The sequence below is a fragment of the Canis aureus genome, chromosome 11 (assembly GCF_053574225.1).
Source record: "Canis aureus isolate CA01 chromosome 11, VMU_Caureus_v.1.0, whole genome shotgun sequence".
NCBI classification, from domain to species: Eukaryota; Metazoa; Chordata; class Mammalia; order Carnivora; family Canidae; genus Canis; species Canis aureus.
This window is the reverse complement of record NC_135621.1, coordinates 70075457-70140789: the sequence shown is the minus strand read 5'-3', so window position 1 is coordinate 70140789 and position 65333 is coordinate 70075457. Positions and strand designations below refer to the sequence as shown.

Here is a 65333-nt window from a genome sequence, read left to right as displayed (position 1 = left end):
CAAGGAGGGAATCCCTGTACCCAAGGCCGTGTGAGTGGCCTTCCCTGTGGTCCCTGCAGCTGCACGTCCTACACTGCGCGTTCAGCACCTGGGACGTGGACAGCTCTGTGCGGGCCTTGTGCGGGCCCACGGTCGGCTCGGTGGGCTCAGGCCGCGCTGGCGTCAGGCCCCACGTGCCTTGCACTAACGTGGCCCGACTAGGAGGATTTGGGGGCGTTTATAGAGAAGCAGAAACCCCAGAGAAGCAAAATCGCTGGGGATATTATGAGATGGGACCTTGTACGGCTCCGGGACCTGGCTGGGCAGCCAGGGGGCAGCAGGTGACAGCAAGGCCCAGCAGGGACCCGAGCCTGTGCCCTGGGGACCCTGGGCAGGCCCTGGAGCACGCGTGCACACGCCTCCGGCCCGGACGCTGCAGGCGCCACAGCAGGGTCCCGGGAAGGGCACGGCCGCCCACTTATGGGGAGCCAGCTGCTGGGTGACCTCGGCCTGGGCCTCTTCCGCCTTCCAGGGCCCACCCTGGCCTCTCTCCTGCCCCCACCGTACACTCCCCACCTTCTCAAGCCCCCTAACCTGGACTTGCAGGTTTGTGGTGGGGACCTAGCCTGGGCACGTAAGGAGCCCAGATGTTTGGGGGCCACGCTGCAGGTGCTCACGGAAGCTCAGTTGCTGACTTCTCTGGAAGCCGGGTCTGCGTTTGTGGAGGTGGGAGGCATCATCCCGGAACCCGAAGAACTCAGGATTGGAGAGAGGAGGTGATCCGATGGAAAGAAGAGCCGGTGACCGGTGCGGTGACCCCCGGAGTAGGAATCGGGACAAAGGCGACCAGGGAGGGAAGCTGAAGCTGTGAAGGGGTTGACGGAGGACACAGGCGTCTGGGCCTGGGCTTGAGGCTGCTTGCCCAGGCCGGGGGGGCCGGGCCGGAGGGGGAACGCTGGTGACGGGCATGTGCGTGACCCTGGGGGCAAGGACAGGGACACTGATCGTGGCATCAGCTGCTGGGGAGGCGTGGGCCTCTTCCCCCTGGGCTCACTGCAGCCTCAGGCCTCCCGACCCCACATGCTGGCGAGCACCCCGAGGATGGGTCGGCGCGGCTGAGCACCCCCCTCCCCGCCAACCGGGACCCTGGGCCACGGCCGAGCCCCGGGAGCCCCCACCCCTCATCACGCGATGAGCCCCCTGCTCCCGGGGAAGCCGGGCCGCTGGCAGCAGGCGATGGGCCCCGCGTCCCGCACGCCCGCCTCCCACTCCACAAACTCCACGACCTCACGCGAACGAAAGGGGACTTGATCTGCGGCCTTGACCAGGCCAAGTGGCGTGGCTTGGGAGTCAGGCCCTGCGCGCCGGGCACCTGCGGGGGGCTCCCCGGGAAGCAGGGCCGAGGTCACGGCCCAGCTGCCCACCAAGGCCCGTCATCTCCGGAGCCACACGCACTGCGCCCCCGGGGACCGTGCTGTCCCCGCTGTGCCGCCGGCACCGTCACCCCAACAAGCTGCTCTGCTGGGGAGAGTCCACGCTGACAAACCCGGGAAGCACGTAGATTGAATAGTGGCCTTGAATCAGTAATTCTGCAAGTTTCTGATTCTACGGAGCTATTACCTTTTTCATCAGATGAGCCCCTCCTAAAGAGGGCCAGAGGGTCTTCTGGAAAGTTCCTGAGACTGGAGGAAGGCGGGTTACGGGTGCTGTGGAGTCCCGGCTCTGCAGGCCGTGCTGCGCGGGCGCATTTCCTTGGGTGGCCCGAGCCGAGGACGGGCTCGGAGGGACCCTGGGCCTCGGGGGCTCTGCGGGCTGAGGTGAGCACCCGGCGAGGGGGAGGCCACCGGGAGGACGCGGCAGGCACACGGGGGACAGTGGCACCCAGCGTGCCGGGGCTCCCAGCAGAGCCTGCCTGCGCTCAGCCGGGGGAAGGGAGCTGGGTGGCGGGGACTGCAGCTGCAGGTCCCCGAGCCCGGACGCAGCGGCCTAGCGTCCTGTACCGGGCGGGGGTGGGGAGCCCCGGCCTGCGGGCCCCTCAAGGGCCTCGCTCCTGCCCCGGTAGCCCTGCAAGTGCCCCTGCGGCGGGAGGTGGCGGGAGGCGGGGGCACAGAGCGGCCGAGCCCCGGACAGCGTGGCCAGTGCGGCCCAGGGGCCAGTCGTGCGGCCACACCTCGCCGAGAGCGGGCCAGGAAGGGCTGTCCCCGGGGGCCACGGCACCCCCCGGAACAAAAAGGGCATCTCTTCTCCGGAACTCGGGAAAATGGACATTGATCTCCCATCAGGAGTTTGCTGCAAAACACCATTACGTGAGCATGGCTTTGGGGAGACAAATTGGCAACATCCATCAAAACGTTAAATGTTCATATTCTTTGAACTAAAAGACCAATTTTTAGAGCTCCCCTCCACGTATTTACTCTCACGTATCTGCGCACACGAATGTGTGTATCTGCGCCTATCGTGGCACGGCGCCGGGTGTGAGATCACAAAACTGGGAACAAACCAAATGTCCATCAACAGACAAACTGTCCGAGAAGCTGTTCTGTGCCCCCCGGGGGCCTGTGCAGCTGTGAAAGGATGAGGTGAAGGGAGAATGGGGGAAATCCACAGGACGCGAAACCACACGCGTGGGACAGGATGTGCAGGAGGGGAGCCTCCTGCGCTGTGGCTGGGAAGGTGACCTGGTGCGGCCACTCTGGAAAACTGTGGAGGCTCCTCAAAGAGTTAAACATAGACCTGCCCTACGACCCAGCAATTGCCCTGCTGGGGATTTACCCCAAAGATTCAGATGCAATGAAACGCCGGGACACCTGCACCCCGATGTTTCTAGCAGCAATGGCCACAATAGCCAAACTGTGGAAGGAGCCTCGGTGTCCATCGGAAGATGATGGATAAAGAAGCTGTGGTCTGTGTACACACTGGAATATTCCTCAGCCATTAGAAACGACAAATACCCACCATTTGCTTCGACGTGGAGGGACCTAGAGGGCATTATGCTGAGTGAAGTGTCAATCGGAGAAGGACAAACATTATATGGTCTCATTCATTTGGGGAATATAAAAAATAGTGAAAGGGAATAAAGGGAAAGGAGAGAAAATGAGTGAAAATATCAGTGAGGGAGACGGGACATGAGCGACCCCTAACTCTGGGAAATAAACAAGGGGTGGCGGAAGGGGAGGGGGGGATGGGGTGACTGGGTGACGGGCACGGAGGGGCTCACTTAGCGGGATGAGCACTGGGTGTTATTCTATATGTTGGCAAATAGAACTCCAATAAAAAAAAATTAAAAAACAAACAAACAACAACAACAACGAAGAAGAATGAGGCCACCAGGAGCACGGGGACGGCCAGGAGGCATTGCTAAATTTAACAGCAGGCTGCGGCATGTTACACGTAGTGTGATAAGCACAACGTGAGCTCAGTAGTAGAGTGTTATTATATGTGTTCCTGGAGGTGTATCGGAATCTTTGTGGACAGAGAAAGGAGCCTGTGTAATTTGAAGGAGCTGCCGGAAACTCTAAAAGAGAGAATCACAGTTAACGACCGTGAGCTGAAGCCCTGAGGATGAACAAATGAGTCGAGTCTGGGGTCACAGAAAGTGCCACCAATCTGGTTTCCAGAAGGGTTCTGCTTGTACCAAATCAGCACCAAGATACTGGGTGGGCCAATCAGATGTAAGGCCTCTGTGGCACATCTTAATGGTGACACTGGGCCGGGGGGGGGGTGGCGGGTGGAGTGGGGGGGTCCTGGCAGGACGGTGAACAAGACACCTGAGGTAATGCCCTACTACTGTGGCATTGCATCCAGGTGATGACGTGATTTCTATTACATTGAGCTCTTACCAGAACCAAAGGGAGATCTCCAATGATTAAAAAAAAAAAAAAAAAAAACCACAGCATATAAACATGCAAAGTAAGCTAAAACCAGGATTGAGAAAGGAAAGAAAGCTGCAAACTTGGAAGGTAAAGGTCAGTGGCAGCCACAAATGCGGGCGCTGGAGGCTACGCTCAGCCTGCTGCAGAGCCCATTGCCTCTTAAGAAGGTAGAAGTTGTCTCCTGTTGGTGGTGAATACACGACGACTCCAGGAAGAAGTCCCTGCAGATCCATCTTGGAGGAGGGTGTCATTAATTCAGGTTTCCAGGATTCCCACGGATTATGTAAAACCAAATAAAAGATCACAATAAAGAGTTACCAAACGGGGTGCCTGGGTGGCTCAGTTGGTTAAGTGCCTGCCTTCAGCTCAGGTCATGACCCCGGGGCCCTGGGATCGAGTCCCGCATCGGATTCCCTGCACGGCGGGGCACCCGCTCCTCCCTCTACTGCTCCCCTCTCTGCCTCACACTCTCTCTCTCATAAATAAATAAATAAAAATCTTTAAAAAGTCAACAGACACGTGAAGAAACAAGGTGTGATGATGATAGCACTTAGGACTAAATTTAGCCTGCCATGGCAAACAAACCCAATAAAGGTGGCTTAGACGTGCATTTATTTGTTTTCCTGTAAAACAAACCAAGAAGGAGGTGTCCAGGGCAGGTTTATCACAAATTCATCAGGGACCGGTTTTCTTATGGTTTATGAATCCTCTGAGATCTTGGTTAAGATCACTGTGCTCGTGATCCCAGGTGGCTCCCAGAGCCCCAGACACCCATCTTCCAGACCATTATGGAAGGAAGGACAAGAAGAGTATGATTATTCTCTTCAAAAACATGATTCTGGATGCTGCACACAGCCCCTCCGCTTATAACTTACTGGTAAAATGTTATTTATTTGTTTTTTTCTTACTGGTAAAATTTTAATTCCATCGACCACATCAGGATGTCAAAACAAGAAAAAAACAAAAAACAGGGAGTTTTAACTGGCTGACAAGAAGCTTGGCTAAAAAAATCCATATTTTCATTTCTAGGAAGGGATGGGGGAAGGGATACTTATTGGCAACCTCCAGTCTCTGACACTATGAGTGTGTCATAGTCTGAATAATGAACCCCCAAAATATCCCAGTCCCAGTCCCTGGCTCCTGTGAATGTTACCTTGTATGAGAAAAGGGACTTTGCAGCTGTGATTAAGTATATCGAGATGGGGAAATTATCCTGGATGATCCAAGTGGACCTTCAATGCAAACACAAGTATCCTTATAAAAGGGAAGAAGAAGGCGACTGGACTACGGAAGTAGGGACATCACTATGGGAGCAAGAAGCTGGAGCGAGGCACGGAAGGGGTCCCAAGCCCCGGAATGAACGTGGCTCTGAGAACCTGGAAAAGGGAAGGAAATTGATTCTGCATCTGGAAAAAGCAGCCTTTCCACCACCCTGGCTTTAACCAAGTGATTGTGGACGTCTGGCTTCCAGAACTTTCCGAGGATGAACTTGGGTTGTTTTCAATCACTAATTCTGCGATTATTTGTTATAGCAGTTATAGGAAATTAATGAAGAGTGAGGGTCAGAAGAAACAAAAAAACCAACCATAATGCTCCTCCAAGAATTCAGATGTTGTGATGATCAGATACCGAAAACTTTAAAGAACCTTTAAAGATGATTTAAAGATTCAAAATTCATTTGGGGAATAATAGTAAAAGGGAATAGAAGGGAAGGGAGAAGAAATGTGTGGGAAATATCAGAAAGGGAGACAGAACATAAAGACTCCTGACTCTGGGAAACGAACTAGGGGTGGTGGACGGGGAGGAGGCAGGTGGTGGGGGTGACTGGGTGACGGGCACTGAGGGGGGCGCTTGACGGGATGAGCACTGGGTGTTATTCTGTATGTTGGCAAGTTGAACACCAATAAAAACTAAAAACTAAAAACAACAACAACAAAATTCACCTTAAAAATGTGCACAGAAGAGACTACCAACAATGACCTAGAAATCCGAAAGGGGATCCATTTCAGAAATGGAAAGTTATCATCTTGCTATGAGTAACCGATGGATGGGTTAAATGCCAGATTAGGAATGGCTGGGAGAAGAAGTGACAAACTATAGAAAAGAGCTGAGGAAATTACCCGCACTCCTGCGCGGAGACCTGGGGCGATGAGGATGACAGGTAAGTCAACAGTGTGGAAGACAGAAGGGGCACGAGAAGAGAGACAACGCCCGAAGTGGTGAAATATGGTGAAAGCCATGGATCTACAGATACAGGAAGACCAACACACATCAAACAGAATAGAAAAAAAATTCTACACCCAGACACATTTTTGTACGATTCCACAAAATACCAAGGATCTTTTAAAAAGCCAGAGAAAAGGGATCACCTACAAAGGAAAGGCAAGTGGGGCGACAGTAGGCTTCTCAATAACAACAAGGGGAAACAGGCAAGAATATCTTCCAACACACTGTCCAAATAAGATTGTAATTCCAGCAAAGGTTTTTGTTTGTTTGTTTGTTTTAATAACAAAGGCTAAATAAAGATATTTTCAGAGTAGCAAAGAATGAGGAAATTTATAACCAAAGGCTCTTAACTTAATGAACTCCTAAAGGGTATCATTCAGGAAAAAAAAAAAAAAATCTCAGTAGGAAGGTCAGAAATAGGGCAGCCCGGGTGGCTCAGCGATTCAGCGCCGCCTTCGGCCCAGGGCGTGACCTTGGAGACCCGGGATCGAGTCCTGCGTTGGGCTCCCTGCATGGAGCCTGCTTCTCCCTCTCTCTGTCTGTCTCTCTCTCTCTCATGAATAAATAAATAAAATCTTTTTTTTTTTTTAAAAAAAAAAAGAAGGTCAGAAATATAAGGAGGAATGATGAGCAAAAATACCCGGTAAACACGAAGGCGAAACTGAGGTAGATGTGAACAAACTTTAGCTGGATGTGATTAATAATAATAATATAATACAAATATGATGATATTCAAATACAAGTTGGCATCATACGAGGTCCCATTTTACACACCCACTATCTTAGCAAACACGAGAGGCCTCGAGTTGGTGACAATGTGGAACAAGGACTCCTACACGCAGCTGAAGGGTGCCCACGGGTGCAAACACTTTGGAAAATAATCTGACCCTGCAATAGCCTAGAGAAATTCTTGCATATGTGGACTTGATGACAAGTTCAAAAATGTCCCTAACACCGTTGTCAGCAACAGCAGAAACTGGAGACAACCCAAGTGCCCCTCAGTGGGAGACTGCAGGAGTAGATTGTGATCTATTTACACAAATGGAGCTCGGCAGTGGAAATGTTGACAACACAGTCAACTGGTACGATGGGGACCAATTTGACAAACATAATGTTGAATGTAATTCCTTAAATCGCAGGATTCTCACTCTTAAAATGAGGACAATCCTAGTTTCTATCTCACAGAATTGTTATGAGGCTTTCTTTTAAAAAATAAAGTTTCATCCTTTTCCTCTTTTTTTTTTTAAATATTTCTTTATTTATTTGAGAGAGAGAGAGAGAGAGAGAGAGAGCAAAAGAGAAGCAGACTCCCTGCAGAGTGGGGAGCCCAACGTGGGGGCTTGATCCCAGGACCCTGAGGCCATGACCTGAGCCATAGGCAGACGCCGGACCTGCGGAGCCACCCAGGCGCCCCCGTGGTGAGGCTTATATAAGATAATCCTTGTGGAGCACTTAGTAGGTGCTCAGTAAATGTAAGGAGCAAATACTGTGATGACTCCTATTCTGGGCTTCATCCTCCCTTTGGTCACTGCGTGCAGTTAAGCTCTGCCCATGTGTAACCACTCACTCTCGCCTCTACCTCCCCAGCGCATCTGCTCTTTTCTGCCCAAACCCTTCCAGGCTCCTCTGCCCTCCCCCCACCCACACACACACACGTGAGTGTGAGCAGCATCCAGGGCCGGTGTGACAGAGCACTGAAAAGCACGTATATGGATGCCAAGAAGGGAATCCTAAGCATAAAGGCACAGAATATTCTTTGTGTTGCGGCCCGGCCGATGTGGCTTGTGCTTCAGAATGTGTTTGGGTGGTTCTCACAACCCTGAACGACTAATGTCTGAGCAATGCTTCCTTAGGGTTGCAACCTGGACATTCAAGTCTGACCACATAAAACAAAAAGACATCCGCTTAGGGAGACTTGGATGCTGATGGGGTCTGAATGGCTTGTGGCAAATGCTTCCAGAACTGGGATTCCCGAGGAATAAGGAATGCACAGTTGGTTAGGGCAGGCTGGCAAACCGTGCTAGAATCCTGGCAGCAGAAGTCTTGAGCTGGAAGCCTCTGTTTCATTGTGCCCCAGGGACTGCAGAGAAGTAAGTACAAAGTCACCCTTTGCCTCGACTTTCTTCGTTTTTTCGCTCCAGTGTGGCAAGGCCGCTTGCATCTGGCTCAGGAACTGGGCGTTTTGCAACACGTTTTGGAGTGCTTCCCTTTGTGTTCTCCGAGATTGCAGCTGGGTTCCTTGGCGGGAAACAGGGGTGGGAAGAGAAGCTCATATCTAGCTGCCTTCACTCTCCCCCACACCCCTGACTCTCAGTAAATGCAATCCCTGGCCTGATGCCTAATGTGGCTCTTGGGTCCATGCTTGCCAGCTCCCGGGTCCCTCCCATACTTCTGTCTTCCCTGGCTCCTGCCGTTGTATCGCGCAATGGGTTGATCTGTGTTCCCCTAAAAGGTGTGTTGAAGTCTGTATTAGGGTTCTCTAGAGAAACAGAACTAATCAGAAATCATAGAGATACATACAGAGAGATGTACTATGAGGGACTGGCTCGCATGACCTGGAGAACGAGAGGTCTGCAGCTCCTGAACTGCAGGCCCACGAAAGCCCGTGGTCTAGTTCCAGGCCCAACATGCAGGCCTGAGAACCAGGAGCATCGGTTTTACTGGACAGGAGATGGATGTATCAGTTCAAGCGGGGAGTAAATCGGCCCAGCATGCAGCCCAGCACGGGCCTTGAACTCACAACCAATGAGATCAAGATCTGAGCTGAGATCGAGAGCCAGACTCTTAGCTGGCTGAGCCGCCCGGGTGCCCCTAGTATTCCCAGTTTTTGAACACATTGCATTTCGTGTGGTCTCAGACCACCTCTTTGGAAAAGTGTATTGATTTCCATACCTCTCTAGTCCAGTCTAAAGCAGAAGGAACCACACTCCATAGGACTGAAGCTGCTCCACAGCTGGGGCCATGGGACCATGGATGGAGGGAGGACCTCAGTGGAGATAAGGGTGGTTCACCGTGTTGCCAACAGAATTAAGGGCCTCTCAATTATTCCTTCTGTAGGAGGAGATTTCATTAATGTCTTACTTATCCAGATTTCATTTCTCCTGGGCTGGCGAATAGGACATTTCTTTGTCCAGATAACCGGCGGCTATACACTGCTCTTCTTGCTTGTTTAACCCAACTCGCTTTACCCATTTCTTCATTCTTCCCACTAACAAACCTAGCCTTCATCACACGGACGTAACATACTGTTCTGAAAAACAAAAAACAAAAACACGGCAACCCAGGCAGGATGCTGGGTTAGTGACAAGAGTGCTAGCCCAACCCTCTCTTCCTTTCCCCGCTCCCCACCATCATGCTCTTTCCAAAGAAAAGTTTCGTTGCAGTTGTACACCACAGATTTTGCATCAATTAGTTATTAAGGTTGTGTCTCTTAAGCTTTAATGAGGGTAGCTGTGATTTTAATTCAAGACTATGATTTATTTCATACCTACTAAGTGTCAGACCGTGCAGGGCATCAACGTGAATAATTTTATTTGATCCTTACAATTGACCTGCAAGGGAGACCATTGGGTTCAGTTGTTTGGAAACTTTGGTTCTAAATTGTTTTGTTCTTAATCTCACTTAAAAAGCAATAATTTGTTTTTAATTTTGTATAGATAATATATGCATAAAATCTAAAGGCAGTGGAAATACAGCCAGTCCAAAATGATATGTAGCATATGTGTAAACGCACACTGGATCTTGAAGGCCTGATATGAAAAAAAAAGAATGTACTGTGTCTCATTAAAAAGTTTTATATTGATTGCATGTTGAAATTTTAATATTTTGGGTATATTGGGCTAAATAAAATTGTCACAAAGTTAGAGGATTTAAGACTACTTCATTTTGTTCTCAGAGCCCTTTTGCTTTTGTGAATACCTGGCCCACTGACCCTATGAGCTTATGCTTTAGAAAACAATCATGCACCAGTATCTTTTAGGGTAAGGAAATCGAAGCCTTCCATATGTAAATGTTTAGTTGATTTACAGTGAGCCTACAGCTGAAATCAATCTAGATGGTGTCTTGGGGACGCCTGGGTGGCTCAGCGGTTGAGCATCTGCCTTCTGCTCGGGGTGTGATCCTGGGATCTGGGACTTTGTCCCGCATTGAGCTCCTTGTGGGAGGCCTGCTTCTCCTCCCTCTGCCTGTGTCTCTGCCTCTCTCTCTCTCTCTCTCTCTGTCTCTCATGAATAAATAAATATTTTTTTAAGATTAAAAAAAAAACCCAAATAGATGGTGTCTTGGACAGGATTCCTTAGAAGCGGAGCTTAAAACAGGGACTTGGGTATACATAATTTATTGAAGGAGTACTCTTCAGAAAAATCAATAAATAGGAGTCAAAGAGGCAAGATAGGAAGGCAGGATAGGGAGGGGGAAAGAGCTGAGCATGGACATCACCTAGGTGAACTCTAACCTTAGCCAGATCCATGGTGGGTGGACTCTGGAGCTGTGCTGTCCAATAAAACTAAAATGTTGGGAATGTTCTATATAATGGTCACTGTCCGGTATAGTTACCACTTGCTACACACGACCACTGAGTATTCATAATATGGCTAGCATAACTGACAAACTTATTTTAAAATTTAATTTAAATGTGAAGAGTTACACATGGCTAATGTCTACCATGTTGGACAATGGAGTTCTGTAGTATAAGCCTCAAGACGGAGCAGGGAGGAGGGGGCTGGCCCCCTGTGCTCTCCTTGCCTGTGGGCTGCCCCAGCCTTGTTGGGGGGTGGATAGGACGTGATTCTCTAGGCAAGGCTGTTGGCAGGGGACATGCACACAGCTGAGGCGTAGGGGTACTGGCCGAGTAAAGGGGATGACGCACAACCCAACGCCCACTCTAGGTTAGTTCTCCGCTGGATCATCTTGACACCTTAAGAGGAAATCTATTTGATTTTTCAGTATCTACTACAATCTTTGAGGTGGCTAGCCCAACGGCTCTAAAGAGGAAAAAAACGAAAACGACTTTGCCCCTTTCCACACCGAAGTGTCATAGATCTGAAGTTATAAATGAGGAAGCCTGAGTTCATGTTTTATTTATACCTATTACACTTGATTTATGGTGTTGGAAAACATATTCAGCTTAATTTATGCAGGAATTAACTCTGGTAGAGATTAATTTTGGATCTATGGCCCCTTCCTAAAGTATATCATCACTTTTCATAATCTTGGCTTGCAGACAGAGATGGTAGTGAGTCAAAAAAAAAAAAAAAAAGAGAGAGAGAGAGAGAGAAAGAAGGAGAAAAACAACACCATAAACAAAACCAAAACACTGCCAGAGAGAAACACTTTAGGTCTTTAAAATGAGAATAACAAGACGATTTAGGATTAGGATCCCTTTAGGGTTCACTGATAAAGCCAGAATTTATTAGAATTTATACAGTGGTACTTTACGATGGGTTCAGCCATTCATAGAAGGTTTTAGAGGAAAATACATTAGACAGAAGGAATGTATTGGCACATACTTGGCACAGACTAATGCTTAATACTAAGGAATTAAAAAATCTGAAATATTTAATCCATATTACAGTTGTTATCTATGTTATATCTTTATAGACCACCAGGCAAGTGTGTGTGTGTGTGTGTGTGTGTGAGAGAGAGAGAGAGAGAGAGAGAGAGAGAGAGAGAGAGAAGAGGAAAGGGATGGGAAGGAGAAGATATCATATTAAAAAAAAAATCAAAGGGAGGCCTCTGCCTGGCTCAGCGGGTAGAGCATGTGACTCTTGATCTCAAGGTCGTGAGTTTAAGCCCCAAGTTGGGTGTAGGGCTTATTAAAAACAAAAACAAAAACATCTTTAAAAAGCCAAAGGGAAGCACAACATATAGTTTTGAGCCTCCTGGCAGTCAAGGGAAGAAAAGGGAACAACAGACGTCATGCCTCATACAAGAAAGTGTAATAGTTTGCCAAGAGGAATTAATTTTGTTTTTGTTTCAGAGTGCGGTCTCTCTACAAACAGAAAGCTGTTTTTATTAAAAGAAAACCCCCGAAACCCAAACAAACCCTAACATAGTGGATGATGTCTTTTTCCTTTTTTTCTTTTCTCTCGTCTTTTCTTTTCTTTTCCTTCCTTAGGCCCCAGCCGTCTTTATTGCCTATTCCTGACCCAGTTCACTCACTGACACTACCTGCCTGGGCCCAGCTGATGCCTGTGGTCGTGACCCCTGGTCATTCTGGCCTCTCCCTGTCCGAGCCTCCGGCCAGGCAGCGCCAGCAGGTGCACAGAGGAGGAGACAAAGTGCATCGCGCCCCCCACCCCGCCCTTCCCAAAGCAGATGGCACCATCTCTCCACAGCTGTATGTTTCCACAACTGTCCTTTCCTGAACCCTGGAACTGTGTCATCACCCTGGTGATGGGACAGCGGTGCCGAAGGAGTGTCTGGGGACAGGGCACCAAAAAGACCTCCCTCGTTGGGGGGGTCTCGTCTGTTAATTTTTTTTTTTTACGATTTTATTTATTTATGAGAGACACAGAGAGAGGCAGAGACACAGGCAGAGGGAGAAGCAGGCTCCCTGCGGGGAGCTGGACACGGGACTCGATCCCGGGACCCCAGGGTCACGTCCTGAGCCAATGTCAGGTGCTAAACCGCTGAGCCACCCGGGGAATCCCCTGTCTGTTAATTTTTATTTGAAATGGGCACGGGCGTTCTGCGTGGCCATGTGGAAGAAATAGAAACGATTAAGGATTTAAAGTAATTTGTCCAAGGTCACGTAGCTAGTGATGGACCATAAATTCCAGTTCAGGTGGTCTGACTCCAGAGCCCAAGATGTGATCTGTTATGACTACTTACCTCCCTGTCATACCTGTAAGGGGCAGCTCTCATTTTCTTGGCTGCCTGCCTCCCACTTTAGAAGCTGACAAGTCCAGATGTCGTCTCAGCTTCCCCTGCAGCTGGCACGTAGGCCCTTGACCTAGGCTTGACCGAAGAGGTTCACCCACTAGTGATTTTGAGCTGGGAGCTGGCGCCGTAAGGAGGCAGAGACGGTGGAGAATCCAAAGGTACCGAGCTGGTGGTAGCAGGAGGAGCACATCCAAAGCTCAGTGTCCGTGGCTGCCACGTGACCTGCAGCATCCACTGTTCAGTGGTAGGGGTGGTTCCTCCCTGGCTGGGTTCGGGGGCGTGCTCTTGGCGGGGGTCCACCTGCTGCCTAGCTCCCTTGTCTGGGCTCCTTTTCTAGCCTGGTTCTAATCATGTTGGAAACTCCTTGAATTACTTAATAACTCAGCAACAAATATATATATATATATTTATATTTTTATTTATTTATTTATTTATTTATTTATTTATACATATTTTTTTTCTTCTTTTTTTCCTGCTTAATCAACCAGAGCTAGTTTCTGTTGCTTGTAGCTAAGACCCCTGGCCGGCATAATATCCAAATCCATTATCCTGAATATAGGATGACTACCACATACCCCATTCCTATCTGGAAAAAACAAAACAAAACAGCAACAACCCACATATGGATCCAGAATTTTATGAAAGTTTAACTGAGTGGAGGACGAAAGTGGCAGATTGTGTATCTTCGGGAGGACTTTCTAGCTCATCTATCTGACTACTTACTTATGGTCCACTGTCGTTTGCATGGATGAATACGAGACCTTACAGTGTGTTGCTCTTAGAGTCCAGAAATGGATTTTTACCTTCCAAGTACAATTTGAATTCCAGGTCTAACTGTGAGCTTTAAACATTTTGTAATGAATTTAGCTTTTGAGTAATAATAAGAAAAAAAATACTAAATATCTTTCCTGCTCATTATAGGAAAAATGGCTTCCCCAAACTGTAGCACTTAACAAAAAACTAAGATCACAGGGGGAAGCTGAATTGCTGAATTATTTAATATAATCTGACTCATTAGAGTCTTGGTTTCTGAGATGGAAGAGGATATGATAGCTTACATAGAGGTCACTGATACATTCCAAGATGAAATTCACTTTGAAGAAAATGAAATGTGGTTGGTGTAACTAATCTCTCCGGCCTAATTCAACAGGGGAGTTGAGTTTGCCGTTTGACGAGGGGGTTATAATTACAAGGCATCTTGGAACTTCGGGGAGAAGCTACTGCTTCCGATGGCCACGCGGTCGACTGAGATGTCAGATTATTAGACAGGAATAAGCCATACAGAGGCCAGGGGTTTGACCTTGGAAAGTCTAGACACCCTAACATGATTACCATCACTCTAATCAGATTATAAAGTAAACACACTCTCTACAAAGCAAAGAATCTGATGGGGTTATTTAGAAGATGATGAAAAGCTGCTTTCTATCTCTACCGAGGACACAACAGGAAGAAATGGGATGGTTTGCAGCATCAGAGGCTTTGGGAAGATCAATGGTTCTAAGCCAGGATTACTTTGGGGACATTTTTGGTGGGAGGGTGAAGGAGGGTATTGCTGGCATCTAGTAGGCAGAAGCCAGGGACGCTGCTAAACATTCTATAATTTAAAAAAATAATAAAAAAAATAAAAAATAAAATAAAATAATTAAAAAAATAAACATCCTATAATTTATAGGACAACCTCCACAACGAAGAATTATCTGGCCCCAAAATGTCTAACAGTTGCCAAGCTTGAGAAACCTGAGTTAGACGTAAGGAAAACACTTCTGATTCTGAAATTATATAAATAGTGGAATAGGTTTGCAGGTCCAAGACTAGTGTGAGGTGAGTGAAGCATTTGCCTTAGGCGGCAACATTTAAGTGCCAAAAACCTCAGTTATCAAGATAAATAATATTAAAAAAAAACAAAATCAATGTAAAAAAAAATCCATGATGAACAATATAACGACATTTTAAATAAAGACAGGATTCAGCAGAGAAGGGATCTGGGTAGGTGGAAGTTGAAATGTTATTTACCTTGATTACTGAGGCTTGGAAAATCAAGCCCCCGGCCCCCTTGAAGTCTGTGCCTGAAGGCCAGTGTGTCATTCCTCTCATCCTAGTCCTAGCCTGTTGGATTATTAAGCGTATGCAATTGTTTTAGCTAAATGGTGATTTGATTATTACTATACTGGGGTTAGTCAGGTGTGGCAAAGGTAAACGAGAAGGTCTTTCCAGCTCTAGAATTTCAGATCTTAGGGACTACGTTAAGCAAGGAAGCAATCCCTGTATTAAGCTGCATAGAATTTCCCTCACATGGGTTTTTAATTTCTCTGATTTATAGCATGGCCTTGATTAGCCAAGATCACCTTCATTATGAATGGTAATATATGAGTGGAATCCCAAAGAAATATGTGGCATTAATTGCGGTCTTAGGCCATACCCTTCCGTCGTAACTCACCCTTCCCGAAAAATGACCCTTGTGTGATTTTTCCATTTTAATTAGCAAGTAAACTATTCCTGCTTTTAATCCTTTCTTCTTCCCAAAACCCACTTCACCTCAAAACCAGCTAAGTATTCTTTTCTGGGCTCCACGGATATTGACATTATTCTATATCATTTGTCCCTTTTGTTTCTCAAAATGCCTTACATGGTTTTTGTTTATTTGTTTTTGTGGGGGGAAGATTTAAAAATTTCTCTTTCTAACTGGCCCGGGAAATTGTCTACATCTAATTGCTAAGTGTACGTATGTGGGATATAGAGTACTTACAACATAATGCTGACCCCCTCAGAAATGCCAGATGAAAGAGTCCAAGATAATTTACTATCTGGGCAGGGCAAGATAGACAGTTATAAAAAAATTGCAATAATATTACTAATTAGGAGAAATGTGGTCTTGGATCCGTATCAGAACAAACACCCTAACCATTATAGACTGCTTTCCATTAATGTCCCTGGTTTCCGTCGACGCGTGGCTGGCCTGTTAGGGTACCTGCATTCAGCAAATGTACTCGTGCATAAAGTAACTGGATATGGGACCTACCACTTCCCCATATCCTGTCACTTAATCTGACATATGTACAATTCCTTTTGATCTGTGCTAACCATCTTTATCTGAATGCATATCTCAACTTCCTATCTGTTATTTTAAAAAATGCTTTAATCAGAGGGTAGTGACAAGTTGGGTTGAATTATAGAGTTTGGGTTTAGGATTTTTTTTTTTCTTTTCATTTTGTTAAAAACAAAGCAACGTCAGACTTGGGCTCCTTCTTCCTACCCACGTCGTCATTGCTATTGTGATGAGCTATTTGGAATTTATTTCTTGAAAAAGGAATAAGAGGAAAGAAGGAAAAAGGGAACTGAGGAACTAAGTGGTAGATGGGGAGATGAAGAATGATTCTAATATTATTTGAGTCGCCAAAGCTAGGCATATCCAAATGTTTTCTTCTCTTTTTCTCCTTTTTCCATTCTTTTTCGTTTTCATTTTGGGTCAGAAGTGAACAGAAGTTTTCATGCGTCTGTCTGCTGCTTAAGTAAAGGATGCATTTAATTGTCTAGGATTTGGGACTCTCAGCTGCCTAGATGTGAGCTTTCCAGAAAATCCACCAGGAGAGGGCGGTGTGGAGCACTGAGTGCTTACTCAGGGGGTTGCCGGGGGTAAGAAGTCACTTTAGTATCACACATTTTGGCTAAGGACAGATCATAGAGTCTAAATTGTATGCGGCTAGGTTTTCCAAATTCAGAAAACGCTGATGACGACGCTTAAAGCTTCCTTTCTAATAAACTATATACATGAATATTAAGTGTGTGGGCTGCCTATTATTCTGTTTCAAGAAGAAAAACCCCCTAAAACAAACAAAACTATGTCCCCTAGAGAATTTTAGTTAGACCTTTGGAAAGAAAATCAAATGAAACAAATGGGATGTTTGTTCTCTTTTCTAAATAGAGAATGCCTTTTCTCTAAATAAATATTAACTCCGCATATTTTTATAATCATACCGTGGTCAACTGTCTAGTTAATTTTCTTCTCAAGCTTATTATTATTATTATTATTATTATTATTATTATTATTATTATTATTTATAATAGACTCCTAAGTCCAAATAAAAGAAAACAGCTTTTTAAAAAAGTATATTGAAATGTAGCACGATATTCTGTTAAAGGGGTTCTTTAATCCAGCCATTGGTTCAACAGGTTTGTGTGTATAACCGGCTAAGTTTAGGTCAAAGTGAAATGATTAGGTCTTTCAAGCAACCACTCGCAGGACTTGGACACTAAAGCTTTAAGAGATGGGAACTCAGCGGAACCACCGAGAAAAACAGGGTATATTCCTGCGGGTTCCATGAAGACCAGATCCAAGGGCGGCACCAAGATGGATACATCATCGTGTTTGAGAGGAGAGAGGAAGTTTGCAGAGCATTTCCATATAGAGGTTATAGCAGAAGACTGTGCTTACAGCTGGTGCTCAATAAATGAAATGCCAAGAATAAGGCCCTTAAAGGTTGTGTGAGGGCTTGATGTGAGCCGATATGTGAGGTTCTGGTGCTTTGCTGTAGCCGGTGGGTTCTCTGCGTAGTTCACGGAGCTCTGAGGATGACGACTTAGAGGTGGGGAGCGAGAAGTAGTGTGGACGGTCATGGCTTCTAGGTTATGCTTCTGAAACATCTGCTTATTTTTGTTGTTTCAAACTAGTGCTTTCAGTCCTGATACTTCCCATATGGCCCCGTTGTAGAGGGGTGGAGAATGTAGGGCAAAGTCAGGGAGTCTTTTTTACTGAAAATCTCCCCTTCCGCCCCTTGAAGAAGGTGAGGAACCTGAGTAGAGAGTGTGATGTCGGGGTTAAGACAGAGCAACCGCCATACATGACCGGTGAGGAAAAGTTTCAAATCCAAATATTTATTATGTAGTGAATACAATTATTTAAGGTCACAAGAACTTTACACTATTCTTTTTCTTTCTCCTTAAAAATGCCATTAAAATTTATGTATTTATTTATTTATTTAAGAGAGAGAGAGAGAGAGAGAGAATGAGCATGAGCATGATGTGGGTGGGGTCAGGGAATCTCAAGTGAGATTTCAAGCAGATTCTACAGCAAGCACAGAACCCAACTGGGGCCTTGATCCTATGACCCTAAGGTCATGACCCCAGTCGAAATCATGAGTTGGATGCTCAACTGACCGAGCCACCCAGACGTCCCTTAAAAATGACATTTTGATTTGATCATGTAGCTATTAACTCTGAAAGAAGCTGATATTGGAAACATTGACTTGGAACTAGATTTTTCTGTTGCTTTTATTAAAAAAACAAAACAAAACAAAACAAAAAAAACCCAAAGGAATAGTGCAAAGAATCTCCAGTGTGAACTTCAGCCGTGAGATCTGAACCAACGATGCTCTAGGGAGCAAAGAAAAATGGAAATATCTTCACATCAATGTTGACTTAAATAGTAGTGATGGAGTCCTTTGCAAAGAAGCGAGACGCCCCAGCGTTTACTCAAGTGTGTCTGTTCTGTCCAAATCAGTTATGAGGGCAGTTATGGAGTTTCTTTAAAAATGTCCCTGCTTCTCAGTGGCCTTGATTCTCAGGGTGAAATCTTGTGGTGAAATCTTTTCCAGATCCTCTTCCCTGTAAGGGGCTGAGTGAGAGGAATCATGGAACGTGTTTGGAAATAGAGCTTCAGAACTCCTTCGGCCTCAGAGGACTTGCTCGGGGCAACATCTAACAAAACAAATTATGAAACACCCACTGTGGAAGAAGAAGAAGCGCTCCTTTAAGGTATGTTTAATTGAGCCAGTAACACACACGGAGGAACAGCCCAAAGCACTTGCGTTTCAATCTCCTGGCTCACTTCCTGGGCATACTGGGCATGTCCTAACAGCCTCATAAAACACAACCAATTGTCTCTTATTTCGTAATTAGCATCTTGTAAAGTTGACAGTGTGGTTATGATTGGATCGAGCCAGAAACGAATTCCCACTTTTACCTGCACAGAACATAGCCTCCTCACGGGAACTAAAGGAATAGCGTGCACAGGAGAGGAGGAGCTGCCCACTACGTGAAGACGAAGCACAAATGTTATCAGGAGCTCCTTAAAACCTTTAGAGAAGAAAATAACAAAAGTAAGCCGGATCTTAGCTCTATGCATGATTCCTTAGTCTGCTTAGTCAGCTGCCTCCTCCTTCACAGAAGACTGGCTGGGTACAAGCAGAGTCAGAAGAATCAAGTCCCAGGTGCAAGTTTACCTTCTTTTCATAGATTATCTCATTTAATCCTACCAACCAACCACCAGGAAGATACGACGACCGTCTCCTTTTACGGGTGAGGGAAACAAAGCACAGAGAGGGAACGTAGCTCGTCGGAGTTCACAAAGTCATTAAGTTCTGTGCTGGGGTTACAACCTGGAATTCTGACTTTGTGGTTGTGCTTCGTACCACTACACCACACTACACTGCCTTTTCTTCTGCTAAACTCTTTTTTTTTCTTTCTTTCTTTCTTTTAAGGAAGATTTCTGTCCAGTGTGGGGCTTGAACTCATGACCCCAAGATCAAGAGTTGCATGCCCTGCCAACTGAGCCAGCCGGGTGCCCCTCTGCTAAACCCTTAAAGCAATGTTTCTCAAGTTGGGCTCCAAAGACACATTTTCAGGGACTCTGGAATTCTGTGAGAATTAGCATTTTCTATGATCTTATCTTTTGTTTTAATCTGAAAAAAAAATTAACATAAGCATGTTTGCGGAATCACATCATAATTGGGTATGGGCCTATGTTGTAACTTCTTTTTGCCTATGTAAATTCCTGCCTCCTGTGAAGCCACAGACTTGGCGAGAGAAGGATTTAGTCATTAAGGTCACATGCCTCTGACGGTCTTATGATATACTCCACGGAAGGAAGAAAATCTCTAAATACAGTCTGTATCCCATGTTGGGGTCTTTTCCTTTTTTTCATTGGCTGTCAATTCTCAGTGGCTGTTTTGGTTCCCTAATTTTTTATGTATTTTCAGTGTAGGAGAAGTGGAGATATGGGATTCTCTGCCTTCCCAATATTATCTGTATTCCTACAGTTATGATGTTGAAAAATTACGAGGATTCCGTTGGGATAGGTGCTTTAAAAGAGAAAGTTTGTCTTAAGGCGCTAAGTGAGGCCCTTGGGAAAACTGGTACAGCCTTCATATGTTTCTGAACAAATGAATCTCTTTGTGGTTATGTTGTCAAAGTGAGAAAAGAATGTCATGTCATGCCACCTAAGTAATTTTGAAATAAACTTTTCATTTTGTAATATGTTAGATTTATAGAATAGCCACAACTATAGTAGAGTTCTTGTCTATTTCTTACCAGTTTCCACTAACGGCAATTCTCAACTTACACATTTGTCAAAACTAAGATATTGATACTTACACATTTTTTAAATTAATAATTAATTAATTAATTAATTAATTTATTAAGATTTTATTTATTTATTCATGTCAGACACACAGAGAGAGGAAGAGACACAGGCAGAGGGAGAGGCAGGCTCCATGCAGGGAGCCCGATGTAGGACTCGATCCCGGGACCCGGGGATTATGACCTGAGCCGAAGGCAGATGCTCAATCACTCAGCCACCCAGGCAGCCCTTACACATTACTTTTAACTAAATTCCAGATTTTATACAGATTTCACCAATTTTTTTCTGTTCCAGGATCCAATTCAGGAGACCACACTGCATTTATCTTCTAATAATTGTGTCAGAAATATTAAATAATTATTTTAAAGATTTATTTATTTGTTTGAGAGAGAGAGAGTGCGCTTGAGCAGTGGGAGGGGCAGAGGGAGAGGAGAAGCAGACTCCCCACTGAGTGTGGAGCCTGACACAGGATTTGATCTCACAACCTGGAGATCATGACTTCGGCTGAAACCATGAGTTGGAAGCTTAAGCAACTGAGACACTCAGGTGCCCCTGTCAGAGGTATTTTAAACAAAAATCTCAACTAATATTTGATTCTTTCTTCATTCTAAGAATCAGTATGTTGCAGTTATACAACAAACATTTTGTTAATATATCATGAAATAAATGTTTAATAATACCCTTTCTTCCAATTTTCAAATCGGAGTACAAATCAAAACATTTCTTACACAATTTACTACCAAATTTTACTTAAGTATGGAAATTTAATTTTAACTAGTCTTTTCCTCTTACTATGTTTAGATAGCTAGTTGGCTAGAGGGGTTTCTTTAAAATACATAAGACAAAAAAAATAAAATAAAAAAATAAAATACATAAGACAGGCTATTAGGATCTATAGATAAAAAGAGTAAGTTTGATGTCTGTATAACCAGAACTATGTACAATGTGCACATCCATTCTTTGAGCTAAAAATTAACAAATTGATAAAACAAAAATAGTTTTGATGCATTACAGAACCTTCAGATGAATACCTGGACAGTAAAGCACTGTCAGATGGTAATCACTCTCTGCCTGCCTCTTGATACACAAACGTATACCTTCAAACAGATATGCAGTGTTATGATAAAAAAAGTAAAGTTTCTTTTTTTTTTTAAGATTTTATTTTATTTACTCATGAGAGATACAGAGCGAGAGAGAGAGAGAGAGGCAGAGACACAGGCAGAGGGAGAAGCAGGCTCCATGCAGGGAGCCCGACGTGGTACTCGATCCCGGGACTCCAGGATCACGCCCTGGGCCAAAGGCGGTGCTAAACTGCTGCGCCACCGGGGCTGCCCTAAAGTTTTCATTTATTTCAGCAGTATTATATTTCACCACTATCACCTTTATAATATTATGAAATAAACCTCACTGAATATGTAGCTTACATATCAGGGGTAAGGTACTTAATACAGTTTTTTTTTTTAACCTTTACATTTTTTTGGTTCAATAAATAACTTGTCATATCCAGGAAAATGAACACTTTCCAAGAAGCCAAACTCACTCCTCTTCCTCTTTATATATTTTTTACTGAACTGTGGCAGTTAGCTAGTGTACTATATGGCAGACAGCTCTATGCATTTATGTCTTTGCTGTCTGAAGAATTCAGCTAAGTTGGCCTACCTCCTGATCTTGACCTGAACTCACGTGTCTGGGCACGGGCTATGAGGCAGCTGGTTTGGCTGGGCTTAGTGGGATGACTGGGTTCTGCTCCACATGACTCTCACTTTCCTCCTGGGCTAATGGACTAGCTGGGTCTATCCTCCTCATTTTGATGGTAGAAGCACAAAGCAAGCCCAGGTTTTCATGCTTCCTCTTGCATCACATACACTATTGCTCCATTGGCCAAAACAAAGCAAATGGCCAAACTTCTAATCAAAGGGTGAGAAAAGATATCCTACATCCTGATGGGAGGAATAGCAAAGTCACCTGGAAAAAGGCACAGAGACAGAGACGGCTGCAAATGTATTGATCAACCACCAGCTTCTTTCAAGGATTTAGCCGTCTCGTAACGGGGGCCTATGTCACAATGTTGGAAACTCAGTACAGCCTGGGTTTGTAAGGAATACATACAGAAACATTTCAAAGCCTGAAATTGCAAAATACAGCACCTAACTTCTGTCATAAAGTTTAGCAAAAGCAATCAGTAGGGTGGAAATCATGATTTACAGGTTTTATAGACCCGGTTAGCACTTAACTGAATCACACATGCCCACATCACTGATGAGGACTGATTTCTCAGTCTTGGACCACCTAAGAATGCCCTTTCCTTTTATATCCTTGATCGTCATTCCGGAAAATTCAGGTTATTCTTCATGTGGGAATGGCAGGAGGCAGAGGGCTACATGCAATTCAGAGAATGGATTCATTCTGAGTAATAAACGTATTTATTTTCATCATGCCTATAAACACTGACTTTTTTTTGAAGGATGTTATTATGTGGCAAGGTTTCAGGGTATTTTTAAGAGGTATGACAGGAATCAATTTCTTAAATAAGCACTGAATTATCACAGCTACTTTTTTTCCAAATGGATAATTCTAGGGAGGTTTAAAAATCCTGTCTTTACTCCATTTTGTGATGTAAATAATTTAGGATAATAAAGCAGAGTGAGGTGAAGATGAATGTTATGGTCTGAATTTTTGTGTCTTCCCCAATCATATGCTGAAATCCTAATGCCCAAGGTGATGGTGCTAGAAGCTGGGGCCTTTGGGAGGTGATGAGGTCATGAAGGAGGAGTCCTTATGATGGGATTAGGACTTTTAAACAAGGTCTGAGAAAACTCCCTTCTGCCTTCCCCAAGTGAGAAGACAAGAAGTTGACAGCTTCACCCAACCTTACTGACACCCTGATCTCAGACTTTCAGATTCCATAATTGTGGGAAGTAGTTGTCCATTGTTTATAAGGCGCCCAGTCTGTGGCATTTTGTTATGAGAGGACTAGGACAATACGGGAAAAAAAATGTAACTTTTCTGTGTACTTAGCATGACTTATGAGCTGACAACCTAGCTTAAATTTTCCCACCCCACCCGATGTTTCAAATGAATCAAGTACTCACAACACTCAGAAAACAAAACAACAGCAATAACGACCAAAAAAAAAAAAAAAAAAAAAAGGAAGAAAGAAAGAAAGCACAAAAAAATAGAAGAGGAAGCGGCTTATTTATTTGGGTTAATTAGACAAGCAGTAAAGATAGTGATGGCATCAATTGCTTATCACCTAGACTCTCCTACCCTTGGTTTCAAGATAGAATATTTTTACCATCTGGGCATTGTTCCTCAGGGTGTCATGAAAACACTAATGACTTCCCCTGAACTAACCTAATTTGCTCCTAAATTCTTGTAATTTCTCTGTTTCTTAGAGCAGGAGTCAAATCAGGCAGAGTTAGATTGCAGATTGTCTTCTGAACTAGCAAGTCAGCCCCAAATGGGGCTGGGCTTACATGCGGGCATTTCCATCCCTCAGTACTTACCTGTCTGAGCACAGCTTACTCTCCATCAGTCCCTCTCCTGCAAGGCTGGAGGATGGAGGGGAGTTCTCAGGGAGCTGAGTGGTAAAGCTGCCTCACTTGCTTGTTTATTCTCAATATCCAGCCTGAGAAGTAGAGAGAGAGTGATTTAGCCACTTTTTGGCTCAATGACTAAGCTAGTCAATGAGATAATCAATTGATCCCATTGATTAACGAACGAGAACAAACTTCCAAACGCTGATGCGGACCCAGTTCACAGTTGTTTTTGTTTTTTTTTATAATTTTTTTTTAACTTTTATTTATAATAGGCACACAGTGAGAGAGAGAGAGAGAGAGGCAGAGACACAGGCAGAGGGAGAAGCAGGCTCCATGCACGGGGAGCCTGACGTGGGATTCGATCCCGGGTCTCCAGGACCGCGCCCTGGGCCAAAGGCAGGCGCCAAACTGCTGCGCCACCCAGGGATCCCTCACGGTTGTTTTTGAATTCATGATTTACGAAACAAAGAAACAAAGCTTGCTACTGGAATGTAAACCTTAGTATGGCCTGCACTTTACTTTTCAAAATTGAAGGAGGCGATGGGGATGGCGCTGGGCGATATTCTGCACAGTAATATTTCATACGTATAGACCATAACCTGTGGTGTTTTTTTCATCCCGGGTCCTTAAAGGTCACAAACAAGACACGAGTCTTGTAAATAAACCACCCAGAAAGCGAAAGGGCTGCATTTCAGAGAAGGCTCTTCCTCTCTGGTCTCCCATCCATCATGCTTTTGTATCTCCCTCCCTTGCTTCTCCCTCCTTCTTTTTCTTTTCTAAATTTATAGACATGTTGCAAGAATAATACAATGAACTGTCTCATATTGTTCACCTAGATTCACCGATTATAAACCAAACACTTGGGGCACCTGGGTGGCTCAGTTGGTTAAGTGTTTGACTCTTGGTTTTGGCTCAGGTCACAATCTCATGGATCTTGAGATCAAGTCCCACGTTGGGCTCCATGCTCAGCGGGGAGTCAGCTTGAAGATTCTCTCTCTCTAACTCCCGCCCCCCCCACTCTCTCTCTCTCAAATGGATAAATCTTTTTTTTTTTTTTTTTTATGATAGTCACAGAGAGAGAGAGAATGGCAGAGACACAGGCAGAGGGAGAAGCAGGCTCCATGCACCAGGAGCCTGACGTGGGATTCGACCCCGGGTCTCCAGGATCGCGCCCTGGGCCAAAGGCAGGCACCAAACCGCTGCACTACCCAGGGATCCCTCAAATGGATAAATCTTTAAAAAAAATAAACCAAACACTTTGCCACATCTGATATCTCTCTTCACATGTAATTACTATTATTATTACTATTACTATTTTTTCAGAACTCTTTGTTTTTTTTTTTTTTTCAGAACTCTTTGAGAGTAAATTGCAGACAACGTGGCCCTTTACCCCTAATCTAAATATTTTAGCACGCATCTCCTGGGAGTGACAACATTCTCTAACATAATCATAGTGCAATTATCAAATACAACAAACTTAACATAGATTTAATACTATTATTCGATATAAACTCTACATTCAATTTCACCAACTTTCCTGATAATATTCTTTGTAGAGGTCTTTTTTTTTCCTTCATTGATTCTGGATCCGATCCAGGATCACACATTGCCTTTTGCTGTCATGTCTCTCTAGTTTCTCTCTCTCTCTCTCTCTCTCTCTTTTTTTTTAAGATTTTATTTATTTAATCACGAGAGACACACAGAGAGAGAGAGAGGGAGACACAGGCAGAGGGAGAAGCAGTCTCCATGTAGGGAGCCCGATGCGGGACTCGATCCCGGGTCTCCAGGATCACGGCCTGGGCCAAAGGTGGCACTAAACTGCTGAGCCACCCGGGCTGCCCTAGTTTCTCAATCTAGGACAGTTTTTTTTTTTTTTCTTTCATGACAAACATTTCTGAAATAGAGCTTTTTTTTTTTTTTCCTTTTTCTTTTTTTTTAAGAATGTCCCTCACTTTGGGTGTGTTTGGTATTTCCTGAGGATCAGATTTCAGATAATACCCTTTCGGCAGGTATAATACATTAAATGATAGTGTGGTCTTAATGCATCATCAAAGAAGGCATGAGATGTCAGTTTGTCCCATTGTGATGCTAAAATAGAACACTTGGTTTTATATCTACCAGATTTAGCCATTGTAAAATCATTTTTACTTTCATAATCAAAAAATAACCTGTGATGAGGTGTTTTAAGGTGGTATATATGTCCTGCTCTCCATCAAACTTTCACCTAACAGTTTTTGCATCTACTGATGCATCTCACCTGAGTTTATTATTATTATGATGGCTGTAAAAATGGTGACTCTTTTGTTATTATCCAGAAGATAGAAAAAAAATTCTATTTAATTATTAATTGGGAGCCTGATTTTGTTATACATAATTTGAATACTAAGACCTAAGAAGTTTCCTAAATTCCACATCAGAATTTTCTATTTCTGTCAACATTAGAATTTTCTAATTTCCTTTTTTTTTTTAGTGATAATACTGCATAGTGGTAATTCCTGTAATGAATAATTAATGTTTATTAAATGCTTATGTGCTGGGCACTATAGAAAGCACTTATGGTGCCTCATTTGTCTCACAGTTATTATTAGCTTTATTTTGCCAATGAGAATAGGAAGGATCATGAGAGGTTAAATACCTGGCCTAAGGTCGCATAGCTAGTTTGTCCCGAACAGCTAGTTTTGCATCACTCACCGTCGTTTGTGCTGTGAAGTAATCAAATGGGAAGGAATTGCTCTGCCCTGGGAATGTGGTCAGCGCCTTTGCTTCCAGTTCCAAGGCCAGCTCTACTGTTAAATATTGAGTCTCTTTCATTGCAGCCACGAGCTGGAGGATTCAACTAGCACGGAGGTCAATTCAGTCTCTGATGTGAAATAGCAGAACAGAAACTGTGATGTAGCACAAAGCAGTGGTTTTCAAATGCTACCAGGAGGCATTTTTTCCCCTTTTGTGACCAGAGGTTTTGGATGAGTTTCCTTTTTTATCCTCCCCCATTCCCCCACCCCCACCAGTTTTACTGAGATGGAGTTGGCCTGAAATACTGTATGCATTTAAGGCATACAGTACAATGGTTTCATATACGCACATCACATATCACAAGTTACAAACGCGAAAATGATGTTCTTCGTTGTTTACAGTAGCCCCCACCTTGTCCTTAGAGAATATGGTCCGAGGCCCAACACCCGCCCCCATGCCTGACACTGCAGATATGCAGTATGTACTGTTTTTTCCTATTCATACGCATCTAAGATAAAGTTTAATCTGGGGACGCCTGGGTGGCTCAGTGGTTGAGCGTCTCCCTTTGGCTCAGGTCGTGATCCCCGGGTCGGGGATCCAGCCTGCTTCTCCCTCTGCCTGTGTCTCTGCCTCTCTCTGTGTCTCTCATGAATAAATAAATAAAATCTTTAAAAAGAAAAAGTTCAATCTGTAAACTAGCCACACTAAGAGATTAGCAGCATTAGCACAATTATAATATTTTTAAATTAAAAAAAAGATTTTATTTATTTAGTTGACAGAGAGCAAGAGAGCAGAAGCACGAGGAGTAGCAGAGGGAGAGGGAGAAGCAGGTTCCCTCGCTGAGCAGGGAGCCCAATGCGGGGCTCGATCCCATAACCACGTGGGGCTCAATCCCACCGATGCAGGGCTCAATGCCATAGAGGCGGGGCTCGATCCCATCGATGCAGGGCTCGATGCCATAACCACATGGGGCTCAATCCCATCGATGTGGGGCTCAATCCCATCAATGCGGGCTCGATCCCATGACCATACGGGGCTTGATCCCATAACCGTGGGATCATGACCTGAGCCCAAGGCAGACGCTTAACCCCCTGAGCCACCCGAGCCACCCGGGCGCCCTTATAACAATATATTGTAATGAAAGCTATGTAAATACGGTCTCTCAAAATACCCTACTGGGCTGCGCTGGCCCTTCTGGTGGTGCCACGAAATGGCAAAATGCCCGGGCGATGAGATGACGTGGCCTGAACGGCGGTAGGCACCTGCCGGCCTACGAATTCATCACAAGAAAGCAGGTGCTTGCAGACCGCGGCTGACCCCGGGTGACACCTGCTGACCCCGGGTGCCAACGTGTGCTGACTCCGGGTGACACCTGCTGACGCCGGGTAACACCTGCTGACCCCGGGTGACACCTGCTGACCCCGGGTAACACCTGCTGACTCCGGGTGACACCTGCTGACCCCGGGTGCCAACGCGTGCTGACCCCGGGTGACACCTGCTGACCCCGGGTAACACCTGCTGACTCCGGGTGACACCTGCTGACCCCGGGTGCCAACGCGTGCTGACTCCGGGTGACACCTGCTGACCCCGGGTAACACCTGCTGACCCCGGGTGACACCTGCTGACCCCGGGTAACACCTGCTGACCCCGGGTGACACCTGCTGACCCCGGGTGCCAACGCGTGCTGACTCCGGGTGACACCTGCTGACCCCGGGTGCAGACGCCTGCTGACCCTGGTTGCTGACGCCGGCTGACCTTGGGTGACCCCTGCTGACCCTGGTGCCGACGCCGGCTGACCCCGGTGACCCCTGCTGACCCCGGTGCCGAGGCCGACGCCGAGGCCGAGGCAGGCGAAGGCGCCGAGCGAGAGGCGAGGACAGCAGGTGGCTGCCGGCGAGCAGCGCTTCCCGCCGCAGCCCCACTGCGCGTGTCGAAGCCCGAGTTTTCGCGCAGGGACACGGTAAGGAAGGACCGAGGGCGCCTGCCGCGCTCTGCCTCGTCTCGGGGTCCTCGCCTCGCCGTGCGGCCCGAGCGGGAGTCGGCGCGGAGCCGCGAGCCCTCCCGGCCCCGGAAGGCGGGCTGCGGCCCACGGAGACCCGGCCCCGACGCGGTGCAGGCGGAGGCCGCGGGGGCAAACCGCGCGCGAACCGGGCCCGGCGGCTCACGCGGCTTCCTGCTGCCCGGGCCCGCCCCGCCCCCGCTGACCCCGCAGCCCCCGCCCGCCGCCCGCAGGGGCGCCCCGGAGCCGGCGCGGGGCGGGGCGAGCCGCCTGACGTCACCACGCGGCGCCGCCCGCGCCGCCGGCGCCTCTTTGACGTCACCGCCGCCCGACTGCTCTTCCCGGAGGCCGGCGCCGGAGGCCCGCGAGGTACGGCCGTTCGGAGCTGGGGGGGAGTTTCTCTCGTGTTTCTGCACAAGTTCGCCCCCTCGGGGAGCCCCCGCGGCTTTCACACGCCGGCTGGCCGCCAGGAGCGCCCGCACCCCCCCCCCGCTCACCTGGGCCCCTCACCGGCGCCCCCCCCCCCGGGCTCACCTGGGCCCCTCCCCACTCTCCATCCAGCCTGCAGGTGGTTTGCTGGTTTGTCTGCCGTTTCTCCCTGGTCAGCTCCTCGGGCACCTCGGCAGGGGGAGGAGCCCTGAAGTGACGTCACAGCTGTCAGGGCCCCAGGGCCAGAGCGAACGCCGCGCCCGTGACGTCCACGAGGTCACCTGGTTGATGTATTTTCACGCCTCCGGAGGTCGAGGTGCCTCGGCCGAGGTTCAGGTGCCTTGAACGCGCCTCTGTTGGCCGCGACCCCGTGTCTGCGGGACGCAGGTGCCTGCCCCGCCAGCGAGCTCTGGGCGGCCTGATCCTGTGTCGGGCCGGGAGTCCCTGTGTCCTGACGACGCCGGGTCCCAGGAGCCGGGCAGGCATCTCCTGCTGAGACTCGGGAAGCCGCTTGCGGCTGCTGTTTGGTTGAAAGGTGGAATAACGGGCGTGCGGGCGGGGCTGCATCCCGGGGCTCCATCCCGGGGCGCCCATCGCGGGGGCTCCATCACCGGGGCTCCGTCACCGGACTCCATCCCGGGGCTGCATCCCGGGGCTCCATCCTGGGACGCCCATCCCGGGGCTCCATCCTGGGACGCCCATCCCGGGGCTCCATCGTGGGGCTCCCATCCCGGGGCTGCATCCCGGGGCGCCCATCCCGGGGCTCCATCCCAGGGGCTCCATCACCGGGGCTCCGTCACCGGACTCCATCCCGGGGCTGCATCCCGGGGCTCCATTCTGGGACGCCCATCCCGGGGCTCCATCCCGGGGCCCCATCGCGAGGTTCCATCACGGGGGCTGCATCCCGGGGCTCCATCCCAGGGGCTCCATCGCGGGGCGCCCATCGCGGGGGCTCCATCCCGGGGCTCCATCGCGGGGCTCCATCACCGGGGCTCTGTCACCGGACTCCATCCTGGGACTCCCATCGCAGGGGCTCCATACCGGGGCTCCATCCCGGGGCTCCATCGCGGGGCTCCCCCAAGGTGCCACGGGATGCTGTAGCGGCCTTCAGGTGCTGGCGCTGTCTGCGTCCCACTCAGAGGACGCTCTCAAGCGGTTCCTTACAGTTGTCTCAGCCACCGATTCCAAGCACTTGGGCCTTCCATATGTTTTTTTTTTTTTTTTCAATATGGGTTTATTTATTTATTTATTCATTCATTCATTCATTCATTCATTCATTCATGATAGAGAGAGAGAGAGGCAGAGACACAGGCAGAGGGAGAAGCAGGCTCCATGCAGGGAGCGGGAGGTGGGAGGTGGGACTGGATCCCGGGACCCAGGGGTCACGCCCTGGGACAAAGGCAGGCGCCCAACTGCTGAGCCACCCAGGGATCCCCACAATATGGTTTTGAATGGTCTACATTGGATCAGGATATTTGATCCTTTTCACTCTAGTAAATTAGTAAACTGTTGCTACCTGCAAATGTACTGACTGGTAATCGAGCCAAGCACTGTTCTAAAAGCTTTACCAATATTATTCATTTCACTTTTACGATAGCCCTATATACTGTTACTATTTTAGAGATGAGACTATTGTAGTAAGCAAATTCCCCGGTTCTGGAAGGTAGTTTTGCCGCTTCATAACTGTAATTTTGAAAACGCTTTGAGGTAAACACTAGCATTAATAATAGAAGTACATTCATTGTGTAATTTGATGTAGTTATTCATCTCAATTTTGAACGACCTTTTGTGATTTAGATCTTCTGCTATTGGACTTTGGGATAAATTTGGCTTTTTTGGAGGTCAGCACCTTTAAAAGGAAAAAGTCAATCTTAGGGATTTTACTGTAAGTTTGAAGGAGAATTATAGGTGGCATCGACACGGACTGTCTGCTAAAGGAGCAACATTATTGATAGACTGTTGTGTGTACTTTTCACCATTATTTTCTAAGATAATGCAGTACAAAGAGGTCATTATGGTAATAGAAATCTAGTGCAGCATCTGCAGATGTCCCTCTAGTTCCAAAAAAATTATAAATTGCATTGTTTTTCTGGCTTAGTTCATAATCATATGTAACTCTACTTAGCATAGGAGTGGAAGTAGCCCTAGAATGTACATTATGGTATATTTTTGTTTTGGATCTATGTGGTGACTTCCTAATATCTTTAAGTACAGACTGATCTCATATTAAGATTCCCCAAGGTTTGTCCCCAGTTTGCTTTCTTTGGTTTTGGACAGGTAGCAAACAGTTACATGTACCTAATATGTGGGAAGACCTTACATTAGTCATGTGCAGATGCAAATGTCATGCAGAGTAAGTCTTGCCTTGAAGGAACAGCATAGAGGATAAGTAACCAGTGGAATGCTCTGGGCAGAGGGGTGTCAGGACCTGATTTAGCTTTTTAACAGTATCACTTTGGCTGCTATGTTAAGAATAGATTGTTGGAGAGTGTGGTAGGCAAAAGCCAAGAGACTAAATAGGAAGGTGTTGTAATAATTCAGTGAGATTATACTGACTTCATAGGGTGAAAAGAAGTGAGCGCGGTGAGAGGCAGTTCAATTTTGGATGTATTTTGTCGGTAAAGGTAACAGATTTGTTTATGGATTGAACATGGATTGTAAGAGTGAAATAATTGCCAGGATCTGGAGCTCGAGCAACTAGAAGGATGGAATTGCCATGAACTAAGGAGTGAAAAACTAAGGAGCCAGTTTGTGGGGGAAGATTAGAAGTTGCGTTATGACATGTTAGGTTTGAGATGACTGTAAGTCATCCAAGTGGAGATGTCGAGTTACCCAACCTGGAGTTCATTGTGGCGAGGGAGTTCATTGCTGGAAAAGAACATTTGGGAGTTGTCAGTGAACAGATGGTATTTAAAATAGGGAGACTGGAGATAATCACCAAAGAAGTGAATGTACAGAAAAGAAAAGTAGTACAAGACCTGAGTCCTTAGGCATCTTAGCCTTTATAGATTTGGGGAGATGAAGAACCAGGAAAGGAGACAGAATGAATGAATCACTGGTGAGAAACAAGGACTGTTTTGAGAGTCTAGTGTTGTAGGATTCAGGGCTGAATGAATAGTGTGATCATTTTTGTCGAATGCAATGAACAAATGGATCAAGTAAAATGAGGTTTGACACCATCGGATTTATCGAGATACATGAGAAGGAGTATGACTGATGAATATATAATAAGTCTGGAGAACCTTGGGAGCAAAGAAGAGATACTTTTGTTTGGGAGCTATGGAAGCCTTTTGATGCTGGTTTAAAGAATTGATGTTTCACTAGGCTCAGAATACAAGGGGTGCAGTGTGAGGATGGGGTACTCCAGCCAGAGGGAAAGGCCTTACTTTTTCCCTTCAAGGCCATACTTCCCAGTCAGTTGTTTTAAGGATGCTTTTGCAAGTCCTTGCTCAGCCATTCCCTCATTCTGGATAGCTATTCTTGCTCTAGGCCTACAGAACACTACTAAAGAAATTCACAGAAGACACGATTTAATGTTAGTTATCCTCAACCAGATCCTTGCTCCGTTCCCTGACAATTCTTTTATTTATCCCTATTCCTCCTAGCACATAATCTACAGTGCCATGTAAATGAATAATGTTTACTGAGCACTTACTACATGCTGGGCACTGAGGATTCGTTTATTTAATAGATACTTATGTAGCATCTATGACATGCTGCCATGATACTTGGAATATACTAATGAGCAAAGACTTGCCCTGTACCAGGCTTACAGTCTAGCGTGGATGGTGGACAATCATCAGATAATCACAGAAATACAAAATTATAACAATGATAGGGAGAAACCGGGATGCCGCGAGACTCTGTAACATGTGGATATGACTTGATCTGAGTGATGAGCGAGCTGGGTTAAGTAGGCAAAAAATGGTGGTGACTGGGAGTCCTCACAATTCTAGGAGTTCTAAGAGAACAAGACTGTAGAGGCGTATGTACCACGAGAATAGGGAGAAAATGGCTAGAAAATTTATGTGTAGAAAAAGGAATCTATTCATATGGTTCTTTGAATATAATAGGGCTAAAGAATGTAAGTTTGAGGGGCACCTGGGTGGCTCAGTGGTTGAGTGTCTGCCTTTAGCTCAGGTTGTGGTCCTGGGAGTGAGTCCTGCATCAGGCTCCCTGCAAGGAGCCTGCTTCTCCCTCTGCCTGTGTCTCTGCCTCTCTCTGTGTCTCTGATGAATAAATAAATAAAATCTTAAAAAAAAATAATATAGGTTTGATTTTAGCTGCTAAGTTGGGGGAAATGACACTTTATCTGGCATATTTGGGAATAAATTCAAAGTTTCAGATAATTGGAAAAATTATTAAATGTAAATATGTATAATTATTATGTTGTATCTATTATTGTTTAAAAATCATAATTCTGAGAGTATGACATAAAATGTGCTCCCTTATCTTCCTGCTTTTTGGTTTCCCAGAAGTAGCCATAGTTAGCAGCTACTTTTATATCCTTTAAGACATTTACATGCATATCCAAATATGCCTCTATACTTTTTTTCTTAAAAACAAGTGGGTTGTATTAGATATGCTGTTCAGTTTTTGTTCACTTAATATATCTCAGGAATTTGTTCTCTACTTCATACTTTTTCACTGCCTCAGAGTATTTTATTGAATGTGACTATATCATAATTTATTTAACCAGTTCCTGTTAATAGGCATGCAGATTGTTCTCTGCTTTCAAGTTTCAGTATTTCAAAGAGTGTTTCCGTAGATGTCCTTGAACATTATCTTGTATGAAAACGTACTCTTTGGGAAGTAAAATTGCTGGGTCAAAGAATTTGAACATACATAATTTTGAAGCACAGTGCCAGATTCCCAGCAACCCCCTTACTTATTTTACACTCCAGTTAATAGTAAATGAGAGGCTGTTTCTCCTCACCTTTGCGCATATTAGATACTATCAATCTTTTTAATTTTTGCTTGTTAGATGAAAAGTGACATCTTGTTTTAGCAATTTATGTTTCTTTGATTATAAGATTGAGTAGCTTTATGTTTATTGGTCATCTGGATTCCTTTATATTTGAGCTCCTGATTTTCTTGTTCTTTTTTATTTTGGATTGTAGATATTCTTTTCATTGTTAATTGATTTGTTGAGGTTCCTTTTTATCTCTCTTTGTGTTGCAAACATTTTCCCTGGTTTTACATGTGACTTTCGACTTGTTTTGTTGGTTTATTTATTCATTTTTGCATGCACACATTTTTAGGAGGGCCAGATAAAGTATAGGGCATCAGAATTTTTTTTAGAACAAAATTTGTGACATTACTGAAATAATCAGACATTCTGAAATGTCAGCCTTTGTTGGAAATGTTAGTAATACAGACCTCATTTGAGGCCACAGTATCTGTTTTGTTTTTATAAGTATTGTTCAGTAACTTACAGATCTGATGAGTGCACTCAGTAACCTAGCTTCCCTTTACCTCCCAATTATACTTGGAATTGAAACGGGAGATAATAGAGCTGCTTAAGTATTCCAGACTGTACTTGATGTTTAGGTGTTACCCAGTTTATGAACTGAGTTAGTTCTAACTATTCTAAACATTAGTTTGTGAGTTAGATATGTAATTTCACTATAGAAATAATGTGCATAGGTTCTTTTTTAAAAAGCTTTATTATTTTGAGAGAGAGAGAGAGAGTGCATGAGCACAATGTGGGAGGAGGGGCAGAGGGAGAGAATCTTTTTAAGCAGACTTCCCGCTTAGAGAGGAGCCCAACTCAGGGCTCTGTCCCACAACCCATGAGATCACGACCTGAGCTGAAATCAAGAGTCAAGACGCTTAACCAGCTGAGCCACCCAGGTGCCCCTGTACATAGGTTCTTACCTCAGCCCTCAACAGTGTAATTAACTCACGAAGGCTAGCTTTCTTTAAAATGCAAATTCAAGATGTCCCATGATTTTGCCCCTATGTACTTAGTATGCATCCTTAGAGGATAGGGATATCATTATATAACTATAATGCCATTTTCATAGCTGAATTCTAATTTCATAGCAAAATTATCAATAATTCTTAATATCATCTAATATATCTGATCCATCTTCAGATTTCTTTGCCTCGAAATTCTTTTTATACTTGATTTGAATCAAGATACAAAGTCTACGTATTCTATTTGCTAGCTCTCCCAAATCTCCTTAATTTCTTCTTCCTCTGCTTCTCCCTTTTCTTAATTTTTCTTCATCCCATTTATTTGTTACAGAAACCAGGTCAATTGTCCAGTAGACTATTTCTCATTTGAGATTTGTCTGTTTGCTTTCTTGTGGTGTTAACTTGTTTCTCCATCCTCTGTATTTCCTATAAAATGGAAGTTAGCTTTAAAGGCTCAGTTAGATTCAGATTCAACTTTTTTTAGGAAGTTGGAAATGCTACAGAGATGGTGCTGTGTACCTCATTATTGCTTCACATCAGGAGATTCATGACATGTTTGTGTCCTATTTTCAGTGATGTGAAGGTTGATCCCTTGGCTTAAGTAGTGACAGTCCCACTCCTGTGTTGTCATCTTTCCATCACCCCTTTATCTGTCAGTGATTGTTGTCTGAATCTATAATTTCATTAGGGGTTGCAAAATAGTGATTTTTAAAAAAATTTATCATTCCTTCACATTTGTTAGCTGGAATTTTAAGTCTGATTTTATTACTTGGGGACCTGACAATCAGGAATAACAAGGCTATTGTGGGGGAAGTTCTATTGCATCAGAACAACTTGTAATGCCAGGAATATATCTTTTTTTTTTTTTCCCCTGTAGTTCTGGAGGCTTAAAGGAGCATGATGGTCTTTTTGATGTGACAGCTTGGCTAGGCTGCAGTGCCAGATATTCAGTCCAAAACCAATCTAGGTGTTGCTATAAAGGTGTTTGTAGATGTGAGTAAAATCTACAAATTAGTTAACTTTAAGATAGGGGCTGTATTCTAGATAATCTGGATGGTTTTGATTCAGTCAGTTGAAAGGCTTTAGAAGCAGAGCTGAGGCTTCCCTGACAAAAAGAAAACTCCACCTGTGGGCAGCAACTTCAGCTTGGAGCTAAGAGTTGCAGTAAGCCCTTCCTTGATAGCCTGCCCTGCAGGGTTTGGAATTAGTCCCCACATTTGCTTAAACCTGTTTCTTACAATAAATCTCTTCATATATATCTCCTGCTGGTTTTGATGCCCCGGGTTAGCCCTGGCTGGTACCAGGAGCAACTCTCCTGATGCTTGTTTTCTAACAAAATGGGTTGGGGAGTGGTGGTAAGGGTCAGAGGACTTACATTGTTTAGGGTGACCATACGATTTATTGCTCAAAGTGGAGCTTCTGAAAGAGAAATGGGGAGCTGAGTAGATGGCCAGCTGAAACTGCAGGTACATCCTGGGATTGTCTTGGGCAGATTGAGACATAGTCATTCTATGTGCCAGGCGCTGGTAATAGAATCTCAGTGTGACACAGGCCCTTCAAGGAGCTTGTAGTCAAAGGCACATCAAGTACATCCACAGACAATACCAGATAGCGTTTTAAGTGATAGGACAGCTTGTAGTTGTGTTTATCCGGACAGAATGGGAGGGTGGCACTCAGAGAATTCTTCACTGGCTAAAGCAAAACGTGATCTTACGTCCAAAAATAAGCAGAGTTTGAACAAAGTTGAAAGAGTGGTTAACGTACAGAAAGCCATGTAGTGAAAGGTTAGAGAATGAGCATGGCATCTCTGGAAAACTGCCATGGTGGCTACAGCCATTGGACTGGAAGAGGGAGGGAATGAAGGAGGAGGTTAGACAAGGGCTACGTTATAACAGGCCTGTGTCCATACTGAGGGGGCGGGGAGCTATTGCAGGATTTTAAGCAGAGGTGTACGATGACTAGAGCATCTTTATAGAAAAATCGTATCTTGAAACTTTCCAAAATTGAGAGTAGAAAAAATTGACAATAGGAAGACTACTCAAAGGCTCTTGAAATGATATAGTCAGTGAGAGTGGAGGAAAGCGTGTGATATAAGGACATTAAGGAGGCCAAATTGATGGGGCTGATTGGAAGGGGTGAGGGTAACCCCTGTGTTCCTGGCTGGATTGATCTCCTTGAAGTAAGAGAACTGAGGGCAGGAGGTAGGGACATGGCTTCTATTCTGCGTGTGATGTTGTGCCCCCCTCCTTTTATGCCTGTATTATGGTTTTTATGACCAGTGAGAGGAGGGGAGTGGCAACAATATCCTGTAGGGCTTGCGAGCAGAGTCCTCCCATCTGTGCTTTAGTCTTAGCTTGACCATAGGGATGGAAGAGACAGATTTTCTCATGTGCTCTTCTACCCCCACCTTTGCTTGCTGGTACTTGAGAAGGAGCAGTTTGAAAGGTGAGAAGCACCTGTAGACCTTGGGAGGGGGTAAAGAGCAGAGGAGATGGAGTTCTTTTCTTCTTTCCCTTCTTTGGACATTTCACCATATGAAATAGGCAAGTTATTGAACCTCCAGTAAATGAGTACTTAGAATAGTGCCTGGCTCATAGGCAGTGATTTTCAAATGTTTGCTATTGCTGCTAATACCATACATTTCAGGGCTTTATCCTGGGATCTGAGTAGCAAAGGAACAGAGGTTTCTGCAGTTTTCTCCTTGTAGCTTTTCCTGTGAAAGGAACACATATTTAGGAACTATCTATATAAAATGTTAGAAAAAAATCATATGAATTGGAGGGAATTTCTAATAATAGAAGAACTATTATTTTGTAGTTTGCTTTGCCTTTATTTTTTTAGTTAGGAAAAAGGCAAGTGTTTCAGTTTGTATTTAATGAGGATAATTATTCTTACTGCTTTGCTTTCAGTGTTCACCCTAACCCATTTTAACAATAAATAACTACTTGTTTATTGGGGCTTAGGGACCAGGAATAATTGCAGGAAAAATCCCCATCATGATTCTGGGGAGGAAAAATATTTTCAAATAGAAAAGTTGATGAAAAAAATACACGTTTATATAAAGGCTTTACTATTTTTTTTATATTTGCAATATTTGTTAAAAGCCAAAATACATTGTTAAAATATGCTTTCATTTGAATTTAATGATTGTTTATTTTTTACTATGATTTTAGTACATGTTTTTTGAAATAATAAAATTTAGGGGTGCCTTGGTGGCTCAGTGATGATCTCAGGGTTGTGAGATCGAGTGTCACTTTGGCTCAGCGCTGGGTATGGAGCCTGCTTAAGATTCTCTCCCTCTCTCTCCCTCTGCCCCCATGTCCTGCTGGCCATGCATGTTCTCTCTCTCTCTTAAAAAAAACAAAAACAAAAAACAGAATGAGTCTGCTTTGATCTTATTCCCTAATCCTTACCCGTTCTCAAAGAGAATGTCTCTTTTTTATATATCTCCCTCCAGGCTTTTTTCTACAGATCTTCATTTATACAGATTTTTAAAAACAGTGACATGTTAGATGCACATTGTTTTATACCCAATGTTCTATCAGTTTTTTCACCATTTCTCATTGTGTGTTACTACATAAAGATTTACTTGTTTTTAATATTTCGATGGATGTGTTGTAATTCATTTACCTGTTTCCCTATTGATGAATATTTAGATTAGTCTTTCCAGTATTTTGTTAGTTTTTTTCATTCAACAAATGTTTATTGACTGTCAGACAGTGCTAGGGAACAAAACACACAAATTTCTGCTCTCCTATGATTACATTCTTTTGGAGGTGGCCAGACAGTAAATGAATAAAATAAATATGTCAGGTGCTACTGAGCGCTGAGGCCATTTAGGTTATTGCAATAATCTGGGCAAGATACGGTGATAGCTTGGACTGGCTTGGATGAGGGTGGCAGCAATGGAGGTGATAGGACATGGTTGGATTCTAAATATGTCTTAAAGATGGGGTGAGAGAGAAGAGTCAAGGCCCATTCTGTAATTTCAGGTCTGAACGGTTGGAAAAGTGGAGTTGGAAAGACTATAGCAGGCAAGATTTTGGTGTGGGCACATTACATTTGAGAATCTATTAACAACCAGCCAGAGGTATTAAGTAAGTAAGCAGTTGGAAATGTGATTTGAAGTTCAATAGGGAGGTCGGGGTTGGAAATAAAGACTTGGGAGTCACGGAGGGAGTAAATTAGAGGGGAAAAAAGAATCAAGGAGAGCCCGTGGGCATATCAAGGATACGAGGCTGAGAATATGAGAACGATGGCACAAGAGACCAAGAAAGCAGCCATGAGGTAGGAGGGAAACTAAGAAAATGTGATGCCCTGGAAACTAAAGGAAGGGAGTGAGCGATGTCAAATGATGAGAACAGAATTGACCGTAGAATTTAATAGTGTAGCTGTGTGGGCGACCTTGACGAACAATTTTGAGTGAGGAGGAGGGGACCTGATTGTAGCCGGTTCAAGAAAAGATGGAGGGAGAATTGAGACTGTTAGTGTAAGCACTTCTTTCAAGGGTTGGAAAATGGGGCTTTCGCTGGAGGGAATATGAAGTCAAGATGTTTCTTTTGTTGTCAAAGATGGAGAAATAAAATGTGGTAAGCTTATGGTTAATGATAGAGCAGAGGGAAAAATTGATGCAAGAGAAAGTGGGAGAGATTGAGAGAAGAGTTCAAGTTGTCCATTTTAATAAATTTGTATGTATGTATACAAGGATTCCTGTAAGCTAGATTCTTTTTTTATGATAGTCACAGAGAGAGAGAGAGAGGCAGAGACACAGGCAGAGGGAGAAGCAGGCTCCATGCACCGGGAGCCCGACGCGGGATTCGATCCCGGGTCTCTAGGATCACGCCCTGGGCCAAAGGCAGGTGCCAAACCGCTGTGCCACCCAGGGATCCCCCTGTAAGCTAGATTCTTAAAAGGACTTCCTGAGTCAAAGAGTATGTAAATTTTAAGAAATCTGTATTCCACCTTCATTGTATACGCTTGCTGACATTGAACTTTAATAATCTTTATGAAATAGGTATCTCAGTTTTTCATCTTTTTCTGTGTTCTTAAACAATTAAATACTGTAAGAATTACCTGTTTCTTAAAGGTTTGAAAGAAATTACCTATATCTTCTAGGCTTGGAGCCTTTTTGGAGCATAGTTCTTTGACCTTAAATTTTTTGACCTAAAATTTTTTGTCTTTGGTTACTGAACTATTTGGTGTACGTACTTCTTTTTAGGTTAATTTTGGTAATTGTTTTTTTTCCCCCAGCACCTCATTCTTTTCATCCAGATTTTCAAATTTATTGGCTTAAAATTCTACATAAAAAGAAGAAATACTAAATCTTCTCTGTGTTTGCAGTATATCCCTTGTACTTATACCTTTATCTGGGCAGCAGATGCTGGAGCGTTTCCAAAATCTAGAGATTTTGGTTTGACTGTTTTCAGCCTTCATAGCCCAGCTCTTAATGCCCTTCATCTTGGAGTTATTCATACATTCTCCTTCCCTTTGGGGGGATTGCAGGCTCCTTGGCTCTCTTTCCTATCACTCTGATCCCCTTTGCTCTTTAGCTTACAGAAATTTGTGCTGTCGAGGTCTGCCGATGGATACGTGCCCTTTTTGGTTTCCAACATTACTATGGCCTCTTTTTTTTTTTTTTTTTTTCAATTTCTTCTGTCATTTTGGAGAGATTTTGAGAGAGATGAGAGGCAAATACATACTCTTAGTTAGATTTTTGAAATAGAGAGTCACGGTTCTTCCTGTGTGGTTTTATCAGAGTCCTTTATTCAGTTGCTGGTTGCACAGTAGTTTGATAGTAATTTTACAGCCCAAGCAGTGATAGTCAGATGGACTTCACTATTTTTCCTTTTTTAAAATGAAACCAGATGTTTTAGCAGAATATACTTGTTGAATAGAAATGATACATTGTCAATAAATATTCCAGTAGTACTTTTTAAAGTTAAGTGACGTCATAACATTTAGAACTATAAGGGACTTTACAGATCATTAGACCAACTACCTTATTTTATGGATGAAATATTTGAGGCCCTGAGATTTTCAGTGATTGATCAGGTGACAAAGTCAGTGTGATCAAGCAAGACTTTCGAAAGTCCATGTCTCTTTCCTTCAATTCTACTATGGTATTTTATATATTCTTGGTTGTTCTACTTAGCTTTGAAATGAAAGAGGTATTTTCAGCTAATATTTGTTTTTCAAACCTACAGATGGTATATATGTATTGGCTTGGAATTGCTTCTGAAAATTTGGCCTTAGATATCATATTAAATATGTTACTGTGGATTTTGTTTTTTCTCACATAGACGTTAAGTATAATGATATAAGTGTGAATTTTAAAAGAATATGCTGTCAAGATATACTGTAGCCTAAATGAAAATCATATAGTTTACTTCTCCCCAGTTTCCTCTTTTCTGCTGGTAGACTTTGATTTGTGCACTCTCTGAATTTGTTATTAATATTTTAAAAGGGGCTTAAAGAATATATATAAATGTAAATAGAGCTTAAAAATCATTTTAGTGATAGTCATAAGCTGTTTCAGACCTAGGTTTTCTAATTTTTTTAGTTTAATATACCATGCTGCTAGATCAACACCTAAATTTAGAAGGGCCAGAATACATAAGTTTTTCAACAAAAGAACTTAACTATTTTTTCAGCAATTATAGAGGATAGGATATACTCATACTTTCATACCTTTCTTGATCTTTTTGTTTTTTTAAAGATTTTATTTCTTCATTCATTCATTCATGAGAGACACAGAGAGAGAGGCAGAGACACAGACAGAGGGAGAAGCAGGCTCCATGCAGGGAGCCCAATGTGGGACTGGATCCCAGGACCCCAGGATCACTCCCTGGGCCGAATGCAGATGCTAAACCACTGAGCCACCTAGGGATCCCCCCCTTTGCTTAATCTTTAACTTCAACAAAAAGGATTTTCTTTTTGAAAGTTTTTTTAAATGTAAGATTTTTATTACTGATAATCCATATTTGGTCTTTTGTTCTTGAAAAACATTGAGGCTCTGATATGTGTCGCATTAGTGAATGGTGGGTTCTCTTCTTCCCCTACCACCTCAAACAGATTGAAGAGGGGAGGTTTGAATATAGTTGCTCTAGAATTATATTCTAAGATTTGTTTAATTATCTTCAGGTTTTAACTCTTTTATAACTTTTTAATACATGATATAACTTGTTGATTTTGTTTTTGTAAACTTAAAGAGAAGTCTGTCTCCCACAAATTCTAAGAATTTAATTTTTTTCTAGTTGGTTAATAATGGCAAGTGAAGAAATTAATGAAGACTATCCAGTAGAAATTCATGAGTATTTATCAACATTTGAGAATTCCATTGGTGCTGTGGATGAGATGCTGAAGACCATGATGTCTGTTTCTAGAAATGAGTTGTTGCAGAAGGTATTTTAAAAATGCAGTTTCCAAAAATGTAATTTGTAAAACAGTGCTGTGTTATGAAAATATACAGAAGAAGACATAGTTTAATGACATACGCTCCTTTCCCCCTTAATTTCAATTTTATAAGTGGGTATTTTTAGGGGGTGAAAAACAAACAACTCTAACTATATTTTGACTGGTTTTTGAGAAAAAAGGAGCACTCACAACATTCTTTTTGACGGATTCTATCTTTGACCTTCTAAATATTACAATGATGTTATCAGGGTTTCTGGAAACCCTATAGGACAAAAAGAGTAAATTGACTTTGACAGTCTAAAACAAATCTCATTATGTTTCTTCTGTCTTTGGTATTGCCTAAGCATTTTAGCCTGCCTCTTATACATAAATGCATCATGTACAATGTTTATATTGATAAATTACTTTTGACATACAAAGCCCAGATCGTAACTCCTGAAATTAAAATAATTGAAGAGAATTTTTCTTGGGTTATACACATTCCTTGTCTAACTAAAGATGATACCCTGAAGTGAAAATTTGTGGGCAAAATTCACCCGTTAACAAAACTACTTCTTTTTGCAAATTATTTCAACATCACTTGGTTATTGGATTTTAGGACGTGAAAGAAACGTCTCTTTGATGTATTGGTAAAGTTTAAAATAATGTGATGGTGCTCAAAGTTTGTGTGTATTTTCTTTCTCTCTCTCTCTCTCTCTCTCTCTCTCTCTCTCTTTTTTAAATAGTTGGACCCTCTTGAACAAGCCAAAGTGGATTTAGTTTCTGCTTACACATTGAATTCAATGTTTTGGGGTATGTATGTTCATTTGGAGTTAATTAGAAAGCATATTATTTATTGTGTCAAAGGTAATTTATTTTTTAAATGCTAGCAATTTATATTTAGTTATACATTATGGCAATTTTAATAGTTATTTATTTCTTTTAAGTGAGAATACCAGATGTCCATGAGCCACATAAACATTTAATATTACACAGAAGTTGAATAATTTAAGATTTAAGAAATCATTTTTTTGGTGATATTTCTTTTTTTATAACTAGAGTTTCTTTATTTAATGCTCTTAATTAATATATATGCCATTTTATTCCATGAAATCTTTGTCTTGTAGTTTATTTGGCAACTCAGGGAGTTAATCCTAAGGAACATCCAGTAAAGCAGGAATTGGTAAGATTGCAGTGGATTTCTTTTTATTTGACTATCTGTTTGTTGTGGTATTCCTGAAGTCAGAGTCACAGTACCTTTATCATACTAGTTATGGAGAACAGCATTATTTAGAGTCCAAATTAGGAAAGTGAGCCAGATTTCATCATGTCTTTAGTTTTTCTTTTCCTTTGTCAGAGAAATGGTGTTCCATATATTATAAAAATCTCTGGATGGGAAAATGTTACAATTCAAGTAATTATTTATAACTTCCATATTATTTTTTCTATAAATTCTTGAAATCCTGTTCATCCCTACAACTGCCTTTTTTTTTAAAAAAAAACTCTTACACAATTCTTAAAAGTATATTCTAGTTGATTTACTAGCAAAGACGGGAAAGTTTCTCCCCCACCTTTTCAATTCTTCCATTAATTCATTTTCTCAGCAGTAAAGAATCCAGTTCAGCAACAAAGCTAAAAGCTTTTTTGGCACCAGTTGTATGTGTACTGTCCAGTAATTCTGCATTAGTGACATATTTACAACCTGTAATAAATCTTCTAGGTTTGTCTTTGTATTCCATTTAGATGTATAAGTACAGTATATAAGGTCTAGTATCTTGGAGTTTTTGCTGACTTCAAAAATTAAATCATTCAATATGAAGGAAAAAATTAGAAATCTAACTTATGGTTACCTTCTTGACTTGGCCTTATGAATAAGAATATTAATAAATTCTTTGTTTATAAGATATAAGGTAAATATGTGAAATATGCTTGACATTGTAGTAGTGTTCTCAAGTCTTATGGTGGCTGATATGTATGTTATTTAAATTTAGTAGAATATTTGGTCATTTATTTACAAAAAAATGAGTAAACCAGTTTTATAAATATATGGATTAAGGCATTTTCTTCTTTGAAAGCTCTTGGGGGAAAACAAATTTATTTTTAAATACAGAAATTGTAAAAAATACTTCAAGCAAAAATGTAAAACAACATGAGGCACAGATCTTGATTGACCAGTGATACTGACTTTAAAACCTTAAGAAGTGTGCCCTGTATCATCTGTTTTAAACTTTCTAATATGGACTTTACATTTATAAAGTTTCTCATTTTTCCTTTAATACAAAGTTATTTGGAGTTTCTTAACACTTGATTCTGTCATTGGAAATGGATAAAATCATCATCTGTCTTTTTTCTGTGTCAGAACCCACTTTATAGAGGAGTACATTCGTATTCTGGATTATGGTTGGCACATAAAAAGCACATATAAACCTATTCCCCTTTTCTGACCTTGACAGACATCACTAATTGATCACAGAGTTACTGTGTGAGAGGAAATCTATTTATCATATATATTATGAGTGGGGAAAGGCATTGAAAATAGTTTATTTATTCGACAAATAATTGAATGCCTATTAGAAGCTGGGCATTATATCCAAGTGAGATGATTCCTCTGTGAATAAAGCTGATAAATACTGCTGCCCTTGTGGCAGATGCCAGGCTACCTAGTGGAGGGAGACAAGCAATTAACATAAACAAATAATAAATGTATATAGATGTATAGTATGTTAGAAAGTTATATGTGGAAAAAATATATGGAAAAAAATAGCATAGGATGAGAGGGGTTGGAGTGCTTGAGTAGGATTGCCATTTTAAGTGGTAAAGGCAGGACCTATGAACAAGGTTAACGTTTGAGCCAACTGGCAGGGAAAGAGGGAGTGGCTGTGGAGATATTTGAGGAAGATCATTCCAAGCAAGGCTGGTGGGGGTAGGGGGGGAGGTTGTGTTGGAAGGACTCGGGCTTTTACTCTAAGGGAAGTAGAAAGCCATGAGTGGATTTTGAGCAGAGCTGTCAGCCTTTCACAATTAAGTTCTATGGGTCTGCATTTTTCTGTGTATTTTTCTGTAACTATTTTGATTATTTTAATGAAACTTGCTTTTGTCAGTGATCAATCATTTACTATGCTATTTTATGGCTCTCATCCCTTTTATTTCTCTAGTCAAAGTATAAAAAAGCCCTTTATTTTGATTAATGGTCTCAGAAGATTTGAAGTGGTATGGCAACCTATTATGTTTCTCACCCAAAGGCTGATTAGAACTGTATATTTCATTAGAAAGTATCATGTGCTTATCGATCAAAACTATGAAGTTCAAAAAAAAATCTTGTATTTTCATTTTGCTTATTTTAATTGTGATACTAGAAGGTAAAATTTAAAAAATAGTTAAGTGCTACTACTTCCATTTCCTGTTTAGAAAAATTCCAAGAGTTTAATTTGTATGTTGCATACAAGTATACGAAAGCTCTAGTTTAGATTATCGACTTCAGATACAGAAGAGTTAACTATGTGGACTTAGGTTAATGTTAAAATAAAAAATGTATAACCACATGTAAACAATTCAGTGTTTATCTGTGTAGTGATGTCTTAGTATTGTTCTTCCTCTTTTGAAATACTCCAAACACTTCTGAAATGACTTTTTAATGTCTATTCCCCCCAGACTATGAGCTCCAGGAGAGCATGGAGCATGTTTATCCTGTTCACTAGCACCACTCAATAGGCAATAAATATCTATCTGTTGAATTTAACTGAGGTATAGTATAATAAAACTTAGTGGTGGTGAACGGCTTAGTAAATCTGTTGCTTTTTTTTTTTTTTATCTTTAAGGAAAGAATCAGAGTATACATGAACAGAGTCAAGGAAATAACAGACAAGAAAAAGGCCGGCAAGCTGGACAAAGGTGCAGCTTCAAGATTTGTGAAAAATGCCCTTTGGGAACCAAAGCCTAAAAATTCATCCAAAGTTGCCAATAAAGGAAAAAGTAAAAATTAACCTTTTGGTTTTGATGTACACATATTGAAAAAGTACATCATTTTTATTGTTTTCCACACAATAGATGACTCTGTGGCAATGCAAGGTTTAAATGTATTCCTTATTGAATTCATATGTAAAATTTACATTTTAAATTTGTAATGCTAAATATTCTTTTCCCTAGAAAGATTAAGTTATCTTTATTGATTTTCCTGTGGAGCACTATGAGGTTTTTAACACTGTGATATATTTTATATTTATAGTTTATCATCTCTCTTGACAAGATTCTTATTTCCTTATACAGGTCAATCTTTCAAGTACCATTTTATAAGCAACTATGAAATTTAAGTTAAATGTTCTTTGTAAACATTTGTCTATTTTAAATGAATAATGACTTTATGAAGTATGCTATTTGAAGGCTAAAGTTATAAATACATCTGTTTTCACTATATAATATTAAAGAAATGACTTAAATGTCCATTTTTTTCTAAGTAGCTACTTCATCATGTTTTCATGATTTGGGGAATTATTGCTTTTTTTGATATTCAAAGTGTGAAATTAAGACTTTAGGGTTATATTTTAGTTCTTGGCAATTTGCCTCTATGTCCCATTTAAAGTAAAATATATTCTCATTAGCTTTAGATGGGAAACGAGGCTGTATATTGATGACTGAATTTTGGCTTCATATACCCTGTCAATAAAGACTGTAAAGGTTGTATAGCTGACTGTTTATTTTTCTCCTTTGTGTAAATTTGCTCTTGAAATTAGGAAGTTAGTTTTTAGAAATCATTAGGAATAGAGAAATTCATGAGTTTTTGTTGCTTATGCATCATTCCCATAGACCTCTTGGTCTAATCTTTTCAGATCTTTTGATTACATATTTTTGAGGTGATATCAAGTACATACAAGTTTTTTGAAATAACTTTCTATGTTTATGTAATGCCAACCACTTAAGGAGAGGACAAGTCCAGAGGATATCATATTGTGTTTATATTCTTATTTTTCTGGAATATTTGTTCCAGAGAATTCTGTGTGTCAGAAAATTTTTTTAGTGTCTGAGTCCTTGAATTTTAATTATATGCTTTTAATGCTTTCAGTCTTTGAATCCACATCATTATGTATAGGAATGCCAACTACAGTAAAGTACTTTAATTTTTGAAAAAGAAGTTGTTAAAATTTTCTGTGTGATTAATTCTTCATAAGTAACCTTGAATAAATGGATTTCTTGATTTATGGTAGAAGATATTGGAAATGGTCTTAAAATGTAATGGATTTTGTAAAGCACGTTGAACTCTTTTTATGACACATGAAGAGGAAGTCACTGATAGATGCAGAGAGTCTTCTGGCTCAGATGTCAGACCATTTTTGAAGTAGAAGAACGTTTATAATTATTTCATTCCTTTTTTCAGCCTCATCCTCTCAAATTTCTAGCTTTTTTAAAAAGTAACTTCATGAGACAAATAAAGGTTGTTATGAGCAAGTGTAGTGTACATGTGTTATTTATTACAAAGAAACTTAATAACTTGCATTTCTGTATATTTTCTTATTTCATGAAAAAAAAAATGAGAAAGGTCCTACAGCTGCAGAAAATCATTAGCCAAAGTTACCGGTTTACGAAAATCCAACTCTAAATTCTGTTAAATTTAAGTTTCTTAGTGAATAATTAGTAGAAATTTCAGTGTTTTATTAGTAGAAATTTAAAAATAGTTTGAGTGCATTCCATTTTATAATGTAAGATTTGAAATACTTATTACCTGGCACATAAAAAGGAGTTGAATGGTGGTAGTGCAGTGGGCGCTTATTTTTTATTGTTGTTTGTTTATTTCACAAATATTTAATGACATTTACATTTGCAAATACTATGCAGGTTCCAAGGAAGACAACTCCAGTCTTTATTCTATTTTTATAAAGTGTTAGGAAAAAAGTAGTCTTTTTGTTCAATTCACTTTTTCAGTGTTACTAGAAAATTGATGATAAATTGTGCTCATTAACCTTAGTCAGAACCATAAAGGGTGATGGGTTGATCTATTTGACTAGAGTGTAGTTATTGTTAACATAGTTTTTTCCAAATGACAGTCTGCTCTAAGTTTAGATGTTAATCACATCTTTTATTAATCTCTTTGGGAATTAACAAGTTGGAGAGGTTATAGCTGTAGATATTTTTAAGATTGGAATTATAGACTATTAATCTAATACTAAATAATGAGATTTTGTCTTTTAATATTATTTTAAGTACAATTTTCTTGTTCATAGTTGCAAGATGGGAATTCATTTTAGTAAAGTAGAATATGTTAAGAGGAAAATTGAAGGTTGAATTATGGTTTACATTCCTGGAATTAGGAGGTTATGTCAAGTTGATTGGTTTTTAAGATACCCTGCAGATTAAAAAATTGGCCTACTAGCTATTAGAAATGGATTGGTATTATTTCTAAATAAGGCTTTTAAAATTGACTAGAGATGTAGGAAATGCTTCAAAAATGGACAAGGTATTGAATATAGATACTTCTTAAGTAGGTCATTGGAGAAAAAGATGCTCTAGGACTCACTCAGTTTATGATATAGTTAAACGATAATTTTATGCAATAAATTATCAGAAATTCTGGCTTTTCAAAGTGACATTAACTGAGAAAGATTTGAACAGTGATTCTGACCCTCATGTAATAGCTAAGTCTGGTATGTAAAGGGAAGAAAAAGAAGCACTGGCGTCTCATTTTCTTCCCTCATAGCATCGTTCATAAATTTGCCCTTGCCCAAATATATTCACTGGCTCTTTTACCAAATGACCTTGATAGCAACCTATTTTATATAAATGTGATCTGAATGTACTTTACTAATAAAAAGCATTTCCTTTTCCTTTTATCCTGGTCTAAAACACTTCAGTTTTGGGAACACAAACCACATTTTACTTATTTTGTATACTAGCATTTTACAGTTGTCATTAACAATTATGCTGGGGGAAAAATCTATAGGACTTCATAGTAGAATTCTGTTGATTGTTTCTACTTGGTTAATTTGCTATTAAGTTACTTGTGAGCAGGATTTCAAGCAAATGCTTTTTGAATGTTTTTGGTTTGCAGATACGTTTTCCCGTCAGAGTGAGCTGTCCTAGAGTACTCTGGAGCAGCCACCCTCTGACCTGATGTGCCTTTTAAAAGTGTTTATTTTGTGGCATAATTTTTTTTTTTAATTTTTTTTTTGTGGCATAATTTTTAATACAGCCAGGAAGAATTCGTAAAGTTATCTAGCAGATGCCTATAGTGATATCTACTGGCAGTTGAGGTTTAATTTTAATTCTGCCCTCCTACCCCCAAAAGGCCAGAAACCAAAACCAGTCTAGCTCTGTATTATTCTTATTCTTCTGTTCATAAAAGGTTGAGAAAAGATGCTAGCTCCTCCCCCCCCAACCCCATAAACCTTGAAGTCAAGCAAGTGTATTGTAGCAGAATTACTGCATGCAAGATGTCACTTTTGCAAAGTGATATATTTCAGACAGTGCACAAAATTTGATGGTGGGGGAAACAAGCTTTTATAAATGAAACATTTAGGAGACTTTTTTTTTTTATTATTTGCTTTCAGTTCAGTGTTGCATTTTAGGTGCAGCCTTTCAGTTTGGCAGCTACAATAAATGACTGAAGGGAATTGAAGATGATAATTCAACATTTCGAGATGCTTCTGCTGAAATGAATATAGACCTATTCAGGGCTTGAATTTAAAAGTTTACAGTAATACAGTTTTGTTTGTTTGTTTTAAAGCCAAGTACCCAGGAAATGATATGATTTGAATGAGATGATTAGGAGAAACAGAAAACAATACCTTCAGCCCCTTGTTACGGGGGGCGGGGGGTATTATCTGTTGAGAGTCTGTGTTGAAAATATTAGTGTAAAAAGAATAGAGGCTGGGCAGCCCGGGTGGCTCAGCGGTTTAGCGCCGCCTTCGGCCCCGGGGATGACCCTGGAGACCCGGAATCGAGTCCCACGTCGGGCTCCCTGCATGGAGCCTGCTCCTCCCTCTGCCTGTCTCTGCCCTTCTCTCTCTCTCTCTCTCCCTCTCTCTGTTTCTCATTAATAAATAAATAAAATCTTTAAAAAAGAAAAAATAGAGGCTTGTTATGTACAATTTACTGGAGCGTGTACAATTCATCTTGGACCTTGTCCAAAGAGGTTTAGTTATTAAAATAGCAGAAGAGTTACTGTAACAAGGACTCACGGACATCAAGGGATTACCTGTAAACCGTGCTAAAATTGTTCATTTAGTGACCCTTGCTCTCTCTAATAACGCATCCCATGACTTACTTAAATCGAGATCATTTACTACCCTCTTTCTGATACTGTCTTTTCTACTATCTTTCCTTAAGAAAGAATTCATTTAAGAATATGTATAACAGTTGCTAGGTTGGGCAGCCCGGGTGGCTCAGCTGTTTAACACCGCCTTCGGCCTTGAGCGTGATCCTGGGGTCCCGAGATCGAGTCCCACGTCGGGCTCCCTACATGGAGCCTGCTTCTCCCTCTGCCTGTGTCTCTCATGAATAAATAAATAAAATCTTTAAAAAAAATAGTTGCTAGGTTTTATAGGTTTTAACATTCTTTAGTTCTAACATTTGTGATTTTGACTATTCACGAGTGACCTCACAGGTCCATGGGGTATATGGCATTTTGCAATTTTGCCAAGGCATAGTCCTAATTCCCATTAAATGCCATGCAGAATGGCATCGCTCAGCTGGTGGTGTGGCCTAGCAAATGTCTCCGCAGCCACAGGTTCTTCCCTCAGGGTCTCATGCATTTATTCACCCATTCATTCCACAAATATTTATTGAGCCTCTCCTGTGTGCCAGGTTCTGTTGTAGGCATGGGAAGTCGAGCAGTTATTCAGACAGTATGTAGTGACTGGAAGATGTCAGACTTTTATTACGTGAGAAGGGCTGCCGTGGGCTGAAGGGTGCTCCCCCAAAATGGGTACGTTGAAGTCCTGACTCCCAGCATGGTTTCTCATAATGAAACCCAGAAATCAGGTCATTGCAGGTGTAGGTAATGAAGATGACGTCCTTGGGGCGGCCCTAATCCAAGGACAGGTGTCCTTAGAAAAAGGGGTAAATCTGAACATAGACACGGACAAGAAGATGAAAACTGAGATCCAGGTAATGACTAGACAAGCCTGGGAGCGCCGAAGATTGCCCGCAAACCACCAAAAGCGGAGTGAGCGGCCCACGACAGATTGTCACGACCCTTGGAAGGAACAACCGGGCCAGCACTGCGATGCTGGATTCGTAGCCTCCAGAGCTGAGAGCGCAGGCCTCGTTGCACAAGGCCCGGCAGGCCAATACGAGGCCCTCCCATGAGGGGGGTTAGGTCAATAGTTCGCATGTGAAAGTGGGTGTAGGAACCTTTAGGACACAAGGTGGAAGTGTAATTCTGAAGAGAAAACCGGGAACCTGTATAGATTCATTCAGGAGTATTTTTCAACTTGGGCAGAGATCTCAGGGCTTAGGCTCTGAAAAGTCAAGGGTCTGTGACACTCCTGAAGCCTGGGCGCTCAGACTTTCCTGGGAGGCGTTGTCGGTTCTGATGGCGTGTGCCGTCTTTTAAACTTGGTTTGAAGAAACTCATTTCCCTGAAGGAAGGAAAACCCCGTCAGGTTTCGGAGGAGAGGATATTTTCCCGGGCCTACTATGTGCTGTGTGGTCTTCCCTAATGCGATGCAGCAGTCAGCTTCAAGTAGTGAAAATAAATACTTAGAACATCGTACCCAAGTTGTGCTCATCCAAGAACACAAACCACTTAAATCTCCTATTGAATTCAGTTTGATAGAGTGTTTTTTAAAAAGACATTATTATTTTTTCAAATTCTAAACTGCATGATGTGCAATTCAGTTTTCTTTCTTTAAAGAACTTAATGCTTACTGGTTTGGGCCCGGTTTAATATTTTTTAATATATTTTTTTAAGATTTTATTTACTTATTCATGAAAGCAGAGAGGCAGAGGCAGGAAGAGCTGACTCCATGCAAGGAGCCGACATGGGACTCGATCCCAGGACCTCGGGGTCACACCTGAGCCGAAGGCAGATACTCAACCACTGAGCCACCCAGGTGTCCCAATATTTTTCAATATTTTAAATGCTGTGTATTGATTTTCAGCTTTTAGAATCAATCAGTAGGTCAAACACGGAAGACAAGAATGTAAAAATCTGCCTTGACAAAAAGTAAAAGTCAAAGCACATAGAATAAAAGTGAGTTTGAAATGGGGAGAAGAGGACATCCTCATACGGGGAGCAATCCAGATGCTGCACAACACGGGTGGATGAATATCGCTTTGCGTTTATTTCAGGAGTAAAGGTAATAGCTCTGCTATTCTTTTTAAATTCTTAAATGAAAAACTGGAAGGAGTAAGGAGGAGTGGTATAAATTAAATCCTTATTTTTAGGATGGGGAGCCAGATGAGGTCCCATGAAAATTAGTAGTGTAGATGTACATTATGAAGGTATTCACCAGAATTAAAGACAGAAATGATTTGAAAGTGATAATTCCTCACTTGGAGATGAAGTGAGAGTATGGCTTTTTTGTTTTGTTTTGTTTTGTTTTACATGGTTTGGTAAAAAGATGTGAGAAAGTCGTACTGATGAGCAAAACATTTGTTCAAAGCAGCAGCATAACAGTTGGATAACCCAATGAATGGTAGTTTAGTTTTTGAAACGTTAGGCAATAAATAAATACATCAGTGAAATGATACCAGAATGCCTAAGTGTGCATGCATATATTTCATTGTCTTTAAAAAAAAAAAACCCTTAAATACTTGTATATAAAAATGTCCGTAGGCATTTAAATTTTTTCCTACATTTGAACTCAGTTTATTTTTAATTTTCATTTTAGACAAGTTTCATTCCAGATATAGCTAGAAAATAAGAATCTTTTCATTGAAGTGGCTCTCCTAGCATGCCTTCCCTGGTCTTTCTCAATTTCTGAGTGTTATTCAAGGTAACATTAGCACAACCGTAGGGTTATAAGTAAGTGATGGTGTGATCTTTGCTCAAATGTTTTAATAATGCTCAATCGAAAGGGGGGTTTTCTTGTGCCTAATTTTCTTTTTTTTTTTTAAGTTTTTATTTATTTATTCATGAGAGACACACAGAGAGAGAGAGAGAGGCAGAGACACAGGCAGAGGGAGAAGCAGGCTCCCTGCGGGGAGCCCGATGTGGGACTCGATCCCGGGACCCCAGGATCACGCCCTGGGCCGAAGGCAGACGCTCAACACCTGAGCCACCCGGGTGTCCCTCTTGTGCCTAATTTCCACTAAAAAAATGAAACTTCAGGAGAAATGCCCTTATAGATTTTTTTTTCAAGACCTTATTTCACGCTATAGTCTCACTAAATATATGGAAATTGATTGTTCAATAACAGAAGTTATACATGTCAGAAGTGTAGCAAAGCATAAAATCTTTTTAGGATTTGTCCTAACAACAATTAGGGTTTAAGGAATTGGAATGGCTAGATTTTATCTACCACTTTTAAAATTTGTAGAAAACACTAATAATAAAGACTAACCTAACAGTGGTTTTCTTTTTTTTTAATTTTTAATTTTTAATTATATATTTTGAACTTTTAATTTTTAATGTTTAAATTTATTTATTTATTTATTTATTTATTTATTTATTTTTTTATTTGTTTGTTTAACAGTGGTTTTCTTAATTATTGATGCTACTTACAACTTTAGCACAAGTTGATATTCAAAGTTACCTCCCTATATCACCTAAATACATACCATTAGAAATAACCCATGATTAAATTTCATGCTCTCACTTATCTAGGCATTTAAGGTAACAAAATAATTTAAATATAGAACGTTGAAAAGAAATGTTCAAAGCAACTTGTGGAAATAGTGTTAGTTAATGTGTATTTTAATCCCCTGAAGGGAAGTGCTATGTACCCTTAATACATGCCTTCTTAGACTATGACTTGTTAAGCTTAACTCTTCTGTTCTGCCTTGAAATTTATAGAAATATTGCAATAATCGTCGTAAGCTGTAGTTGTGTGTGATCACTCATGGCCTGTATTGCTCTACCCCCCGCTTAGATGTGATCTTAAATCAACTGATAAGCTTTATTTTCTACGGCAGTTTTAGATTCACAGTGGAAAGTGTGGAGTTCCACATACCCTCTGCCCCCCAGCGTGTAAACCCCCAGCACTACCGACATCCCCCATTCGTTCTCACTGGTGAACCTACACAGACACATCCCGTAGCACCCAGAGTCCATCGTTCACGTTAGAGTTCACGCTGGGTGCCGGACAGGCTACGGATTTGGACAACTATACGAGGGCAGGTATGTGTCATTACAGCAGCACACAGAATAGTTTCACGGCCCTAGAATCCTCTCTGCTCCGCTCACTCATCCCTTCCTCCCTCCCTCCGTCCCCAGAACCTCTGGCAACCACCGATCCTTTTCCTGGCTCCCTAGCTGTGTCTTTCCAGAATGCCACCTAGTTGGGATCACACAGTTACGTGGCTTCTTCCAATTGGCTTCTTTCGCTTGTAACATGGTTGTCTCCTCCACGTCTTCGTGGCTTGACAGCTGCTTTCAGGTGCGAGTGACATCCCATTGTCTGCATGTACCGACGCTATTTATCCACTCACCGTCCTGGATGCTTCTAAGTTTTAGCATTTATGTTTAAAGCTGCTATACACATCCATGTGCAGGTTTTCCCATGGACGGGTTCTCAACTCCTTTGGTCTAGTGAAGACCAGCACATGTGATTGCTGGGGGATGTGTAAGGGTATGTTTGGGGTCGTGAGGAACTGCCCACTGTCCCAAAGTAGCTATACTGTTCCCAGTGAATAAGGTTCTCGTTGGCCCACGTCCTGCTATTCCACAATTGCTGGTGTTGTGATTTATTTTTAAAGCTTTTATTTGCAGATTTTGCCATACATTTTTGTTGTGGTTCAAAAAAAAAAAGTGATCAAAGGAGATGTAGAAAACCTTAAATTTTTTTTTTTAAGATTTTATTTATTTATTAGAAACAGAGAGAGAGGCAGAGACCCAGGCAGAGGGAGAAGCAGGCTCTATGCAGGGAGCCCCACGTGGGACTCGATCTTGGGACTCCAGGATCGCGCCCCGGGTTGAAGGCGGTGCTAAACCGCTGAGCCATCGGGCCGCCCCAAATCTTAAATTTCTTAATGATAAAACTGGAACAGAGCTAGGATCTACATCCTGAAAAGCTGGCGACTAGAAGATTTCATTCAGGATGAGACCTGGGCTCTAATTTAAAGGGCATCTTTAAAATTCCTTAAATTTCTTGACTTACTGAAGAGCATTTTCAACATATTCAAACCCATACAAGACAAAGTGTTGTGAATGAATAATATGAATGAATAAGTGAATGTAATCTTAAAGTATGTGAGTTGGGGAGTACAATTGAATTTATTATGTCTTTGTTTTTAATGGCATCTTTACCAATTGTTTTAAATCTTGCTGTTATCAAGATAGACTGATTACTGGACTGTCATTTTCGCGCCTGGAACTCGGGCTCAGTGTTCACTTTTTTTGTACTAGTACCTGTAACCAAAGCATAGGTATTCAATTCATTATTTTTTTTTATTTTTAAAAGGCCTTATTGATTTATTCATGAGAGAGAGAGAGAGAGGCAGAGACCCAGGCAGAGGGAGAAGCAGGCTCCACGCAGGGAGCCCCACCCAGGACTCCATCCCAGGACCCGGGTCACGCCCTAGGCCGCGGGCAGCCCGAAGGTCATTCAATGTAAAAAACGCTCACAGATGAATAGGAAGGATCCGGAGTCCGTCCTTCCCGAAGGGCTGTCGTGCGGGTGTCTCCCCCCCCCCACCCCGTGTGCCCGTGGGGCCGTGAGCCCAGGTGCTGCGGATGCTGCAGGTCGGGCCTCAGGTCCCGTGTCCCGCATCCGAGGCGGCCGCGGGCCTGGTTGCTCGCGAGGGACCTGAGGGAGCGGCGCGGGGCCTCCACCCGGGGTCCAGACGGCGGGAGGCCCACGAGGCCCCGTGGGCACCGGCAGGTGGATGCGGCTGCGCGCGGCCTGCGCCGAGGGTGGGCGTAGAGGGTGAGTGCGGAGGGTGGGTGCAGCTGCAGAGGGTAGGTGCGGGTGCAGAGGGTGGGTGCAGGTGCGGAGGGTGGGTGCAGGTGCAGAGGGTGGGTGCGGGTGCAGAGGGTGGGTGCGGGTGCGGAGGGTGGGTGCGGGTGCAGAGGGTGGGTGCGGGTGCGGAGGGTGGGTGCAGGTGCGGAGGGTGGGTGCAGGTGCAGAGGGTGGGTGCGGGTGCAGAGGGTGGGTGCAGGTGCGGAGGGTGGGTGCAGGTGCAGAGGGTGGGTGCGGGTGCAGAGGGTGGGTGCGGGTGCGGAGGGTGGGTGCGGGTGCGGAGGGTGGGTGCGGGTGCAGAGGGTGGGTGCGGGTGCGGAGGGTGGGTGCAGGTGCAGAGGGTGGGTGCGGGTGCAGAGGGTGGGTGCAGGTGCGGAGGGTGGGTGCGGGTGCGGAGGGTGGGTGCGGGTGCAGAGGGTGGGTGCGGGTGCGGAGGGTGGGTGCGGGTGCGGAGGGTGGGTGCAGGTGCGGAGGGTGGGTGCAGGTGCAGAGGGTGGGTGCGGGTGCGGAGGGTGGGTGCAGGCGCGGGGGGTGGGCACGGAGGGTGGGTGCAGGCGCGGGGGGTGGGCGCGGAGGGTGGGTGCAGGTGCAGAGGGTGGGTGCGGGTGCGGAGGGTGGGTGCAGAGGTGGGTGCAGGCGCGGGGGGTGGGCACGGAGGGTGGGTGCAGGTGCGGAGGGTGGGCGTGGAGGGTGGGTGCAGGCGCGGGGGGTGGGCGCGGAGGGTGGGTGCAGGTGCAGAGGGTGGGTGCGGGTGCGGAGGGTGGGTGCAGAGGTGGGTGCAGGCGCAGGGGGTGGGCACGGAGGGTGGGTGCAGGTGTGGAGGGTGGGTGTAGGTGCAGAGGGTGGGTGCAGGTGCGGGGGGGGGGCGCGGAGGGCTGGGAGGGCGCGGGGTGCTGAGCGCGGCCGCATCCCTGCGTGTCCCCCCGCCTCCTGGAGCCGCGGACCGTGTCGGGGGCGCGCGGCCCGTGTTCCTGCGCGAGGATGGGGCCGGGCGGGGGACACCCGGGGGGACCTGCAGTCGCGAGGCCGGGCCGGGGTGCTCGGGACCCCGGCACCTGCCCCTGCGGCCCGGGCCCCTCCCGGGGCACCTGCCGTCGTAGGGCACCCCACCCGGGATGGGGGGACCCGCTCGGGGGCGGCGGCTGGCGCCGAGGCTCGGGTGGGGCGGGGCTCAGCGCGGGCTCCCGCGGGCCCTTGTTCTGGAAGCGCCGCCCAGGGGGTTGCAGCTCCTGCGGGGCCGGGCCGGGCGGTGAGCGCGACACCACTTGGACCTCTTCCCGCTCCTAAGGGCGGCCCCCGCGGGCACCTGCAAGGAGGTCCTGGGGGAGGGGTGCGCCCCCCGCGGGCACCTGCAAGGAGGTCCTGGAGGGGAGGGGTGCGGCCCCCGCGGGCACCTGCAAGGAGGTCCTGGAGGGGAGGGGTGCGGCCCCCGCGGGCACCTGCAAGGAGGTCCTGGGGGAGGGGTGCGCCCCCCGCGGGCACCTGCATGGAGGTCCTGGAGGGGAGGGGTGCGCCCCCCGCGGGCACCTGCAAGTAGGTCCTGGAGGGGAGGGGTGCGCCCCCCGCGGGCACCTGCATGGAGGTCCTGGAGGGGAGGGGTGTGCCCCCCGCGGGCACCTGCAAGGAGGTCCTGGAGGGGAGGGGTGCGCCCCCCGCGGGCACCTGCCCAGGTGGGACGAGCGGCCCCGGAGCTGAGAGCACCGCAGGCTAGTCCCGGAGCCCCCACGGCTACACCTGGCCTATGCCTCAAAAATAATTCTTTCCTTAAATTAACTGATTTAACCCATCGAATCCCCCCTCTGGCCGTGTAAAACATGCTCTTTATAGAAATTAAAGAGAGATTTCACCCCTTCCCTGGCCGAGAAATAATTGGCTAACATTTAAAATATTTTCTTGCAGCCTGTTATCCCTTTACATTCAGCTGCGAATAGTTTTTGAGTCATGTTTTTATTCTATCTCTTGATATAAGACTTTTTTGTTTTTTGGATAAGAATTTTAATGGGGGGCCCCTGGGTGGCTCAGTCGGTTGGGCGTCTGCCTTTGGTTCAGGTCGTGATCCCAGGATGCTGGGATGGAGCCCGGTGTAGGGCTCCTTGCTCAGTGTCTCCCTCTCCCTCTCCACCCTGCTCATACTCTGTGTCAAATAAATACATAGGTACACATTTTTTTTTTAAAAAAAAGGATTTTAACGAAACAATTAAAAAAATGTAACCGGTTTTTAAAAAAATAAAGATGTGGTTGGTTGAGATTAACAGGTGTTTGTTGGGTGCCTGCTACGTACGCTGCGGCCCAACCAGCCAAGTGCCCCCACTCTTGCTTGAATTTCCATACTAGGTGAGGTTTCCCTTCAATATTCATGCAACACGATGGAATGCTTTAACTGCCCTCCTGAAAATGTATCTCTGTTAATAATTTGGATTTTCATGCCTTTGAGAATTTTCTGAGATGTGCTTCTGTCTCCACAGTTGTCATCGTTGCGTTGGCCGGTCAGAACCACTGGGTGGCAGCAAAAGAACATAGAAGATTTTCTATCTTGCTTTTGTGTGCACAGAAATCCAGTGAAAGCTGTTCTTTGAGTTTCATGGGTGATGGGGAGAGAAATAGGTGATTAAAACTTGACGTGTAACCAAGGCAGGCGACGCACCAGCACACCTCACCACGAAACGTATGTTACTGTAGGTAGAAAATATTAAATATGTGCTTCCTGCTACCAAAGCCACGTTATAAAATCCTCCTTTCAGTTCCCTTTAGTCATGAGCATATCTTTCAAGATTCCTATGCAGTTACTTTTCTATTTATAAAGGCGAAGAGGAAAAACCCAAGCCAGATACTAAGAAAAACTTGTTTTGTGAGAAACTTGTGAACAGAGATTTCGAATGTCAAACAACAATGGGAAGGAGTCATTTTCTTGACAGTGTGTTTTAAAGAACATTCTTGGAAGAAGACTAATTGAATTTGGAGTCCTTGCTCATAGACAAGAGTTTGTTTTACCTCTTCTTTTCAAAAAAAGGGAAAAAAATCACTTAGAAAGCAGCTTTTAAGTAGTAGTTCTGGTCTCTTTGGACGATTTCGTCCTTTCCTATAAAGTTACAAATGGCTCAGGTCCAAGCTGAGCACACCTTACGTATGATGCAAAGGCTCCAGCTAAAAATGTGAGATGGTCCCGAGGCAGGGGCAAGGGAACAAACACTTGTTTTATTTTCATTTTTATACGTATACTTGAAATCTGTTTAGGTGAAAAACACGGCTTCCCTTTTCTCCCCAAAGTTTTAAGGCAAAATACTTTAAAAAGAATCTTGTTCTTTGAATTTTAGACAAAAATATGCTTAGCTTATCTGAAAGCTTCTCCATGAGTTATGCAAAACATTAAGTGCAGAATGAAAAGTTTGCTTTTGTCCAGAGGGCTGGGTATTGAGCAAGACGGAGTGTCATTCTGGGGCTTATTCCCAGAGGGTCTTGGAAGAACAGTGTGTACGTTTCTTCCCGTTGAGCTTCGGATCTTCCGGTTGTGCTTGGAGCCTGAGCCATGCTCGATCTTATTTCTTGTTGGCAACATGACCATTGCCTCTTGGTGTGTGTATGACATAGATCAGTGAAGCTTATGCTAGCTGACCCTTAGTGGAAATGAAGTTTAGGAAAAATAGGAACGTTTTCCCCACACTGAGTATAGGGCCACCAGAGTCTTGATGTTCACTTTTCCTTTAACATGACTCAAAGGAGGGGTTAAAAGAAATTTGCGGTTATTTGTGGGTGCTGAAATCCCAATCTGAAACTATAGGTGATAACGCTCCTGGGCTTGGACTCTGGCCATCAGTGTCTGCCGTGGACCCAGAACAAGGACCGAGAAATAATTATTTTCACTGTTTCCTCCCCTTGGAGCAGATTTGTTGTTGTTGCTGGAGGGGAGTGTGGGAGTAGGGAAGGGGAAGCATTTATATTGTCCCAATGCAAGATAGGTTTGTGTGAGATGTACTTAGTTTCTTCTTTAGAAATTATGTAGAGTCACTATGATGAGAGAGTCCTTTGCTATTTCTTATAGTCCGCAGTATTCGAGGGCCAGAGGGTCGTAAATCCTCTTGGGAAATTTCTGGGAAAGAAAGTTCTATACACTTGCTCAGTAATAATCGGCCATAAATTTCTTCTTATATATAAAATGTATAAATTTATAATCATGTTCTTCAATATACTAAGGGCAATTATGAATATGATGAAAGAAAGTTTGTTTTGAAAGTAAGAGATGGTAAAAGTAAAGGCTGAAGCGAAACATAATTTGTAGTTGTGTTTACTATAGACTATAGAGACCCTCTCTTTCAGTTTTCGGGATTTGTATTGTTCCAGGTTTAGTATTTGTACGGCTGTTTTACATTTTGTGGAATTTGATAATCCAGTGTTAAATCACCAATTCTTAAAATTGAAGTAAATATCTGAATAGAATATTTTTTTAGTGTGAATTGAAGAACATCAAAAGGAATATTATAACACAGCTTCAATTTCTTGATTCTGTCACTGACAGTTGACTTTGAATAAATCACTAAAATTATGCATATAAATCTCCATGTACAAAGTGGGCACAGCCATACCCATCTTTTCTCATCAACTATACAAATCCAAATGACAAGGATTCAGGTTTTTGGAAGATAATGCTATTTAAAATGCTACATGGGCAGCACTAAAATTATGATGACATTTTACAACAAAACCGGGCAGATTTGACAGAGAGTTTCTCTTCTAGTCTGTTCTCTATTTTCTTTGTACCAATAAGGTTTCTAAATGAATAGTTGAAGAGGTCATTTGGGGAGGTTAGGGCTCTAAGACTTTGCACTTGCCAGCTTCTTTGCTTGAAGCCTGACCCTGGAGTCTTACGCACTCCGGAGACTTAAGATTTTACTAGGTTGTTTGAGAATATGGGCCAATCCTTAGAGTCAGGTATTGAGGAATTTCTAACAAAGGAAAAGGCAGTGTATTATATGAGAAAGTGTCAGTCCTTCCTCTAATTCATTTGAAGAAAGGCCACACCACAAGGAAGAGATTCTCCCTATATTTGTTACAAATGAAAATTGTTCCTTTTGACTTGAGCAATGTCTAGAGTCAGCTACTCTCAGCACTGGCTCCTCATGGGCATCATTCTTGAAGCTAAAAAAAAAAAAAAAAAAAAATCCCCACCTTGGACTCAGGCCCCACCAGAGATGAACAAATCAGGCCTTTTGGGCATGGGGCCCAGGCATTAGTATTGTCTGAAGCTCCTCAGGATGTATCATGACCATGCAAGGTTTAGAAGGACTGATCTAGACACTGTAATGGAAAGTAGCAATTTTGCAAAAGTCTTAAATGAGACGACAGTCTTCAACATCCACTCCTTTGTTCTTGCTTTTATTATCTCACTTTTTCACAGCAAACGTATAATTTGAAGACAAACAAAAATATATAACAAAAAAGTGCTCGGAGTCCACACATCTTGTCAGTTAACTGTGGTCCTTCATGGGACAATTCCAACTTGGCTCTGCCACCGTGAGGGATGGGGCGATTCCTTCCATCCTACCCTTCACCATGCCATTGAAAGGAGCTTAAAAACGAACATAAAATTCATCTGAGTTGTCTGACACTGCTAAAGTTCTTAGGTATTGACATAAAATGAAAGAAATCTTTTGCCCAACTTGAACATGAACCCATTCAGTAATTGCCACAGGTTTGAACAAATTGGTGGTTTTTCTATTCTGAAATGATCAAAAAAAAAGAAAAAAAAAGAAAATAAGAAAAGAAATGAAAATAAACCCTCCTCAAAACATTCAAATAATGATTTTTGTATATATACACAAACAAAAACACATTTGCAGGATATCTGTTGTAGAATCTAGTCTCTCATTATGTGGACATGGGGGATAGACAGGGATTCTGGACTTGGGTTGGCCATGGTTAGCTGGGACCCTAAACATTTCTTTTATCCTCATGTAGCTTCAGCTTCCTTATTTATAAAATGGGGTTGCACCTATGATTCTGACAAGTTGGGAGATCTTATTTGCTACTTCTACAATCCTTATCCACTTCTGAAATCAACCCTGCTGTAAAGAGATTTGAAGTTCCAATTAACTATAGCCTTGTTTCAGAAAAATCCTAACCACAGGTGATAATATTTGCTGGGTGAGTAGAAAAGAAGATTGATGTCATTTACTACCAATTGCATTTGTCCCTTTTTATGAGGAAGATAATGCAGACATTGGATTGAATTTCAAGACTGTCTTAGACACATTACACAGAGAGCTGGGAAATATTCTTTTCACTGATTATATTATAGACACTAATGTTTAATATGACACATAAATCAGTAAAGTACATGAGCAAGAGTCTGACATACTTTAAAAAAGAATGTAGCAATATACTTATATATTTGATATATAGTTGGTACCCAACAAATATTTGTTAAATGTGAGTGAATTTGAAAGGTTAAAAGCAATTTCTCAGTCTCAAATGCTCATTTGAAGAGGTTTTAAAAGATCGGTGTTTTTTGGTCATAAAATATGTTTTCGATTTGGATTTTCTTAAATGGTTGAAATTTGAGTACGGTGAAATCGGGCAAACATCATGGGGCAGAAATGGCAATTTTTAATTAGATAGTGCCTGGGCTAATAACTTATAATAATCATTTTGAAAAGTTTGCAAAAGTTACAGCAAGCTTTAGAATATCTTTAAACCATTTTATTAAAACTGTACTCTCAATGAAGAACTCCAAGTTTGTTCTTCCTATGGAGTGTCCATCTAGTTATTCCTGTAGTTATATCAACTGTGATAAACTTTGTGGCTATGAAGCACAGTTTTATTTAGATTTTGAAGAAAATGGAAGTCACATTAATAATATTCTGATATAACCATTTGCTTAAATTAATACTTTTAAAAGACATTATTTTAAAAAACATAAATAAAAGACATTATTTTGGTCAAGTGAGTTTGTGGTTATTTTGGATTAAATGATTATAAATTGAGGAACCACTTGGGAATAGGAGGAATTAGCAAGCTTTTTGTTTTCCTAGCTCCTCTTATTTAAGACTAAAAAGAAAAGGAAATTATGTTTAAATGTCTTCTATTTTAATAATGGTGGGCAGAGTCATTCGGACTGACCTTTCTGCTGAGTCCAACCTGAAAATTTGGATCCAAACCAGCAAACAAACAGACAAAAACTGTGTTACAATCCCAGAAAGTGAACAAAATAGCAAAGATTATCAATGCCAGAATCTAGAGATAGGGTAAGACTCAGAGGGTGGTCTTGGAGCTGAGTCTGCTTTTCTCCCAGTTCTTGGAGATAGGAGGCCAAGAGGTCAGGGGTCATGCAGTAGTTTGATGCCCTATGAAGTTAATGCTGCAGTGATTGGTGTCCAAGGCCCATCAAGCTTGAGAAAGAGTTCTAGTGCCTCCTGCCCCACATTGATTTGGGACTACAAAGGGTCGCACTCTAGGAGCAGAAAAGGGTGAATGGGAAGTCGGCCCAGGGTGCTAGTATTTCTAGGCACCCAGTGAAGAAAATATAAATCCGTCCTGGAGAAACAATATCATTATCCAATGCCTCAAATTACTTCTAAAAGGAATTTTGCAAAAACGGTATTTAAGGCATAATAAAAAATATACAGACAGGAGACATGAATGAAAGCCAACAGAAACAACACTATGGAAATAGACTCACAAGGGTGCCAGATGTTAGAATTTTCAGATATAGAATTCAAAATAAACATACCTACTTTGGAGAAGGTGGTAAAGGACACAATGGAGAAGTTAGGCAGATGTGGAACCTATACGAGAAAAGACCAAATAGAAAATCTGGAACAGAAAATTTAATAATGAATTTGGAATATCTCAGTCGATTGACACAACTGATGAGAGAATTAGTGAGCTGCCTGAGGGGTTAAAGTCAGTCTCTAGAGTGAAATTTGTAGAAACGAAAAGAATGGAAAATTGGAATAGTGGATAGAAGACACGGAGGATGAAGTGAAAAGCTCTAACTTATGAGTAATTATAGTTCAATAAGGAGAGAAGAAAGAGAATGGAGTAGAAGCAAATCTGAATAAACTAGATGTAAGAATTTCCCATAGCTGATGAAATTCATCAGCCCACAACGGTTGCCTACAACTCTGAAACAAGGCATATTATGATAATATTACTGAAACCAAGGGTAAAAAAGGAAAGCAAGGTTAAAAAAAGATAAATTGTCTTCAAAGAAACAACAATTAAACTGATGGCTGACAAATGATGGAAACTAGAAGACAAAATCACCATATTTTAAAGTGCTAGAAAAAAACCCATTAGTAACCTAGAATTCTAAGCCTTTTGAAAAGATCACTGATGAATAAAAATATAGAGAATCTAGGCAAGAACTAAATTTAGAGAATTTGTCAGCAGATTCATGCAGAAAGAAATTCTAAAGGGTTTTCTTTCGGCAGAAGAAAATTAATTCAGATGGAAGTTTGGGAAGAATGAAGACTATTCCTCCCAAAAGAAAGTATATTGGTAAATATAAATGAATACTAATGGCATAAAACAATAATAAAAAATTTTAAAAATAAAACAATAATTAAATGGTATTATGGAGTTTTAAATAAATAAGTTAATTAAATAAACCATATAAAATACATGACAAATTGGCATGTAAGTTGTTAAGGGAAGAAACATGGAATTAAAGTATTCTAAGGTATTTTGTCCATCAGAGGGTGAGAGCAGCAATTAGTATTAGAGTTTGGTAAGTCAAAGGATGCAGGTTGCTATCTAGAGTCACACTAAAAGAGTACATTCTGAACTAATGGGCAAGAATTTGGAATAATTAAAAATATTTTAAAAGATTGAATCTGAAAGGAAAGAAGAAAAAAAGAAGCACAGAACAGGCAGGACAAGTAAAGAATCCTTAGTAAGATAGTAGACTTAATAGGAAAGAATTGGTCATTGCATCAAATATAAATGGACTAAAATTATCAGTTG

The 65333-nt window shown here is 42.7% G+C and overlaps 1 protein-coding gene and 1 long non-coding RNA gene across 13 annotated transcripts; one reads left to right on the top strand and one right to left on the bottom strand.

The window, feature by feature from the left end:
• Positions 1–17810: 17810 nt before the first annotated feature.
• LOC144324315 (uncharacterized) lies at positions 17811–29262 on the bottom strand. Of its 11 annotated transcripts, XR_013389851.1 has the most exons (5): positions 28099–28350; positions 27978–28017; positions 26544–27917; positions 23820–23941; positions 17811–19031 (listed from the first exon to the last, which is right to left on the bottom strand). It is a non-coding gene; the product is annotated as an uncharacterized LOC144324315 (long non-coding RNA). The 11 variants fall into 11 exon arrangements; XR_013389858.1 differs by lacking the exons at positions 27978–28017; positions 28099–28350 and adding an exon at positions 29119–29262 and having other exon boundaries at positions 26544–26712; XR_013389857.1 differs by having other exon boundaries at positions 17811–18680; positions 18919–19031; positions 26544–28117.
• Positions 28872–47766, top strand: C1D (C1D nuclear receptor corepressor). Of its 2 annotated transcripts, none has more exons than XM_077915681.1 (5): positions 28872–28953; positions 42186–42333; positions 43071–43137; positions 43452–43507; positions 46143–47766. In XM_077915681.1, the coding sequence occupies exons 2-5, from the start codon at positions 42196–42198 to the stop codon at positions 46305–46307; spliced, it is 426 nt and encodes a 141-aa protein (XP_077771807.1). In that variant the 5' UTR covers positions 28872–28953; positions 42186–42195; the 3' UTR covers positions 46308–47766. The 2 variants fall into 2 exon arrangements, with proteins under 2 accessions (XP_077771807.1, XP_077771808.1); XM_077915682.1 differs by lacking the exon at positions 28872–28953 and adding an exon at positions 29213–29349.
• The last annotated feature ends 17567 nt before the right edge of the window (positions 47767–65333 follow it).

Coding starts and splice junctions, on each gene's coding strand:
- C1D (XM_077915681.1), top strand. CDS start 42,196: ATGGCAAGTGAAGAAATTAATGAAGACTATCCAGTAGAAATTCATGAG. Junction 43,138..43,451: donor ATTGAATTCAATGTTTTGGG/GTATGTATGTTC, acceptor TTTGTCTTGTAG/TTTATTTGGCAACTCAGGGA. Junction 43,508..46,142: donor ATCCAGTAAAGCAGGAATTG/GTAAGATTGCAG, acceptor TTTATCTTTAAG/GAAAGAATCAGAGTATACAT.